Genomic DNA, 70062 nt, shown 5'->3' with positions numbered 1-70062 from the left:
GGCGAACCCGGTCCTGGTTTTGAAGAAGAACGGCTCCTGGCGCATGTGTATCGACTACACCAGCCTGAACAAGGCGTGCCCAAAGGATCCCTTCCCCCTGCCGCGCATAGATCAAGTCATAGACTCGACTGCCGGCTGTGAACTGTTGTCTTTCCTAGATGCCTATTCAGGCTACCACCAGATTCCTTTGAATCCGGCTGATCAAATAAAGACTTCGTTCATTACCCCGTACGGGGCTTATTGCTACACGACTATGCCGTTCGGCTTGAAAAATGCAGGCGCCACCTACCAAAGGTGCATGCAAAAATGCTTGCAGGATCAAATCGGCAGAAACGTTCACGCATACGTGGATGATGTCGTTGTCAAGACCAAGGAGACGACTACCCTCCTTGATGACCTGAGAGAAACCTTCACCAATCTGAGAAGATTCCGGATGAAGCTCAACCCGGCCAAATGCACATTCGGCGTGCCGTCTGGCCAGCTCCTTGGCTACCTCGTCTCCCAGCGAGGGATCGAAGCCAACCCGGACAAGATCTGTGCCCTAGAGAAGATGGAACTGCCGCAGTGCCTCAAGGATGTCCAGAAGTTTACTGGCTGCCTGGCCTCCTTGAGCCGCTTCGTCAGCCGGCTGGGGGAGAAGGCACTGCCCCTGTATCAACTAATGAAGAAGGCGGACAAATTCGTCTGGTCACCGCAGGCGGATGAGGCCTTCCGTGACTTGAAGCGCGTGCTCTCAACCGCGCCAATCCTTGCAACGCCGGGTTCAATGGAGCCGATGTTGTTGTACATCGCAGCCACCAACCGAGTGGTTAGCGTTGTCCTGGTGGTGGAGCGCAGAGAAGCCGGCAACAGGGAGCAGCTGGTTCAGCGCCCAGTCTATTACCTTAGCGAAGTGCTCTCCCAGTCGAAGCAAAATTACCCCCACTACCAGAAGGTCACCTACGGCGTCTACATGGCGGCCAAGAAGCTCAAGCACTACTTCCAAGAGCACCCCATCAGGGTGGTTGCCACAGCACCCTTGGCGGAAATCATAGGCAGCAAGGATGCCAACGGCCGGGTTGCCAAGTGGGCCCTGGAGCTAGCCGCCCACACCATCCTCTACGAGCCACGCACAGCCATCAAGTCGCAGATCCTCGCGGACTTCTTCGTCGACTGGGCTGAGATGCAGTACCTGCCGCCTGTGCCGGATTCCACACATTGGAAGATGCACTTCGACGGCTCAAAGATGCGCAACGGCTTGGGAGCCGGCATCGTCATCACTTCTCCCAAGGGGGACCGGCTGGACTACGTCCTGCAGATCCACTTCGCCGCCTCCAACAATGTGGCGGAGTACGAAGCGCTCATTCATGGGCTGAAGCTGGCCAAGGAGATTGGCGTGCATCGCATACTCTGCTTCGGCGACTCCGACTTGGTCATACAGCAAGCATCTGGCGACTGGGACGCGAAGGACGCCAACATGGCCTCGTACCGCTTCTATGTCCAGCAGCTATCCGGCTTCTTCGACGGCTGCGAATTCCACCATGTGCCACGAGCAAACAACGAAGCGGCTGACGCCCTATCCAAGATTGGCTCAACCCGGCAAGCCATTCCGCCGGGTGTCGCCTTGGCGGTTCTCAAGAAGCCGTCCATCACACCGTCACCGGACTCGGATTCAATATTCGTGCCGGCTGACCCGGGGGCTGCTCAGCCGAACCCGGGAGCTTCATCGCCCAAGTCGGGGGCTAACAAGCCAAAACCGCCGGCTAGCATGCCGAACCCGGGGACTTCTCAGTCCAACCCGGGGGCTTCATCGCCAAACTCGGGGGCTAGCAAGCCGAACCCGCCGGCTAGCAAGCCGAACCCGGCGACCATGCAGTCGAATCCGGAAGCTCCCACGCAGGAGGCCCTGTTGGTCAGCGTATTCGAGATAAGATGCGTACCTTCATGGGCACAAGAATTCCTCTCCTACCTCACCAACGGTGTGCTGCCTGATGATAGAGTCCAGGCCAGGCAGATTGAGAGAAGGGCCAAGGCCTATACCATCATCAACCACCAGCTGTACAAACGCAGCGTAAGTGGGGTGTTCCAGCGGTGCGTCGAGCCGGCTGAAGGGATTGAACTCCTACGGGAAATCCATCAAGGAGAGTGCGGACATCACGCCTCATCCAGAGCCATAGTGGCCAAAGCCTTCCGGCACGGTTTTTATCGGCCGATTGCGCTCGTAGACGCAGAAGATTTGGTGAAGAAGTGCAACGGCTGTCAGCGCTTCGCAAAGCAAAGACACCAGCCGGCTTCCGCCTTGAAAACCATCCCCATCACATGGCCGTTTGCCGTATGGGGCTTGGATATGGTAGGCCCATTCAGAACAGCGCGAGGCGGCATGACACATCTCTTGGTGATGATTGACAAATTCACCAAGTGGATCGAAGCCAAGCCAATCAAGAAACTGGACGGGTCCACAGCCGTCACATTCCTCAAGGAAATCATTGTGAGATTCGGCTACCCCCACACCATCATCACCGACAACGGCACCAACTTCTCCCAAGGCATCATCTCTCGCTATTGCGGGGAAATGGGGATCCGGATGGCCCTATCTTCTGTGGCACACCCAGAGTCCAATGGACAAGTGGAAAAGGCTAACGGCTTAGTCCTAGCCGGCATCCGGCCCCGGCTGGTGGAGCCGCTCGAGCGAGCAGCCGGCTGCTGGATTGAAGAACTGCCCAATGTGCTGTGGAGCCTGCGCACAACGACAAACCGCTCAGTCGGCTTCACACCTTTTTTCCTCGTATACGGGGCCGAAGCCGTCTTGCCGACTGATATCGAGCATGACGCGCCAAGGATCAAGCTCTACACAGAAGCCGAAGCCAAAGAAGCTCGCGAAGATGGAGTTGACCTGGTCGAAGAGGCCCGGCTGCTGGCTGAGTCTAGATCTACTATCTACCAGCAAAGCCTCCGACGCTATCACAGCCGGAGGGTCCAGCCCTTAGCATTCCGAGAAGGAGACCTAGTGCTCCGGCTGGTCCAGAGGACAGCCGGACAGCATAAACTGTCATCCCCATGGGAGGGTCCCTTCATCGTGAGCAAGGCAGTAGGCAATGATTCCTACTATCTCATAGATGCCCAAGAGGCTAAAAAAAACAAGCCGGACAAGGCTGACGAGGAGACTAAACGTCCCTGGAATGTCAGGTTACTCCGCCCATTTTACACATGAGAGCAGGAATGTATGTATCCCTTTGTATCCCTTTTGTGAGTTATGAAAAAGCTTGCGCCAAGAGCGCTGTTTCCGACAAGTTTTTCGCGTACTTTACCTTGTTTCGCCAATTGCCTTGAACCCTCTCACGCGGTCGGCTCAGTAACGTGATCCGGTTTCCGACAGCCGGCTTCCGATCCAGCTACAGACCGCAACCCGGCTGTCCGGCTGGCGGGAGTAAGGCCTAGGGAGCCGGCACGCGAAAAACGACTAAGGGAAAGAGTAAAAGCGAGTTGACTTGCAACTTTTCATATAAGTGCCGGATTGCCGAATTCAGCTCGTTCGACTGAAATACTGTCAGCCTCACCCAGCGGCCCGCTCTTGATCCGGCGACGGATCGCAAGCCGGACGTACGACCGGCAAGAGCACAGCCGAAGAGTGGGGCGGATGGGAAAAAACGAACGAGTCGAAAGAAAGCAACTCGGCACACAAATGATTAACAAACACATTAAAGTGTGACATAATTAAAGGGCGATAATATTCATACATCTGCACCCGGCATCCCGGGGATTTAACGAATTGTCTTGGCAAAAGAACAACTGGAAAGCAGGAAATCTAAGCCGGAGGGGCATCAGTGGAGCCGGCTGCCGGGTCGTCCTCAGGCACGTCCTCCGCCTCCTCATCGTCCATATACTCCCCATCGGATGGAGGAGGGTTCGGGTCCGCGACGAAGAGGGCCTTGTCGACGAACTCGGCGATGGTGCTGGCTCGAGCAAGGCGGGCGGCCTTGAGATCGGCTGGGAGCTTGTCCTCCACGCCGGCTCGCCGGAACTCAAGCTGCCCCAGGTCCACCTCGTTGTACCAGGAGAGGACGAAGGACAGCGCCATGTCGGCACCGGCGCGCGTGGCCGACTCCTTCCAGTCGAGGAAGCGGTCCGGCGCCCGCTCCATCGCGGAGATGAGGCCGGAGATATCCTGCGGCGCCGCCTCTTCAGGCCACAGCATGGGCACCAGCTCTTCAGCCGCCTTCCGAAGCTCCCAGCCGAGCTTGGTGATAGGCTCGACGCGGGCAGCCATGGACGCCATGTGATCCTCCATGGAGAAATACTCCGAGCTGCCCTCGCCGGTCTCCTGCCTCCTGGACTCGCGCGCAACGCCAACGGCTGCCAGAGCCGCGTCCTGCGTCTCCGGGAAGGCCGCTGCAAGACAAAGCAAGTCAGAAATCATCGAAGCCGAAATAAGCTGAAAAATGCAAATTTTCGAAGTCCTAAGCCAAAAGGAAAAAAGCCTGGCGGCAGCCGGCAAGAACCGACTGCCACCAACCCCAAGTTGGAGATAACGAAGATGTTTCTGCTGCCGGCTGCCAGCGAAAGCTGGCAGCCAACAGCCGAAAGCCGGCAAAGGGAAAGGAACTTAGAGATGCACTCACCCGCCAAGCCGCGATCAAGTGCGCCAATCTCATCCGTCCAGCGCTTGGCGGTAGCCGTCAGCTCTGTGGACTTGACGGTGACCTCCTCCTGCAGCACAAGCCGCTGCTTCTCCACCTCCGTCAGCCGCCGGCTCAGATCCTCCACCTTCTCCTTCTCCGCCGTCCGGAGGGAGTTGAGCTCAGCGAGGTGGTTCTGTTCCAGCAGGCGCAGCCGCGTCAGCTCCTGCTAAGCCAGCTTGAGCTTGCCAGCGGCGGATCGGCCCGCCTCCTCGCTCTCGGCACACTGGGCGCGAGCGGCTCGGAGATCCGACTCCAGCTGCGGGACCTTGGCGGCTTCAACTGCGAGGCGGCCAGAAAGAAATGTCAGCCAACCAAGACTGAAAGAAAACAAGACATTAAGTCGAAAGAAGCATAGAGCTTACCCTTGACAGCCTCCAGCTCGCGAGCCAAGCCGGCTCGCTCGATCTTGGCCTTGTGGTAGCTAGTCACCACCTTGTTGTACAAGACGGTGCGTCGCTCCGTAACCGCCTGAAAGAAACAATCAGATATCCAGACGAAACCCGGACCGGCTCCAAGCAGCCGGACCATGCCTCGGAGGGCTACCAGGATAATAACAAAATTACAAAAACAAGAAGACACCTACCTTGTCAGCATCCTCCAGCGTTGCCAGCTGGGCAAGGGCCTCGGCGGCCTTGTTCTTAAGGCCGGCTCGGTAACCGGAGAAGACCATCTTCATGGGCGCCGTACCAGGCTGCCCCTCCCGGTTGAACACCTCGCAAGAATCCGCCGTATGCCATGCAGCCTCCATGGTGCCAGCCGAGCCTAGGCTGGAGTCAGAGGCAGACGGCACATGAAGCAGCCGGGCCCCCTTGGCCACGTGAAGGCCCTCAGTTGGGCCCGGCGGGCCCCTCGTCCTCACCAGAGCCCGGGAGTCGGCGTCCTTTGAGCGCGCTGGCTCCCCCCTCGCCGGCTCCTTCCCGGTCGGCTCCCTCCTCGTCGGCTCCGAAGCTGGAGGCGGCGCGGTCGAAGCAGTCGGTCCGGTGGGAGCCGTCGCATCCGGCGCTTGAGGCGCTCCTTCCGGAGAACTCTCCAACACCACGACGTTGGGCGCGGGCCCGCCGACTCCGGTCGAAGGCGGCGCAGCCCCACCAGCTCCAGCTCCTGCCACAGATGGCATGCCCCTGCCAGCTCCGGCTGCCCGCTCCACAAACGGGGCGCGGCGCGGGAACATATCGTCCAGCGTCGGCTGCCGCGGCGGCTCGACCCGCGTGCCGCGATCAGGCGCTGAAGCCAGCGGCACGGCGAAGGAAGGTGCCCCTGCGGAAGGCGCGTACCCGCAGCGGCGGTGGCGTAGGAGCGCGCGATGAAGGCTGCGGCGTCGGCTCCCTCCTTTGGCGCAGCGGCGGCGACGCGACGCGCGGAGCTTGCCGGGAGCCGCCGCCCTGGGCGAACTTGATAGGGACCCTAGCCGGATAAACAGAAAGACAATAAGCATGGAAGCAAGGAAAGAAAAGGAATCAAACAAGAAAAAGAAAGAGAACTCACCCGGCCTGCTCCGGGACCTTCTTCGGCTGCTGCCGGCGCTGTTTCTTCGCCTTCGCCTCCAAGGCGGCGGTGGAGCCGGCTCGCTTCGTGCCCTTGGGCGCCGAAGTCGCCGTGGTGCTTGGCGGCCTCGTGCGCAGAGGCACGGCGGGGATTGGCCCCGTGCCGGACGTCGCCGGCTCCTCCTCCTCCTCCTGCTGCTCTGGTGAGGGGGGCGGATTGTGCTCCCCCTGGCCGCCTAGATCAGGCGCCTGCGGCAGGTCGTCGTCACCGGCATGGTCGCCGGCTTGGTCAGCCGGATCGACGTGATCCGGCGTCCACCTCTTCGTCGCCAGGTCGCCGTCCTCGGCGTTCTGGCGCTCAAAAAGCTAGAAAGACAGAGAAAACATAAGCATATGACGAGCCGGAAGTCGGCAGAAGAAAAAGGAAGTCGGCCTCACAGCCGCAAGCCGGAAAATGGCAAAGACATGAGGCTTACCCGCGCCGGTGGATGGTTCCTGTCGCAGGGCACCAGCCCGTAACTCCAGTCCTCCGGCAGGTTCGCCTTGGTGATGTGGTTCACCCGGCTGGCCACCTGGGCTTTGGTGAGCCGCGCAATGGACGTCCGGTTCGGATCGAACCGGCCGGACATGTGCCCGATCTTGTGGGTGCGCATCTGGAGCGGCAGCACCCGGCGCTCGGCGATGGTGCAGAGGAGATCTTCGGCAGTCAGCCCGCCATCGGTGGCTGTCGCCAGGAAGTCCCAAAGCAGATTCACCTCGGCGTTCTGATCCGTCGAGCGAGCGTTGTGGCTCCAGTTGATCCGGGCGACTGGGGGAGCCGGGTTGAACTCCGGCAAGTTGATCCGGTCGACGAGCTCCCCCTCGTTGCGCACGTAGAAGAATGACATCTGCCAGTTCTTCATCGAGTCGACGGTGGGGATTTTGGGGAAAGGCGTACCAGGCCGGGTGTAGATCGAGGCGGCGCCGCAGGCTCGCAGGCGGCCGTCGTTGGTCTGCGCCTTCAAGAAGAAAAGCCGACTCCAGAAGTCGATGTCGGGCCACAAGCCGGCGTAAGCCTCCATGAACGCCACGAAGCAGCTCAGGAGGACGCACGCGTTGGCCGGCAGGTGGTGCGGCTGAAGGCCGAAGTGGTCGAGGAACTGCCGGAAGAACGTCGAAGCCGGAGGCCCAGCCCGCGATCTAGGTGCGCGCCGAAGACGACGCGCTCGCCGGGCCGCGGCTCGGGCTCCACCTCCTCGCCGGGCACCCGCGTGATCACCGACTGCGGGATTCGCCGGAGGCGCACCAGGCGTTCGATGTCGTCCTCCTGCATGTAGGAGCCCCTCCACGATCCGCTGGGGGACGCCATTGGCGAGGTCGAGGAAGAAGATGACCAGGAGAGACTAAACGGCGAGGAGGAACCTTGCGACCGCGGCGGCGACAACGGCGGCTGAGGACGCTCCGTCGAGACGCGCGGCCCCATGGCGCCGGATTGACGGAGTGACGGCGGCGGATCGGTGGAGATTCGCCTGCCGGAGTTCGCCAGCGGGAGGCGTTCGCCGGAGCAACAGCGAGCTCGAGCGCGCCGGGAGCGATGGAAGCAGGAGCGCGAGGAGGAAGAGAATGGCAAGTGGCCGCCTCGATGCCTCCCCCGCGGCATTTATAGCCTCCTGCCGCGGGCGGTTGGCCTCCAAGTGGCGGTCGTGGGCCACGTCCCCGGATTTACTGCGCCGTAACTCCTCCCACGTCCACGACGGTTTTCGGAAACGGCCACACCACGTCGCCCACTACCGCACCGGATCCGGGGGGACATTGATGTGACCAGACGAACCGACCGCCGGGCCAGGCGCCAGACCAGTCAAGTCGGGCGCAGGACCCGAGGCGGCGGAGACTCCGGTGCGCCGCAAGCCGGATCCGGACGATAAGTTTCACCCGAGCCAAAATTCATCAGCAAGGCGGAGGCGCCATCAGACCTTGCGAGAAAGCAAAAACTGCACAAGTATAAAAAGCGGCCGGCTAGAAGCAGCCGGCAGGAACGAGCCGGATGAGGGCGCAGCCGGCTGAATGGAAATTCTCAGTTGGCCCCTCCAAGTGCCGTCTAATATATTCGAGAAGCCAGGAAAACCTGCCTAGGTCCTTCTAAACGCAGGACCTTGCCAGCTTCGGGGGCTAATGTCGGGGGGAAGACCCCGGGTAGGGCAATGGACGCGGAGCAGCCGGCTGGCCACTGGCCGGCTCGCGGCAAGGCCGGCTGAGGAGCAGCCGGCTGGCGCCGTGGCCGGCTGGTCCGAAAGCCGGCTGGCTCTAGGTCCTAGTCGGCCTGGCTACGGCCACCAATGCTGTAGTTGGGCCGGCTTCTACAAGCCATATCCGACTGGGGTTTGTACCTCAGACCGACTCGAGGCTGGCGAGTCTTGCACTGGAAGGAACCGGGTAGGTGATCCGGGTTCCCAAAGTCCACGCTGACTCCATCTTCCGTAAAGCGCGGGGCACTGTGGAGCAATAGTGCCACGCGCCGGACAGGCCGTTAGGGCTTACGACGATCCGTACTGGCTACAGTGGCTGACGGCGACAGGGACACCTCCTCCATACCGCTGACCGTGGCAGCCGGATGGGACAGGCCACGATGCCTCAACCACTCCTGACGTCACCGCCTCGGGAAGGAGCGGAAGCCGGAGCCGGCCCAGCCGGCCAGTAAACTATAGGGTCTTATATGTAAAGTGCCGGTGCCTATATAAGCCGCACTACCCCCTCTCGTGCAGGGGATCGATCATTTATTGCTTCCACCCACCTACGGAGCTGCCCTGTGAGAGAGACCATAGTCTTCCTTAGCCTCTCAGGAGCAGCCGGACACAGCTCTAGGAGCACCAGCATCTTTGTGTGATCATCATATACACTCATAGCAGGAGTAGAGGTTTTACCTCCATCGGAGGGCCTCGAACCTGGGTACGTCGCCGTGTCGCTCGTGCCCATACCCGCATCCGGATACCGCCGTGAGATCCCTCAGGAACCACTTCGATTAGCCACCCTATGGCATATGCCGTGACGATACCACGACACATCTTCGGCCAGATATCGGCCGCCATGGTGCACTTGGTTAGCCTCGTGGTGCTCGAGGTTGGCGTTCTCTGCGCCGGCTTGGCCACCCGGCCCGCCGGCTGGTGGAGGCGGGGGTGGAGGCGGGAGAGGTTCACCGCTTGTCAGCCGCTTCATGAAGTGGCAGTCGCGGGTGGTGTGGTTGGAGGGGTTCTTGCCGCTGTGGTACTTGCACGGCGAGTCGAGCATCTGCTCGAAGGTGTACTTCGGCTTCCACTGCCGGTCTTGCTTCTAGCGGCGGCTGCCGCCTGCCGCGTTGTCTGCCACGGCGGCTACGTGGGCGGAGCCGTACCGGCGGTCCGGCTAGTCGCTGTGACGCTTGCCGCGGTAGTTGTCCCGCCGGCTGCCATGCGAGGCGCCCTCGGCCGGCTTGTTGTTGTCCCGCCTGGCGGGGGCCGGCGAAATCTCAGCCGGAGGCTTGCCGGCTTCCTCAGCCAGCGCGTACTTGTCGGCGATGGCCATCAAGGCGGCCATCGACTGGGGGTCACTGCGGCGTAGCTTGTGCCACAGCATGGTGTTGGGCCGACAGCCTCCCATGAAGAAGCTGATGGCCTGGATCTCGTGCACGCCCTCGCAGGAGTTGCGCATCTCGCACCAGCGCGTTAGGTACGCGCGATCCGTCTCGTCGGGGCCCTGCTTACACATCTCAAGCTGTTGGGGCCGACCCGGCCGGCGGTAGCAGCCGGTGAAGTTGCTGATGAAGGCCGCTTCGAAGTCCAGCCAGCCGTTGATGCTGCCGGCTGGCAAGTTGTTGAGCCATGTGCGGGCGGAGCCGAGCAGCATGAGGGGCGAGTAGCGCACAGCCCAGCGCTTGTTGCCTTTGGCGATGCCGACTGCGGTGGAGTAGTCCAGCAGCCAGTCCTCCGGCTTGGCAGTGCCGTCGTACTTGGGGGTGTCGCGCGGGAGCTGGAAGCCGTCGATCATGGGCTCGTTGATGATGCGTGGCCCGAAGCACTTTGGGTCGGCTGGCGCTTCTTCTTCCGCAATGCGGGATTCGACCAGCCGGTCGAGGCGTTCTCTGGCGTCGGCGGGCTCGATGCGCGGGCCCAGCCGGGAGCGTGCCGGCTGGCGTGCGCCGCTTGCTTCTGGAGCCGGCCGGTGCTGGCGGCGGGGCTCGGAGTCTTGCTCCTGGTTCCGGCTTGGAGGAGGCCGGCTGCGGCTGCTGCCGCCCGGCTGGTGGCTCGGCCGGCTCGAGCTTGCGTGTGTGGCCCGGGAGTCACGGTGCCGGCTTGGTGCTGGGGAGGCGGACTCAGCCGAGTCCCTGGCGCCTTCCCTGTCGTTGCCTGCAGCTCCACAAGTGTGAGAAGCTCTGGGGGCATTGACATACCTGGGGTCGGCCGCCTGCCTGGTGGCTGCGTTGAGCAGCTCAGTCACCCGCTTGGTCTGGCGGCGTAACTCTTCGCCTTCGAGGCGGTTCAGCTCTTCTGCGGCGGCTTGTGCCGCGCGCATGTTCTTGTCGGGGGTGTTGTAGACGGGTTGCTCCGCGGACGGAGCCGGCGAAGGAGCGCCGTCGCGGGCGATCTCGGCGCCAAGGTCGCGGCCCCTGCGGTGGATCTGGCCGGCTCGGCTGGGATCGTCGCCGCCTGGAGTGAGGCCGTGGGCGTGGTTGTACTCGCGCTGGGTGATCTCCATCTGGCGCTTAGCAGCAGCCAGTTCTTCGGTTTGCTTGAGGAGGAGCTGGCGGTGCGCCTCCAAATCCGCCTCGATGGTGGTGGGGTCGGCACCAGGCGTGAGCGGGGTGCTCAGTTTCGCCCGGACTTCGTCCAGCCGGGACGGTGGCGGTGGCGCCTTTGCGCCCGAGCCGGAGGCGTTGGGGTCGATGTTGCGCTCCAGGTTGGGGCCGCGGGTGCGCGGGTTCTTGGTGGGGAGCTCCTCGCCAGCCATCATGACTTGCACGACGGCGGGGCTGGCGGGAGCGCTGCTGCCGGCTCGCGGAGGAGGGCTTGCGCAGCGCAGCACCTGCCGCGGGTAGCGCGGCGGTGCAACGGTGGCGACGTAGACGTCGTGGCCGCCGAAGGAGATGACGCTGCCGCCGGCTGGGAAGGGCCGGTCAGCGAAGCAGCCAGCGTTGTCGCTGACGCAGTCGAGGGAGCCGAATCTCCAGATCAAGCCTGAAGCGACTCGCTCGCCGGTGGTGATGGTGAGGCCCGTCCGGATGAAGACACCGGCCGAGGATGCTGAAGGCCCCACGGTGGGCGCCAAATGTCGTGGTATCGTCACGGCATATGCCATAGGGTGGCTAATCGAAGGTGGTTCCTGAGAGATCTCACGGCGGTATCCGGATGCGGGTATGGGGACGAGCGACACGGTGACGTACCCAGGTTCGAGGCCCTCCGATGGAGGTAACACCTCTACTCCTGCTATGAGTGTATATGATGATCACACAATACAATGGTGCTCCTAGAGCGGTGTCCGGCTGCTCCTGGGAGGCTAAGGGAGACGATGGTCTCTCTCACAGGGCAGCGCTAAGGGTGGAATGAAGTGAGAATGATCGATCCCCTGCACGAGAGGGGGTAGTGCGGCTTATATAGGCACCGGCACTTTACATATAAGACCCTATAGTCTACTGGCCGGCTTGGCCGGCTCCGGCTTCCGCTCCTTCCCGAGGCAGTGACGTCAGGAGCCGTTGAGGCCTCATGGCCTGTCCCATCCGGCTGCCAAGGTCAGCGGCATGGTGAGGAGGTGTCCCTGTCGCCATCAGCCACTGTAGCCAGTACGGCTCGACGTAGACCATGATGGCCTGTCCGGCGCGTGGCACTATTGCTCCACAGTGCCCCGCGCTTTACGGATGATGAAGTCAGCGTGGACTTTGGGAACCCGGATCACCAACCCGGTTCCTTCCAGTGCAAGACTCGCCAGCCTCGAGTCGGTCTGAGGTACAAACCCCTAGTCGGATATGGCTTGTAGAAGCCGGCCCAGCTACAGCATTGGCGGCCGTAGCCAGGCCGACTAGGACCTAGAGCCAGCCGGCTTCCGGACCAGCCGGCCACGGCGCCAGCCGGCTGCTCCTCAGCCGGCCTTTGCCGCGAGCCGGCCAGTGGCCAGCCGGCTGCTCCGCGTCCATTGCCCTACCCGGGGTCTTCCCCCGACATCCGTGGCCGAAGGGCGCCCAAACGCGACACACCAAAAAAATCCGTCGTAGGCCTTTGCCTGACGAAGTTTGGACCACAGAACCCATATCGTCGGCTTAGGTCCATAGACGACGAAAAAGGGGCCATACCTGACGAAAATTTGACGTTGAGGATCAGAACTTTTCTTGTAGTGAAGTACCATGATGGCTTTGATATCAATGATGAAACTATCAAGTCCAAGATCATTTATATAATCGCTTGAGGCAACTGTGAAATTGCTCTCAACTAGACTCTCCTTGATGATCAAAACAAGTACACTCCGGATGATCTCGTCTCGTACTTTATAGCCACATAGAATTTGGCCAAGGAAGGAAAGAAGGTCAAGGATTTGAACCATGTTATGGAGGCTAACCATAGCGTCGCATTAAAGGCCAATGTTGTTCAAGATGTCCAATAATATCAAGTGGTTGAAGAAGAAGAGATGACCTCAACTAGTGATTTCACGTTGATCTTGCTTTCTTTGCCAAGAAGTAGACAAGAGTTTTGGAAAGAAGGATTTGAGTTACCCTAGTGACAAAAAGATGACTTGTTATAATTGTGATGAAGCCAACCACTTCACAGACTGCCCGATGAGAAGAGATAAGACAAGCCAAAGTATGAACGGGTGCCAAGCCAAGATTGAAGCCCAACCTCGTCAATGAAAGATATAAAAGAAACAAGAGAATAGAAGGCAAAGATCTTGTTGGTACCGAGTACACCTCCAACGAAGGAAGTAATGATGAGGATAAGGTTGTGGGTGTGGCCGGTTTGGCTATTGCCATACCCGGGTCACTCTTCACCTATGACTACACCATGGACTACTCCGATATTCCCAACAACACCGGCGCGTGTCTCATGGCAAGAGGAGCTATGGGGGACAATCTACCTCTCATCCATTCCCAAGAACACCGACATTTGCCTCATGGCAAGAAGTTCGAAATGATTGCTCCTCCCTCCCTCTGTAGCATCTTGGATGAAAAATGATGTTGTTGTTGAAGAAAAGATGTTATCACCGACTTGTTTAAAGTAAGGTGCTCTCTTCGTGGTAATGCTCTTGATAAGTTTGATTACTTAGTGGAGAACATCACTTCGTGTGATAAGACCATTGAGGAATTGACAACTCATATTGAAAATGAGAAGCGAAGATTCAATATCCTAAAGCAAGAGCTAAGCGATGAGAAGAACACCACATTTCTTCTTAAAAAAAATTGAAACCTTTGAAGTTGATAAGGTTAAAGACATGGATACTCTTTATAGGGATCTTTTAATGTCTCAAGAACTTGATGCATCAAAGAAGGAACTTGAAGTTGCTCATGCTTCTCTCACAAGGGATTTTGACCACCTGGAGCTTGCTAACAAGCTTGTTAAGGGGGAGATCATTAAACTTAGGGATAACCTTGACATACTTCAAGCCACTTATGAAGAGGCTCTTGTCACATTAAATGATCCCATTATTGTTGAATATTGCTTGTGCTTCTAACTCTACGATTGATCAAGCACTTCTCATTGAGGACAATAAGAAGTTGAAAGAACAACTTGAGAAGGAGCATCTCACACCCCCTACTAAGGGCAAGACTCTTGATGATGTTCTTGCTCATCAAAAGGTGAGATATCACAAAGCAAGGCATTGAGTACAACCCAAGGAATGACAAGAATGGTGCCACTCCACCTAAAAAGGTGAACTTTGTGCAAGAAGGGAACAAGGTGTGGATGGAAATGCTAAGAAGGCCATTGTGAATGGGGGAGCCACAACGGGCAACCCCAATCGCAAGTTTGCGGGAAGAATAACCCATCTTATGTGCTATGTAAGGGCACACAAGAGGATTTGTATGCCAAATATGTTGGTCCCCGAAATGGCTATATTTATAGGTGGTACTCAATATGGGTAACAAAAGATCTTGTTGCTAATGATATGGAACCCATTACTCAATGGGTTCGTAACATAAAAGGCTTGATTTTTGTAGGACTATGCCCCCGGCGGTCCAAAATGGGTGTTTGATAGCTGATGCGTGCAGTTAACACACGTCCGTTGGGAACCCCAAGAGGAAGGTGTGATGCGTACAGTAGCAAGTTTTCCCTCAGTAAGAAACCAAGGTTTATCGAACCAGTAGGAGCCAAGAAGCACGTTGAAGGTTGATGGCGGCGAAGTGTAGTGCGGCGCAACACCAGGGATTCCGGCGCCAACGTGGAACCTGCACAACACAATCAAAGTACTTTGCCCCAACGTAACAGTGAAGTTGTCAATCTCACCGGCTTGCTGAAAACAAAGGATTAACCGTATAGTGTGGAAGATGATGTTTGTTTGTGAAGAACAGTAAAGAACAAGTATTGCAGTAGATTGTATTTCAGATGTAAAGAATGGACCGGGGTCCACAGTTCACTAGTGGTGTCTCTCCCATAAGATAAATAGCATGTTGGGTGAACGAATTACAGTTGGGCAATTGACAAATAAAGAAGGCATAACAATGCACATACATATATCATGATGAGTACTATGAGATTTAATCAGGGCATTACGACAAAGTACATAGACCGCTATCCAGCATGCATCTATGCCTAAATAGTCCACTTTCAGGTTATCATCCGAACCCCTTCCGGTATTAAGTTGCAAACAACAGACAATTGCATTAAGTATGGTGCGTAATGTAATCAACACAAATATCCTTAGACAAAGCATCGATATTTTATCCCTAGTGGCAACAGCACATCCACAACCTTAGAACTTTCTGTCACTATCCCAGATTCAATGGAGGCATGAACCCACTATCGAGCATAAATACTCCCTCTTGGAGTTACAAGTATCAACTTGGCCAGAGCCTCTACTAGCAACGGAGAGCATGCAAGAACATAACACAACATATATGATAGATTGATAATCAACTTGACATAGTATTCAATATTCATCGGATCCCAACAAACACAACATGTAGCATTACAAATAGATGATCTTGATCATGATAGGCAGCTCACAAGATCTAACATGATAGCACAATGAGGAGAAGACAACCATCTAGCTACTGCTATGTACCCATAGTCCAGGGGTGAACTACTCACACATCGATCCGGAGGCAATCATGGCGATGAAGAGCCCTCCGGGAGATGATTCCCCTCTCCGGCAGGGTGCCGGAGGCGATCTCCTGAATCCCCCGAGATGAGATTGGCGGCGGCGGCGTCTCTGGAAGGTTTTCCGTATCGTGGCTCTCGGTACAGAGGGTTTAGCGACGAAGGCTTTAAGTAGGCGGAAGGGCGGAGTCGGAGGAGTCACGGGGGCCCCACACGCTAGGGCCACGCGGGCCCCCCTTAGGCCGCGCCGCCCTAGTGTGGCGGCGCCCCGTGGCCCCACTTCGTTTCTCCCTCGGTCTTCTGGAAGCTTCGTGGAAAAATAAGCCCCTGGGCGTTGATTTCGTCCAATTCCGAGAATATTTCCTTTGTAGGATTTCTGAAACCAAAAACAGCAGAAAACATCAACTGGCTCTTCGGCATCTCGTCAATAGGTTAGTGCCGGAAAATGCATAATAATGACATATAATGTGTATAAAATATGTGAGTATCATCATTAAAGTAGCATGGAACATAAGAAATTATAGATACGTTTGAGACGTATCAAGCATCCCCAAGCTTAGTTCCTACTCGCCCTCGAGTAGGTAAACGATAACAAGGATAATTTCTGAAGTGACATGCTATCATAATCTTGATCAATACTATTGTAAGGCACATGAGATGAATGCAGCGATTCGAAGCAATGATGAAGACAATGAGTAAACAACTGAATCATATAACAAAGACTTTTCATGAATAGTACTTTCAAGACAAGCATCAATAAGACTTGCATAACAGTTAACTCATAAGCAATAAATTCTTAGTAGAAAGCCTTGAAACAACACAAAGGAAGATATAAGTTTCAGCGGTTGCTTTCAACTTCAACATGTTTATCTCATGGATAATTGTCAACACAAAGTAATATAACAAGTGCAATAGGTAAACATGTAAGAATCAATGCACACAGTTTACACAAGTGTTTGCTTCTAAGATAGAAAGAAGTAGGTAAACTGACTCAATAATAAAGTAGAAGAATGACCCTTCGCAGAGGGAAGCATGGATTACTATTTTTGTGCTAGAGCTTTTCATTTTGAAAACATAGAAACAATTTTGTCAACGGTAGTAATAAATCATATGTGTTATGTATAAGATATCCTATAAGTTGCAAGACTCATGCATAGAATACTAATAGTGCTCGCACCTTGTCCTAATTAGCTTGGATTAACACGGATTATCATTGCATAGCATATGTTTCAACCAAGTGTCCAAAGGGGTACCTCTATGCCGCCTGTACAGAGGTCTAAGGAGAAAGTTCGCATTGGATTTCTCGCTTTTGATTATTCTCAACTTAGACATCCATACCGGGACAACATAGACAACAGATAATGGACTCCTCTTTTAATGCATAAGCATTTAACAACAGATAATATTCTCATAAGAGATTGAGGATTAATTTTCCAAACTGAAACTTCCACCATGATTCATGGCTTTAGTTAGCGGCCCAATGTTCTTCTCTAACAATATGCATACTCAAACTTCCACCATGATTTGGATGCACGAGAAGAATCCCTCTCAATACAAGGCTAGGCTAGCAAGGTTGTTTGAAGCAAACTCAAGTATAAATGGTACAACAAGACTCACATATGAACATATTGTAAGCATTATAAGACTTTAAATCGTCTCCTTGTTGTTCAAACAACTTAACCAGAAAATATCTAGACTTAGAGAGACCAATCATGCAAACCAAATTTTAACAAGCTCTATGTAGTTCTTCATTAATAGGTACAAAGTACATGATGCAAGAGCTTAAACATGATCTATATGAGCACAACAATTGCCAAGTATCAAATTATTCAAGACATTATACCATTTACCACATGCGGCATTTTCCGTTTCCAACCATATATCAATGAACGAAGTAGTTCAACCTTCGCAATGAACATTAAGAATAAAGCTAAGAACACATGTGTTCATATGCAACAGCGGAGCGTGTCTCTCTCCCACACAAAGAATGCTAGGATCCAATTTTATTCAAACAAAAATAAAAACAAACAGACGCTCCAAGTAAAGCGCATAAGATGTGACTGAATAAAAATATAGTTTCACTAGAGGTGACCTGATAAGTTGTCGATGAAGAAGGGGATGCCTTGGGCATCCCCAAGCTTAGATGCTTGAGTCTTCTTGAAATATGCAGGGATGAACCACGGGGGCATCCCCAAGCTTAGACTTTTCACTCTTCTTGATCATATTGTATCATCCTCCTCTCTTGACCCTTGAAAACTTCCTCCACACCAAACTCAAAACAAACTCATTAGAGGGTTAGTGCATAATTGAAAATTCATATATTCACAGGTGACATAATCATTCTTAACACTTCTGGACATTGCACAAAGCTACTGAAAGTTAATAGAACAAAGAAATCCATCAAACATAGCAAAACAGGCAATGCGAAATAAAAGGCAGAATCTGTCAAAACAGAACAGTCCGTAAAGACGAATTTTTCTGGGGCGCTTAACTTGCTCAGATGAAAATGCTCAAATTGAATGCAAGTTGCGTACATATATGAGGATCACGCACGTAAATTGGCAGATTTTTCTGAGTTACCTACAGAGAATCCTGCCCAAATTCGTGACAGCAAGAAATCTGTTTCTGCGCAGTAATCCAAATCTAGTATTGACTTTACTATCAAAGACTTTACTTGGCACAACAATGCAATAAAATAAAGATAAGGAGAGGTTGCTACAGTAGTAACAACTTCCAAGACTCAAATATAAAACAAAAGTGCTGTAGTAAAATAATGGGTTGTCTCCCATAAGCGCTTTTCTTTAACGCCTTTCAGCTAGGCGCAGAAAGTGTGAATCAAGTACCATCAAGAGACGAAGCATCAATAGAGGGGTTTGGAGTTTTCTCAACTATGCATTGTATCTTATCTATGTAAGTTTCAGAGGCTCCTTTTTCATTACTCTTAGGCTTGCTATTCTCATCAAACAAATTTTCAGGGACAAGCCAACCATAGTTATTTTCTAGAGCTTCATGCATTCCTAGGAGCTTGCAAGGTATTGATGTCTTAATCTCCCCTCCATCATTAACATTATTAGTGTACTTTATTCTATCAATGTCCATCTTTTCAAGGGTACTAGCAAATTTGGTGTAAGAGCCAAGCATCTTATATTTAATAAAGACTTTTCTAGCCTCTCTTGCTACACCACCAAATTCTTTAAGAAGGGTTTCTAAGATAAAATCTTTCTTTTCTCCTTCCTCCATATCAGAGAGTGTAAGAAACATATGCTGAATTATAGGATTGAGATTAACAAATTTAGTTTCCAACATGTGTACTAAAGAGGCAGCAGCAATTTCATAAGTAGGAGCAAGTTCTACCAAGTGTCTATCTTCAAAATCTTCAGCTGTACTAACATGAGTGAAAAAATCTTCTATATTATCTATTCCAATTATAGACCCTCGTCCTACCGGTATGTCTTTTAGAGTGTACTTAGGAGGAAACATGATGAAATAAACAAAAGGTAAATAAAGTAAATGCAAGTAACTAATTTTTTTGTGTTTTTAATGTGGAGCTCAAGACAGTAAATAAAGTAAAGCTAGCAACTAATTTTTTTGTGTTTTGTTTTAGTGCAGCAAACAAAGTAGTAAATAAAATAAAGCAAGACAAAAACAAAGTAAAGAGATTGGAAGTGGAAGACTCCCCTTGCAGCGTGTCTTGATCTCCCCGGCAACGGCGCCAGAAAAAGAGCTTGATGCGTGCAGTTAACACACGTTCGTTGGGAACCCCTAGAGGAAGGTGTAATGCGTACAGTAGCAAGTTTTCCCTCAGTAAGAAACCAAGGTTTATCGAACCAGTAGGAGCCAAGAAGCACGTTGAAGGTTGATGGCGGCGAAGTGTAGTGCGGCGCAACACCAGGGATTCCGGCGCCAACGTGGAACCTGCACAACACAATCAAAGTACTTTGCCCCAGCGTAACAGTGAGGTTGTCAATCTCACCGGCTTGCTGAAAACAAAGGATTAACCGTATAGTGTGGGAGATGATGTTTGTTTGCGAAGAACAGTAAAGAACAAGTATTGCAGTAGATTGTATTTCAGATGTAAAGAATGGACCGGGGTCCATAGTTCACTAGTGGTGTCTTTCCCATAAGATAAATAGCATGTTGGGTGAACGAATTACAGTTGGGCAATTGACAAATAAAGAAGGCATAACAATGCACATACATATATCATGATGAGTACTATGAGATTTAATCAGTGCATTACGACAAAGTACATAAACCGCTATCCAGCATGCATCTATGCCTAAATAGTCCACTTTCAGGTTATCATCCGAACCCCTTCCGGTATTAAGTTGCAAACAACAGACAATTGCATTAAGTATGGTGCGTAATGTAATCAACACAAATATCCTTAGACAAAGCATCGATGTTTTATCCCTAGTGGCAACAGCACATCCACAACCTTAGAACTTTCTGTCACTGTCCCAGATTCAATGGAGGCATGAACCCACTATCGAGCATAAATACTCCCTCTTGGAGTTAGAAGTATCAACTTGGCCAGAGCCTCTACTAGCAACGGAAAGCATGCAAGAACATAAACAACATATATGATAGATTGATAATCAACTTGACATAGTATTCAATATTCATCAGATCCCAACAAACACAACATGTAGCATTACAAATAGATGATCTTGATCATGATAGGCAGCTCACAAGATCTAACATGATAGCACAATGAGGAGAAGACAACCATCTAGCTACTTCTATGGACCCATAGTCCAGGGGTGAACTACTCACACATCGATCCGGAGGCGATCATGGCGATGAAGAGCCCTCCGGGAGATGATTCCCCTCTCCGGCAGGGTGCCGGAGGCGATCTCCTGAATCCCCCGAGATGGGATTGGCGGCGGCGGCGTCTCTGGAAGGTTTTCCGTATCGTGGCTCTCGGTACAGAGGGTTTCGCGACGAAGGCTTTAAGTAGGCGGAAGGGCGGAGTTGGAGGAGTCATGGGGGCCCCACACGCTAGGGTCGCGCAGGCCCCCCTTAGGCCGCGCCGCCCTAGTGTGGCGGCGCCCCGTGGCCCCACTTCGTTTCTCCCTCGGTCTTCTGGAAGCTTCGTGGAAAAATAAGCCCCTGGGCGTTGATTTCGTCCAATTCCGAGAATATTTCCTTTGTAGGATTTCTGAAACCAAAAACAGCAGAAAACAGCAACTGGCTCTTCGGCATCTCGTCAATAGGTTAGTGCCGGAAAATGCATAATAATGACATATGACGTGTATAAAACATGTGAGTATCATCATAAAAGTAGCATGGAACATAAAAAATTATAGATACGTTTGAGACGTATCAATAGCGATTGCACCAATCATATGAGCGGATGCAAGGGGGCGCTTGATGAGTTCGTTAATGCTATCAACTCAACGTCAAGCATCACATTTGGGGACAACTCTGAAGGAAAGGTACTTGGGTACGGTAAGGTGGTGATCACGAAAGTCTTATCTCTCGATAACGTCATGCTTGCCGAATCCCTTGGCTATAACTTTCTTTCAATTTATCATCTTGCAAATGTTGGCTATGATTCCTATTTTACTAAGCACTTTATGAAAGTCTTTAGTAGTGATAATCTCAAATTGGTCCGTGTTGGATATGTGTAAGTCAACCTTTACGTGGTTGATCTCTCAAAAGAGAGGACTTCTCTTCCTACATGTCTAATGGCCAAGGTTGAAGAGGGTTGGCTTTGGCATCGTCGCCTCGGCCACGTCAACATGCGAAATCTTAAACAACTTCTAAAGGGTGAACATATTGTTGGACTAACAAGTGTTACTTTTGAAAAGGATCGTGTTTGTTGTTCTTGTGTTGTCGGGAAGCAACATGGAAAAAGGCATCCCTTCAAGAACGTGATATATTTTCTTAAGTTCGAGTGTCCGCTACTTGATTTTGCTTGCTACCCCATATTCTTCTCGGCACATAGATGATGCAAAGTTTGTTGAAGATGCTCATAAAGGGCCAAAGCAGCATGGGAAGATGTAGATGGATAAAATGCATGGCTTCCATCTAGAAGACTAGAAAGTTACAAACAATAAGAAATGTCTGGGCGAACCAAAGCACGGGAATTGGGTTGGATTGAATCTTGTAACATGTTGCAAAACATCTAAGCTGGCCCGATGCCTCGCCCATCCAACCTACACATAGTCATTGCCTGTTTAGAATGAAAACAGGGAACACAATTATATAATTAAAATACATAGTCAAGCCTAAGAAGCATTTATTCAGATTATGTAGATTATGTTTCAGTGTTTGAACACAGAAAATGTGTCTATGCTAAAAGAGCAAAAAACTGTGTTGCTCATGAGTGTGTTCACTACATGCGGCGGATATGTGTCGGGTGTGTGTGAAACAATGGTTTTCCATAACGTATAGCTAAGGCTTTGGCCTTAGATTATAACCAAACATTATCCATCGAATGAATGAAGATCTTTAGCCCTCAAAAAAAATCAATGACACTGCATGGTTGAAAGCCAAGTTCTTCTCTCTTCCTGGACGAGTTGAACTAGTGAAGACTTGCCTCTCTGCCATGGCCATCTATTAGATGATGGCCATTGCGCCACCGGTTTGGTTGTGCTAAAAAACTGGCCGAGCTCAGAAGGTTATTTATTTGGGCAAAGGAAGAAACAATTACTAGTAGCAAATGCCAAGTTCGCCGACCCTTGGTTTGTCAACCAAATGAGAATGTCGGCTTAGACATGACTGACCTCCAAAAGCACAACCGTGCATTGCGCCTGCGATGGCTATGGCTCGCTGCTCTAGACTGATTGAGGCCATGGCAAGAAATGCAGCTGCCTACTGACCATGAAGTTGAAGCACTCCTCCGAGCCTCCACTCATATTATTATTGGGGATGGTAGATTTACTCCTTTCTGGTCCTCTCACTGGGCGGGCGACCAGTGACCCATTGATCGATGGCCCAAACTTCTCAAGCATTGCATCAAGAGGCATCTCACCATTAGACAATATGTGGAGAACGATAAGTGGATGAGCTGCATAAAACCAAATCTCACGGTGCATGTGTTGAGAGAAATGTGTGAACTCTGGGACTGCACTCAACACATCAGGTTCAATGGAAACAACCAAAACATGGTGATATCGAAATGGACTAATGACGGTGTATATTTAGCTGCAAGTGCCTACCATATTTAGTTTGAAGGCAGGTTTTGGTCTAATGATAAGGAGCTGATCTGGTCCTCCAAAGCAACTCCACAAGCTAAAACCTTCGCTTGACTGACCTTTCAAGGGAGGTGTCTTACTGCATATGTATTGGCCAAGAAAAGACCCCTCACAATCCAGCTTTCCCTTTGTGCAACATTGCACCTGAAACGAAAAAACAACACATTGGGAGCATGTCCAGGATGTCACCACCAAGATCAAGACAACAATGGTGTCTCCTTTCAGCAACCTTCCCCATGATGCCGCTCGCTGGAGGAGAGGCTAGAGATGCAGCTTAAGCTTTTGCAGCCCGAAGATTACCAAGCCTAGAAGGCCACCTAACATCTTCTAGCTGGCTAATCTGGAAAGAACGGAATGTACGGATCTTCAACCAGACTCAAAGCAGCCCGGATCAACTTCATGGAAGAATTGTAGATGAAGCTCGCACTTGGCACATGGGCTGGAATCAAGGCAGTAATTTGGTGTCAAAAGCCGATCTCCAGCGTTGGGAATGTGTAGCCTTTTTCCAACTTTTATGTTGTAATTTGTAAAACCCTATTCTTCATCAATGAAATACAGCAAGTCCGCTGGCTGTTCGTAAAAAATATACATAGTACACCTAATTATTCGATTTTTGAAATATGACTAGTTGAATGCCCGTGCGTTGCTACGGGCTTTCGTGTTTTTTTCTTTACACGTAAATCATAAAAGATACAAGGTCACGTATTTCACCCTTCTTTCAAGACGTCCTCTTGGCTTTAGGCTTTTCACCATTGTGCTTCATAGTCACCATCCTACCATCATCTCATCCTCGATAAGTATTAACTACACATGCCTGAACAAAACATGTAATCAAAGTAAAAAAAAAAAGTTATCTTGGAAAATGGATGATAGGAATTATTTTGGTTGCTGATCGTAGTATGGACTATGTGTATGCTGCAGTCCAGGTGAAGCTCTTCCTGCTGACATCACACTAATTTAGCTTTCATCATGGGAATCAAAAGTTCTTCCTGATTTATTTCTCTATATTGATGTCTTCACTTGTCTGAAGCACTGCGTTTAGAAGATAAGCCATCTAGCTTGTTCTATGTACGAGGGACTGGAACATTTTTTTGTTATCATGACACCATTAATCTGGTCAACATCACAGACCTAATTATTGAAGACATAGAGGAATTACTTGGGTAATGCATAATTAAAACCTTCATTTGCAGAGTTGCACAATAAAAATTAAGATTTCCAAATGTACCTTGGAAGTCTTCCTCCATCAAAGCCACATATTTTTCTTGGTACTACGATGTTGAACAAATTACCTATCACAAATGATAGAGTTACAGAATAGCATGATACAAGGAATGGAGCCACGTTGGAGTTTCTAATAAAGTTGTGTAATATATCTTGTATAACTCATGTATAGATATTATATGCATGTGAAAGCAGACATCTACTTACGAAATATTGTGTCATCAGAAATCTGCATTTCTACTGCGTTCTTGGTATTTCTTAACCGCATAAGTTAATATTCTGAATTAGGCTTAACATGACTTGCTTCCCTTTTCTCTTGTGGTCATGATTTTTTACTCTATTTACATAATAGTAAACAAACAAACCAGACAAATTTTTCCTGGAGACCCCCTTCATTTTCCTACGGTATCATGATAGAGAGATGATTCTGAAAGGGTCATTCAGGGTGTATGAGAAATAGCCCTCTCGCGTCGTCCTCCTCCAGGCGACGCAGGGGGCGAACCCTAGCCCCCCTCCGCCGCCACCCACCCTCCCTCCCTCTTCGCCTCGTCGCCCCCGGAGGTCGCCGCCGGCAAAGGACGCGCGGCGCCGGTGATGGGGGCGGCGAGATCTTCTGGTCTCGTGGCCGCAACAGGATGGAGGTCCGTCCTTCCCGTCGCGGTGGCGGGTGTCGGGCCCGGATATGGCCAAGGAAGGCAAACACCGGCTTGTATGGCTTTGCCTATTTGGTGGGTCTTGCGGTGGTGGAGTTAGGCAGGGGCGGCTCAGACGGGTCTGTGTCGCCGGCGGCTCAGTAGGGACTGGGCCTTGGCTGCCGGGGCAGGGCCCCCGGGCAGTTTCGTGGCGCTGCTCTAGGGCGGGCGCGTTCGCTGGTGCCTGCCAATGGCTTGCTGCGGTCGCGCGTGAGCGATGTGGTGGTGGCTTAGGTAGCACATGTCTCTCGCCGCCGCCTCGCCATGTGCTTGGTGGGGCGCTGTGCTTTGCCGCGGACGGCGGGGGCTGGTCCGGGATGGCATGGATGGTGTCGTACGTGCTCCGGCTGCTGTGGTAGGCTGGCAGTGTGCCGCTCGTATCGGTGTTGAGTTCGACGTTGGTGACCCGGGGTCTGGGTCACCGCGTTCCCTTGGGCTGGCAATACCTGTTGCGGTGTTGTCGGCGGTGTCGGCTCTGCTTCCCCTCCGCGGTCTCATGGTGCTAGCCGGCTTCGGGTTCTGGGTGGGACATCGGCGAAAGCCGTGCAAGGCCTTGGCCTTTGCGGGTGACGACGACGTCTTCCACGCCGTTTTCCTTCTTGGAGGCGCCACCAATTTCCCCTCCTTTCCTGTAGCTGGATCACGCCCCCATGCTCGACTTGCGCGCTGCTCCGATGGGACAAGGTTCTCCTCATGGTCTTTAGGCACACCCGCTTTACCTTCCTTGTGCTCGTCGCCGCCGTTGTCTCCCCAGCTTCTTTAACACAGTGCTCTGCCCGGTTTGGGCAGCCGCCTAGCTAGATACCCAGGGTGGTTTCTTTGGCCGGTGTCATGCCGTGGGCGAGGCCGATGATTTCTTCCTTATACCGTGGGACCAATGTGTCGTTGGATAAGTGTCAAGGCTGTGCCTTTTGGGGTGGCGGTTGGGCTAGGGCGAAAGCTCAACAAGGCCTCGGCCAGTGCGGGAGACGGCGATGCTCTTGGGCGCCACTCTCCTCCTTGGAGGCGTCTCCATATATCAAGCCCCCCCTTTAGTACCCCAAGGCATGAAGACAACTACGATCTGCCGGTCATGGGTGTGCTTTGCTTTGGCATGGGAGATTTGTTGGTTCGGGACATTCTCGGCGCCGTGCCCTTGCAACAGTGGAGGCGATCTCTCCGACTTCGCTCATGCTCTCTGCCTAGTATAGCTAGTGTAGTGTAGCTTGCTTTTCTTCCTCTCTGTTGCTCCTTTTGCAGTCATTTGTAAGCTGGTAACCCCAGCGGCTCTTTGTTTTTTTTTTCTTTATGGTGTTTCTATCGTTGTACTACTGGCCGGTTGATGGCTTTGTTAATTCAAACCTGGGCTTTCGAGCCTTCTGTTTAAAAAAAGGGTCATTCAGATTTTATTAACACAACCAAAACCTGAAATCATAAATGGGAGCTAAAACTCAAAAAGATAAAGGAATTCATACCATCGGTGACTTTGAGCCCCTCCTTGGGTCCTTTCACCATAAAACGGACATGAGCAAACATAGGAGTTCCATCAGAAGCTGAATAATGGTTTTCGCCCGGTTTCCCGTTAATTAACTGGGCTTTCTCTTCTTAATTAATAGAAAGAGGCAAAGCTTTTGCCTCCCTTTCAAAAAAAAAAAAAGAAGCTGAATAATGACCAAATAACTTTTTCAGTATCTAGGATGATACCAAACAGAAATATGTATAGAGAAGTGAAGAGACTCGGATCTGAACCAAAAGAAGGTTTACCCACTGTAGCCCCCTAGTTGTCTCTCCGGACGTCTTCTTAAACTTCGAACTCATCTGGGTTGCTGTAAGCCTGCAACCAAAGTTCAGAATTCACCGCACATCTATTGATTTGAATCAGGTGCATATAAGACTTCGTGCAGTCCATGTAATTGCAAAAGTCAAGTCCCAGTTCTCGTGAAATTTTACCCTGAACAATTTATTTGGAAAGAGCATGTTTTACGTAGTGATTAATAAAAAGGAATAAAGAAGATATTTGTACACTTCTCTTCCTTATGGACATCTCTTCCTTAGGGCATCGTCAGTGTCGAGGAAGAAGGCACTCCTGCTCCTTTGTCAGCCCTACAAAAATGTTATACTGATTAGGTGTACCCGAGAATCACAACTTAAACTAACCACATGCTGTAAGAACATAGCATCATAAGAAATCCATCTATTTCAATAAAAGTATCAAACATCTAGCATGCATGTGCCTACATGTTTACTTGTTTAGCCGTGCAGTTGTGCTGGTGCATCGGATCAAGGTGGTTTTATTTAACGGGTGTGTGATGCAGCAAGAGAGCGTCTGTGAGGACGATGTTAAAAGGATGAGTGCTTACCTTGACCTAGGTTTGTGTGGCCACCATTTGGTCACAATGTTGACCGCGGCTGCGTCCCTTGGTTCCTCGCCGGCTGTCCCTTGGTTCCTCGCCGGCGTGGATGCTCAACTGCTTGCTCGGGCGGCGTCCTAGCCATCGTCAGCATCATGCTGATGATGTTCGCCAAGGTACACATCAACCAGCGCACCTCAGATCGGTCGTCGGTGTGCATGACGCATCCATCAAGAGGAGACCTGAGAGAAGGCAAGGGCAGCGTGAGGCTGTGGCGGCAGCCGAGTAGACGACGAAATTGCTGGAATTTGAGAGCGACACATTTGAGGGCGTGTGATCTCTTGTCGACGGATTGCAAATATGGGTTAAGATATGATTTGATAGGACAATGTCTTTTGGCAGTACCAATAAATGATGATTAGGCCAAATTTTGGTAAGTACCAATAAAAGATGATGAGGCAGATATTGGCATGTTAAGATGGACGCCCATATCTGTCCCGCAAACAAAGGAAAGGAGGGGTGATTGATACTGTGATTTATAGTCCTGATTGATAATATTAAATGATGATGATCGAAAAGTGGAAATCATGTGGTGCGATAGATTGGCTGGGTGTTTGGCTGGGCGTTATTTTTGTAAGTGATTTGGTTGGAGAGTAAAATGGTCTTATTAAAAATATGCTTGACGAAATCCGCGACCGGAGGAAAAAGAGGAACTTCGTTCTTTTTAAGTATTTTAATTTTAATTTTAAGTAGTAGAGAAAAAATCGTTTATGGCGATACGGTACATTCCAAAAATCCATTTTTTTTTGGCAGTGAACAACTCATTTATGGTAACAATATTCTGCGATCGAATGTTGCCTTAAAAGCAAAAAAAAAAAAAAAAAAAAAGAAACAGCACAAACTGCATGTTCCCAAGACCCAAAGCCAACGCAATAGAAGGAAGAAGAAAAAAAAAAACCTAGGCGCTGTGAACAGCTGGCCGCCGCAAGCGTCCCCGGTCCCCCCTGCTTTGTGCTTTGACCGAAAATATCTCCCCGCTGCTCCCCTGTCCTCCTCCTTTCTTTCTTGTGTTGCAAGCCAAAACATGTCCTGTCCACCAGACGCCGGTCTCGCCCACATCGGGCCGTCCACGCACGCGCCCCGACCGCGCCCCGCCGTCGGATCCCAAGCGCGGGCCGCGGCGCAGGGTTGCCACCGCGTTTAACCTCGACCGAACAAAATGGAAAGCGAACGCCGCGCGAGCTGTACCCTGCCGCTTTCGCTGATTCGCCCTCATACTACTCTAAATTTCAAAATATACCCCTGAGACCCAGCGTACCATTCGGCGCTGGCAGCGGCGGGGTGCAATTTATCGCTCCGTGCGAGGGCCTAAACGCGAAAGCGCCGGGCACGAACCATTGGTTGGTTCCGCTATAATTAGCCACCGCTCCTCGCCTCGTCTCGCCCTCGTCCGCCGCCGCGTGTTCGGAAGCCCGCCCGCCCGTCCGTCCGCCGGACCTCACGCAGATCGAAGCCCAATGGCGTCGTCGGGGGGACTCTCGCTGGTGCGCCGCGCCGTCGAGGCCGTGCGCCGCACGCCGCGCTGGCAGAAGAGGCTCGTCTTCCTCACCGTTGGGTGCGTGCGCCCTCCTCCTCTCCTAGTTCGATCCCTTTTATGTTGTGATCCGTGCTCGCGGTTGCGCGTCGATGGATCGATCCGTACGTGCGCCGCCTCGCCGTTGTGCATTGCTATGTGCGGCGGCGGTCCGATGAATTTTGCGGTACCTTTTGGTTACTTCATCAGATTTTCTTTTAGAAGTTCCTAGTTCCGTTCCGCGGTGAGGCTCCGAGCCGCGGAGTTTAAGCGGGCCGATTGTTTGTTTTGTTTAAGAATTGCCTCGGCGATGATCTGCAGCTTCGTTGATGTTCCATAGATTTTTTGCCCTCGGGGGTTCTCAATATTACTCTTAGATCCATTTAGTTCTACTTTGTTAATACTGCAACGCTTCAATCCACACGAATAACCTGTTCGAAAGTTTTCCTAAACTGATTCATGAAAGTAGGAAATGGATCTAATCATCTGGCCTGTATTGTATCCGCGAGGGATTATGCGTGACTTGCAAGATCCCTCCGTGCCATTCTATCTATGGCCTGTAATTCCACGCTCGGTTATTTATGTCGTTTTGGCATCTGAAAGCTCTGTCGTTTTGAAGATCTGAACTAGAGCAGATTATCTATCTAGTGCTGAAGGCACTAATGCAAGCGCAGACAGTATATGAAGATGATTATTTTTTTTGTGAAAAATATGATGAAATCTTATTCCTGTACTATTGTAAAATTAATTTTTCACTCAACTAGGCGTCCTCACAATTTCAGAGAACATGTATGAACAATGGTATCAACCATTGTTCGTAGGATATTAACTGTAACTATACTGTGTTAAATATTGCTGCCTAGGTAGATCTTGGGAGATTGTTCAATTCAATGTTTTCCAGAGTCTTTCGATCATATACCAGGAAACTTGATTTCAGTTATGAGTACAACATGACTAGTATTTGAATAGTACATAACACTATGGTCTTGAGCCGCTTGATGTTGTTGTGCTGTGTTGCGCAATTTAGTTAGTATAGGGCTGTTGGAGAATCCGTACCATTTTTACATACAAACCAGGATCACCACCGGATCCTCTTATAGGAGCAAGTGATTTTTTATCAATTATTTTGATGTTGTTGTGCTGTGTTCCGTAAGTTAGTTAGTATAAGACAGTTCGAAAATCCTTACCATTTTTACATGCAAACCACGATCACCACTGGATCCTCTTACGCTTGTCAGTAAAGATATGACAAATAAGTGATCACCACTGGATACCATTTTTATCAAACAAGTGATTTTTTATTAATTATAATAAAATACATCTGTAATAGCTTGAGGAGGTTGCAGATTGGGCAATACACCAAAACTTCAGCTTATAAGTCAGGGTGATGCTGAAGCAGCATTTATTCGTTCACACTTGTTTTAAAATATCACTTTTAATCAGAATTCTTATGAACTTTCGACCTCATTGCAGAGTTGGCACTGTAAGTTACGCTTGTCAGGATAATCGGGTTCTTCAAATCAATGAGGGTTCAACAGGCAAGAAAAAAGTGGTTATACTTGGAACTGGTTGGGCAGGCGCAAGTTTCTTGAGAAATATCGACACCTCTTTGTATGATGTCCATGTGGTATCACCTCGCAACTATTTCATGTTCACTCCTTTGTTGCCGAGTGTGACATGTGGCACTGTCGAACCACGTAGTATTGTGGAGCCAATTCGCAATATTGTGAGAAAGGTACCCTTTTGCATCAGTAACTCTTATTTCTACTATGCAGCATTTTTGTTCATTCCATGTCGGTAAAGATATGTTGCAAGAATTTGCACCATTAATGTGTGTTCAATTTTGCAGAGAGGTGGTGCATTTAGATTCTGGGAAGCAGAGTGCTTCAAGATTGATCCAACAAGCAAGAAGATCCACTGCAGAGCAGGCGATGGGACCAATGTTGATGGCAATGGGGAGTTTGTTGTGGACTATGATTACCTTGTTGTGACTGTTGGAGCTAAACCAAATACTTTCAACACCCCGGGTGTTGTTGAAAATTGCCATTTCCTAAAGGTCAGTACCTGCATCATCTGCATTGGATGGATGAATTAAACCAACCCTAATAACGAAATTGTACTTCAGTCTATTTCTTTATGAGAAAATTACCTTGATCAATTGACTATGTGTGTGCTGCTTAACATATTTTTGTTCATCAAGTAAACATGGTAGAGTCGAACTGACTTTTTTCAATTAAAGTATGGCTGGTAGGTACTTAGTCCTGTAGTAGAATATCAGCTCACATTTGTTTGTTGTGTTCTTTGATCATGAAAACTATGCATCTTCTGCTGTTGCTGTGCATTACATATGCAACTAGGTGTAGTGTGTGTCTTTCCGTGCTAATGTTTTGTATTTTACAATATATTGCAAAGCAGCTATACATGCTGTACAATGGGATGTTATTTGACATTGCTGTCATTATGTAGGAAGTAGAAGATGCTCAAAAGATCAGGAAGAGTGTCATGAAATGTTTTGAAAAAGCCTCACTTCCTAACCTTACTGAGGAAGAGCGGAAGAAGAATGTTCATTTTGTTGTTATTGGCGGTGGCCCAACAGGGGTAGAATTTGCTGCAGAGTTGCACGACTTTGTCAATGAGGACTTGGCAAAGTTGTATCCTGATGTAAAGAAGTATGTGAATATTTCAGTAATTGAAGCTGGAGATCATATCCTTACAATGTAAGATTCCTATTAATGCTCACTTTGTCAGCTCTATGATATTTGACTGATTAGAAACTTCTTGGCAGCAACTATGTTAATTGTACCTTAAATACGGTGTTAATTTCATACAACATTTTTCATGTTTCATGCAGGTTTGACAAAAGAATCACTCATTTTGCTGAGGACAAGTTCAAGAGGGAAGGTATTGATCTGAAGACAAACTTTAAGGTCGTGAAGGTGTCTGATAAGACTATCACCATGACTAATCCTGCAACTGGAGAGATTGCTGTTCCTTATGGCCTGGCTGTTTGGTCCACTGGAATTGGGACACGTCCGATAATTATGGATTTCATGAAGCAAGTTGGGCAGGTATATCTTGTTCTGCATCGATAACAAAATCATATCTCAGTATTCACATTTAACATGTTCAATACATCTTTTTGTAGGCAACCCGTCGTGTGCTAGCAACAGATGAGTGGCTTAGGGTTAATGGATGTGATAATGTATATGCACTTGGTGATTGTGCAACTATTACTCAAAGAAAAGTGATGGTATGTGCTACTCAATTTCAAGTACAGTATCATTTTGAATCCCTAACAGTTATAAAACTCTGTTATGATATCATTCTGCTACCAGAATTTTAGTAGTGTCATCTCCTTTCTGAATTCAATGTAATACCTGCTTGTAACCTACTGTAAAAAACACCATAGTATACCTTGTTTGCTTTCAACATGTTCTAAAAAATCTGCTCTGCTTACCTTGCAAGTTAGAAGTTGTATAATTTATTATGTAGCCTTACAAAATCGATGAAGGTCCATAGTGTATGTTTGCACACTAGCTTAGGTGGTCAAACCTTTTTTTTTTCCCTCTCTCTGGTGAACTGTTTATCTAACCATATCACCACAGCTCGTGCTTTTCACATCAAAATTTCACTTGAAATAATAATTGTATCAATATATGTATTATTGAACTAGGATTAATATTTGGCATGTGATGATGCTAAGTTCTTCTGTTTAGGTTCCATATGGTAATGCTTAACAAAACACTTAAGACAAAACACTTCGGTGATGTTGTAACCTCACACCTTTGTCTGAAGTCATTTTTTCCTTCTAGTTTACTATCTACTTTTTTCAAACAGTTGAGCTGGGTTTGGAAGTTTTATATGGGAGTAACACTTTAAGATACACCTTCAAGTTTTGGGGAATACCAGTTAGAGGAGCATCCTTCTTTCCTTTCTTTCTCACTTGAGATGGAGAGGTTTAGCTCTTGGGGTGATGATATGCTTAGGTCAGCAAACAGAGTTCCAGCGGCACGCACAATGAGATAATCGGTTGCACATTGTTAAATTCAACCGATCAAGCCATCGGGGTTAACTTGGCTTCTGTATAATTTAACACCAGTTGTCGCTAAGTTTGCCCCTTTAAGAATGCTACCTTGTAGTGTCAACTAGCACATGTAATAAATTTTGGACATCTCAGTCGCTTATGCAATCTTGGTTAATATACCTACAGGAAGATGTTGATGCAATATTCCGAGTAGCAGACAAGGATAACTCTGGCACTCTATCTGTAAAGAAAATAAAAAATGTTCTTGGAGACATCTACCAAAGGTACCCACAGGTGGAGCTGTATCTCAAAACCAACCAAATGAAGGGCTTCCATGACCTACTGAAAGATAAGGAGTCAGAAGAACTGAACATCGAAGAATTCAAAAAAGCCCTTGCTCAAGTTGACTCGCAAGTCAAGATGCTCCCAGCAACAGCTCAGGTAATTCGCACGTATAGAGCCTAACTACTCAGTATTACCTGCCATGCATTGATCGTCACAATTTAAGCTTTGATAATATGCTTATCTTTTATTAATGTTGGTGACATGCTTCAGGTTGCTGCACAAGAGGGAGCTTATCTGGCAGACTGCTTCAATAGGATGAATACTTGTGAAGAAAATCCAGAAGGCCCTCTAAGGATCAGGGGTGCAGGGCGTCATCGGTTCAAACCTTTCAGGTCAGTTATCAAACGCCATTCTCTTACAAGTGGGACTAGTGAAAATCACATTTGTATGCTTATACTTTTGCTGTGAAGATTGACTAGTAAATCTGACATTACCATACAAGTAGTAAATGGGACCTGTTCCGTTTTACATACCTAAGACTGATCATCCCAAATTGCACATGTACAGGTATAGGCATCTTGGCCAATTTGCACCGCTTGGTGGAGAGCAAACAGCTGCGCAGTTGCCTGGTGATTGGGTACATGTAGGCCACAGCACTCAATGGCTGTGGTATTCTGTCTATGCAAGGTATTGATATTGCTCCCCAGTATACTTCGTTGCTTTTCCACTTCAAGAAGTGAAGGTCACCTCTGATTTTGTGTTGGTACTAATGGTCTTTTACTCTTATAAAATACAGCAAACAATTCAGCTGGCGCACAAGGATGCTAGTGGTTACTGATTGGGGAAGGCGGTTCATCTTCGGAAGGGACTCCAGCAGCCTATAAATTGAACTCCAGATCTCGTTCTGCTATCTGAAGATCTGTTAGACTCTGATGCTACATTCATCATACAACATCATTCGTGATGTTCCACAATTTTGAAAGCTTAATCTCCCTATAGGCTAGCAAGGTTTTGTTTGCCATATTTGGCGTGGCCAGTTATTGTTTTGGTACGATAAACTTATATGCACCTGCAACATTCGGGTGTCTCTAGTAGTGAAGAGGATCAGATCATCAGAGTACTACTTGCACTAAATTTGTTTCTGTTCAAGTTCTATTGGCTGCTTTTCATCTTATTGCTCACACATTCCCTTTCTTGCAATAGAAGTCCGCAAAGTTCCAGTTTTTCTTTGTTAGAAATACTCGATTGATAGATTCACCTATTACGCCTTGGCACAATGGCTTGTTTAAATGGAAGAAATGAAACATGTTGCACCTGAAGAGTGCAACAAGAGAAATTGAACGGAGCTTCTAGGCAATGTAGCTAGGCTGAACATCATGTAGGTTTTCATTTGGCTTCGCTTTGGCACCGTTTAAAATTCAGTGTTTCATGCCACCATAAAAGCCAATGACAATGTGCCTGACCTACAGCAGGTCGTCCTGGTTGGGCTTGGGCGAGGTGAGCAGCGCGGTGTAAAGGCGCAGCTTCTCCTCCCCGAGCGATGAGCACCGCGACAGTGGCCTGCGTGGCCGGATAAATGACAGCGAAGTGAGCGTCTTGCGGTGCTTGTACCGTCTCCACGCGAGCTGCACCGCCACGGCGGCCCAGGTGCGCCACCCGTGCGAGTAGTAGCGGGCGCTGCGGCGCACCTTCTCGTTGGTGAAGGTGTAGCGGAAGTGCTGCGTGACGTACTTGACGTCGGCGGCCTCCAGCCCGAACGCCTCCGTGCTCTCCAGCGTGACCAGCGTGGAGGACGACGCTGGCAGCCGCTCCAGGAAGGGCCGCCGCAGGCACCACGATAGTAGCTCGTCGCCGCTGAAGTTCCCCGGGCCCAGCATGCAGCAGCTCGTGGCGCCGTTCCGCAGCACCTGGCTGCTCTGCAGGTGGCCGCGCACGATGAAGAGCATCCTCCGCACCGCGTCGCCTTCTCTGACGATCTGCGAAAACACACCATGATTTGCGCTCTCGATCGTACTTCAAGGAGGAATTGATCTTGATTAGTTACCGCTTCTCCTTTTGGGAAGACGAGCGACTTGACCCTGTCGCAGATGTTCTCGAGCACCAGGTCGTCCATGTGCTGGAACAGCGGCACCTGCCGGACGAGGTCGAGGCAGAGGTGGTACTTGATGTCCCTGCGGAGGCCCTCCGGGAGGTCGCGCACGATGCGGCACTCGTCCACGCCGCGGGTGGCCGCCCAGCGCTGCCGCTCGTACTGCCGGACCCGGTGCCGGAAGCTCTGTGGCAGGTTCTTGCGCTTCATCCACCACTCCACGCTCCGCAGCCGCGTGTGCATCGCCTGCTTCTTGGACGTCGTCGCGTTCAGGAACACCTGTGTGGTAGATGCATGGTGATGAGTGTCATGTAACAACCATGATGCATGCCGAGCGACGAGTGTGTTTAATTAGTTTGGCTGACCGTCACTACAGGAATGGCGCGCTGCGCCGACGGCCGTGGCGTACGCCGACGGCCAAATGTCGGGACCGTCGGCGTACGTCCGGTCCAGGGCAGCGGCCCAACGAGCCCCTCGGCGTAGAGAAGGATACGCCGACGGCCACCCTCGGCGTACCCAAGGCCGTCGGCGTAGCACGAGCATCTGCTCCGGTCCCGCTCCGGCCGTGACGGCCCGGTCACGGCGTCAGCGAGGCGCCGAGGGCCACCCTCGGCATAGGGCATCACCCGCCTATGCCGACGGCCACCCTCGGCATACATTTTTTTTTTCTTTTTTTCTTTTTGGTCATTAACTTTATATTATGTTTGTTTTATTTATGTACTAGTATGAATTATGTAAAAATAGTTACTTTTTTAAAGAAAAAAATGGTAGATGGCTTATGTAGATCCCACGAGTGACGCTCTTCGTAGACGGGTCGACGGGATCCAAAGAGGGCCCAACATCTGCTATCGATGTACATATGTCCTAAAACAAAGGAAAAAAGTCCATTGCTAACCCTAACTCTAACCCTAACCCTAACCCTAGGGGTAGATTTGCGGGGTCCCCGCCCCCTAGGGTTTCCCTAGATACAAACCACCGGAGCGTCCGAATCGCTGGAAACTCCTGCTACGGCTCATCCGGGGCCTATTTCATTCCAAACCTATGGTTTCCATGTGCATATGTCCTAAACAAAGCAAAGAAATTAAAAAAATCCATTGGTGAACCCTCGCACGAAAAAAGCTATAGGGGTAGATTTGCAAGGTCCCCGGCCTAGGGTTTCCCAAGATACAGATCACCGGAGCGTCGGAATCGCTTGAAAACTTGCATTTGTCCCTAACATATGTGTACAAGTGTGATGTAAGGTTTGTCTAACCTTGCATGTACCCCGCGTTGACGATTTCCGCATACATGGGCCGACACTTGGTAAAATCCAGGATTTGTATGTGGAAACTCCTGCTACGGCTCATCCGGGGCCTATTTCATTCCAAACCTATGGTTTCCATGTGCATATGTCCTAAACAAAGCAAAGCAAATAAAAAAATCCATTGGTAAACCCTCGCACGGAGAAAGCTATAGGGGTAGATCTGCAGGGTCCCCGCCCTAGGGTTTCCCAAGATACAGATCACCGGAGCGTCGGAATCGCTTGAAAACTTGCATTTGTCCCTAACATATGTGTACAAGTGTGATGTAAGGTTTGTCTAACCTTGCATGTACCCGGCGTTGACGATTTCCGCATACATGGGCCCACACTTGGTAAAATCCAGGATATGTATGTGGAAACTCCTGCTACGGCTCATCCATGGCCTATTTCATTCCAAACCTATGGTTTCCATGTGCATATGTCCTAAACAAAGCAAAGCAAATAAAAAAATCCATTGGTAAACCCTCGCACGGAGAAAGCTATAGGGGTAGATCTGCAGGGTCCCCGCCCTAGGGTTTCCCAAGATACAGATCACCGGAGCGTCGGAATCGCTTGAAAACTTGCATTTGTCCCTAACATATGTGTACAAGTGTGATGTAAGGTTTGTCTAACCTTGCATGTACCCGGCGTTGACGATTTCCGCATACATAGGCTAGCACTTGGTGAAATGCAGGATCTGTATGTGGAAACTCCCGCCACGGCTCAAATAGAGCCTATTTTATGGTAAAGTATGCCCAACCTATGGTTTCCATATACATATGTCCTAAACAAACCAAAGCAAGTAAAAAAGTCCATTGGTAAACCCTCACACGGAGAAAGCTATAGGGGTAGATCTGCGGGGTCCCCGCCCTAGGGTTTTTTCAAGATACAGACCATCGGATCGTCGGAATCACTGGAAAACTTGTATATGCCCATAACATATGTGTACAAGTGTGATGTAAGGTTTGGCTAACCTTGGATGTACCCGTTGTTGACGATTTCCGCATACATGGGCTAACACTTGGTAAAATCCAGGATCTGTATGTGGAAACTCTCGCCACGGCTCAAATGGAGCCTATTTTATGGTGAAGTATGCCCAACCTATGGTTTCCATGTACACATGCCATATGCGCGCGGAAGCCATCTGGGAATCCCACCCGCTTCCTGCGGTGCCCCGCCGAATCCGCTGGAAACTGTCCGGATTTGAACCGGGCGACACTTTCCTTCGCTCAATAAATGGAGGGAAAAATGTTTTTAGGTCTAGGACGCGTCATTTTATGTGCTAAATGTTTTCCGTTTCGCGCGTTGCCGGACGGGTGCACGCGCGCGCCCGGTACGGCCATACCGCATGTCCCGGCGGCCCCGTTTTGCGCAGTTGGCAAAGCAAACGGAGCCAAAAAATCGAGCGGAGCCGCGTGGCGTCATTTTATGTGTCCTAGTAACCACCGCAAAAGACAGAATCGGGATACGGCAATTATCTTGGAGAACCCTTCACGAACAGGGCTATCTCGTCCGGAGTTCTATGGCTTTTAGGGGAAATGAGTAGGAAACGGCCCGTTTCACCACATAGTTTGTCGGAACGAGGCCATATTTGGCACGTGCGTGGGCCTTAGGATGGGAAGCAAGGCCCCGGTCGCGGATTTCCAATCCGAACCACGGGCGACGGTTTTCCATTTTCGGGTGCGGAAGGGCTTTTTTTTGTGAAGCAGCTACATGGTGCGCATTTCAGTATCGCGCGGGACCTCCGCGCGGCGGTAGGATACCTCCTACGCACCACCTATCACATGCCATATGCGCGCGGAAGCCATCTGGGAATCCCACCCGCTTCCCGCGGTGCCCCGCCGAATCCGCTGGAAACTGTCCGGATTTGAACTGGGGCGACACTTTCCTTCGCTCAATAAATGGAGGGAAAAATGTTTTTAGGTCTAGGACGCGTCATTTTATGTGCTAAATGTTTTCCGTTTCGCGCGTTGCCGGACGGGTGCACGCGCGCGCCCGGTACGGCCATACCGCATGTCCCGGCGGCCCCGTTTTGCGCAGTTGGCAAAGCAAACGGAGCCAAAAAATCGAGCGGAGCCGCGTGGCGTCATTTTATGTGTCCTAGTAACCACTGCAAAAGACGGAACTGGGATACGGCAATTATCTTGGAGAACCCTTCACGAACAGGGCTATCTCGTCCGGAGTTCTATGGCTTTTAGGGGAAATGAGTAGGAAACGGCCCGTTTCACCACATAGTTTGTCGGAACGAGGCCATATTTGGCACGTGCGTGGGCCTTAGGATGGGAAGCAAGGCCCCGGTCGCGGATTTCCAATCCGAACCACGGGCGACGGTTTTTCCATTTTCGGGGTGCCGGAAGGGCTTTTTTTTGTGAAGCAGCTACATGGTGCGCATTTCGGTATCGCGCGGGACCTCCGCGCGGTGGTAGGATACCTCCTACGCACCACCTATCACATGCCATATGCGCGCGGAAGCCATCCGGGAATCCCACCCGCTTCTGCGGTGCCCCGCCGAATCCGGCCGGAACTGTCCGGATTTGAACTGGGGCGACACTTTCCTTCGCTCAATAAATGGAGGGAAAAATGTTTTTAGGTCTAGGACGTGTCATTTTATGTGCTAAATGTTTTCCGTTTCGCGCGTTGCCGGACGGGTGCACGCGCGCGCCCGGTACGGCCATACCGCATGTCCCGGCGGCCCCGTTTTGCGCGATTGGCAAAGCAAACGGAGCCAAAATCGAGCGGAGCCGCGTGGCGTCATTTTATGTGTCCTAGTAACCACTTTGCAAAAGACGGAACTGGGATACGGCAATTATCTTGGAGAACCCTTCACGAACAGGGCTATCTCGTCCGGAGTTCTATGGCTTTTAGGGGAAATGAGTAGGAAACGGCCCGTTTCACCACATAGTTTGTCGGAACGAGGCCATATTAGGCACGTGCGTGGGCCTTAGGATGGGAAGCAAGGCCCCGGTCGCGGATTTCCAATCCGAACCACGGGCGACGGTTTTTCCATTTTCGGGGTGCCGGAAGGGCTTTTTTTTGTGAAGCGGCTACATGGTGCGCATTTCGCATCGCGCGGGACCTCCGCGCGGCGGTAGGATACCTCCTACGCACCACCTATCACATGCCATATGCGCGCGGAAGCCATCTCGGGAATCCCACCCGCTTCTGCGGTGCCCCGCCGAATCCGCTGGAAACTGTCCGGATTTGAACTGGGGCGACACTTTCCTTCGCTCAATAAATGGAGGGAAAAATGTTTTTAGGTCTAGGACGCGTCATTTTATGTGCTAAATGTTTTCCGTTTCGCGCGTTGCCGGGACGGGTGCACGCGCGCTCCGGTACGGCCATACCGCATGTCCCGCGGCCCCGTTTTGCGCAGTTGGCAAAGCAAACGGAGCCAAAATCGAGCGGAGCCGCGTGGCGTCATTTTATGTGTCCTAGTAACCACTGCAAAAGACGGAACTGGGATACGGCAATTATCTTGGAGAACCCTTCACGAACAGGGCTATCTCGTCCGGAGTTCTATGGCTTTTAGGGGAAATGAGTAGGAAACGGCCCGTTTCACCACATAGTTTGTCGGAACGAGGCCATATTTGGCACGTGCGTGGGCCTTAGGATGGGAAGCAAGGCCCCGGTCGCGGATTTCCAATCCGAACCACGGGCGACGGTTTTTCCATTTTCGGGGTGCCGGAAGGGCTTTTTTTTGTGAAGCAGCTACATGGTGCGCATTTCAGTATCGCGCGGGACCTCCGCGCGGCGGTAGGATACCTCCTACGCACCACCTATCACATGCCATATGCGCGCGGAAGCCATCTGGGAATCCCACCCGCTTCCTGCGGTGCCCCGCCGAATCCGCTGGAAACTGTCCGGATTTGAACTGGGGCGACACTTTCCTTCACTCAATAAATGGAGGGAAAAATGTTTTTAGGTCTAGGACGCGTCATTTTATGTGCTAAATGTTTTCCGTTTCGCGCGTTGCCGGACGGGTGCACGCGCGCGCCCGGTACGGCCATACCGCATGTCCCGGCGGCCCCGTTTTGCGCAGTTGGCAAAGCAAACGGAGCCAAAAAATCGAGCGGAGCCGCGTGGCGTCATTTTATGTGTCCTAGTAACCACTGCAAAAGACGGTACCATGGGTCAGCTGTCATTGGATGCCGTTCAAAGGGGTAGATCTGGTCCTCGGCATAGCCCCACGCGCTTTAGATAGATCTATGATAATTATATATATTATGATTATTATATGGACCTATTCTTAATATATATATATATTAGTATATTATATTCAGAAAAATAAATGAAATGAAAAAACAAAAAAAAACAAAAAAATTTGGGCTATGCCGAGGGCCACCGTCGGCGTATCTCCGGCCCTCGGCATAGAACCCCTAACCCTAAAACAACTTACCCGCACGCACGCAACCCGCCCGCCACCCGCAGTCCCCAACCCGAGCCCGCCACCCGCGCCCCTGCTCTCTCCTCCCGAGCCGCCACCCGCCGCCGCCGCAACCCGCCCGCCGCCGCCTTTCCCGCTCCTCCCGAGCCGCCGCCCGCCGCAACCCGCCCGCCGCCGCCTTCCCGAGCCGCCGCCAGCCTTCCCCCGCTCCTCCCGAGCCGCCGCCCGCCGCATCCCGCCGCCAATTACAGTTGTTGGCCCGTGTTTGTAATTCCGCTCAATCTCCCTCCCGGAGTCCTAATGACGAGGAAGACCATGTTTCTGTCGCTGATCATTCCAGGGCCCCATTACCCGGGGAAGAACTTGAGTGTCTACATGCAGCCGATTGTGGAAGATTTGAACCACTCTTGGCACCACGGGACGTTGACGTACGACCGAGCATCGAAGACAAACTTCTGCATGAAAGTTTGGTTGCAGTATACCATGCATGACATGCCCGGGTACGCCCTAACATGCGGATGGTGTACAGCTGGTAAATGGCCATGCCCAGTGTGCAGGCATCGACTTGAGTTCCTTTGGCTAAATAAGGGTCGCAAGTATGTTGCGTTTGACACGAATCGGCAGTACCTCAAACGGAGGCATCCGTTCGTAGAAGACAAAAGAACTTCAAGAAAGGCAAAGTTGTGCATGAAGTAACAGAGGTGCCAAAGTTCGATGGTATAGCTGTTGATGCCGAGCTACGTGCTCTCGTGCCAGCGGCATCGGAAGCTGGCCATCAATTTGAGGGATATGGTGTAACGCACAACTGGACTCACGAGGCAGCCTTAACGAAGCTCGAGTATTACAAGGACCTCGAACTTCCCCATAACATCGATGTGATGCACACCGTAAAGAATGTCGCGGAGTCCTTATTTCACACGTGCCTAAACATTCCCGGGAAGTCAAAGGATAATGTCAAGGCTAGAGTCGATGTTGAGAAGCTCTGTGATAGGAAGAAATTACACATGCAACGTCCTACTGGCCGTCGAAAGAATTGGTTCAAGCCGCACGCCGACTTCTGCCTTGATTCCATCCAAAAGAAGGAGGCATTCAAGTGGCTAAAATACGTTGTGATGTTCCCTGATGGTTATTGTTCGAATATGAGCAAGGGAGTCAATCTTTCGACGGGAAAAGTCACCGGGCTCAAGAGTCACGACTATCCTATACCGGAGCCGATGTCTATATTGTTGCTCACCAAGCCAAGCAAGTTTATTATTTGCCGTACCCATGCCAGAAAGCGGCCCTCAACGGCTGGGAAGTCGTGTTCCAGGTATCGCCACATGGTAACCTACCGATTCCCTCCGAGGACGATTACAACAACATTGACCCTGTAACATACGAGGGAATTTTCTATCAAGAGGAAGAGGACTTCGGGCACTTTGAGTTAGAATGTGTTCTTGAAGAGGACCTCAGGAACGATGCAGAAACTCGTGGTGAGTCAGTGGTGGATCTAAAGGACATAGATATGCTCGAGAAGTTACAAGTGGAAGATGATAGCGATGATGAGCCTCCACCCGTCTATCAAAATCCAACTTACTACTCAAAAGATAGTGATAGTGATAGTGGCAAGGAGAAACAAAATGAGATTGACGATGAGATTGATGACGGCTGGTGAGGGTCTTTTATGAGTTTATATTTCAACATGCTTCTTATTTGTTTAGTATCTTTATGCTTAGTATTTATATTTTTTTCAACATGCTTCTTTATTGTTTAGTATCTTTATGCTTAGTATTTATATATTCTTGAACATGCTTCTTAATTGTTTAGTGTCTTTATGCTTAGTATTTATATTTTTTTCAACATGCTTCTTTATTGTTTAGTATCTTTATGCTTAGTATTTATATATTCTTGAACATGCTTCTTAATTGTTTAGTGTCTTTATGCTTACTATTTATATATTTTTCAACATGCTTCTTAATTGTTTTCTCTTTCTCAATGCAGGTGATTGAACAATATGAGCGGCGGCAAGGAGGACTCGTCGAGCTTGCTTAAGAAGATGCAACAACGCAAGAACAATGTTAGAAGGAGTGAGAGGGAACCGCGTCGCAATCCGCGTTACGAGGACTTTGCGGTAGGAGGAGGAGGACGAGGACGAGGACGAGGACGGGGACGAGGTGGTGGAGCTGGAGGTGGCTTGGGAGGAGGTGGAGGTGGAGGTGGAGGTGGCTGGGGAGGACCGGACTTTGAGCCACCACCCTCGGCTTCAGGCGACGTTGCTTCCGGGTTCTTTTTGGAGGGGACGTCTAGAGAGGAGGCGGAGACGGAGTCTAGAGCCGAGGAGGACTCTAGCCGCGGGTTTGAGACTCCGGAGGAGGATGGGCGGCCGAAGGCACTGAAGATTCGTGGGGAAGCGAGAGTCCCCGACGAGAGGAAGGAGCCTAAGACCCATGAGGCGAAGACCCTTATTATTCCTGTTGGCCCTGAGTAAGTGTACTAATTTGGCAATTTCGATTTTCAAGTACTAATGTTTGATTTTCATGTGCTAATGTTTGATTTTCATGTGCAGCAATTGGATATTTCCTCCGGGGGTCAAGGGGCGCCTGCCTAGTAGCATGATTGGAGCTTTGCTTAGGAAGTTCTGGCCGGGCAAGTACTATCCCCTCGGCACTGTCCCAGCTGGCGAGAAGAAGCTAGCCACTACTTGGACGGACTACGAGAGTGCCCCTGGCGTAGGCTTCCCGACGGCTGCTGAGGCCGTGATGAGAAAGTTTTGGGTAAGACATATTTTCTCGAGCTTCGTTCATATTTGATGACCCCAATGTTCTAACTCATGAATCTCACAATTGTTTTTTGCATGATTGAAGTGTTTTTATCGTGTGGCGCCCGAGGTTGAGGAGACGGCCGCGAACAGGACTTTGCGGGCGACTTGTGAGAGGTTGACACCGCAGGTGTGGTACAACCAAAGGATCACGTCCGCCAGTCACTTCTGGGCAGAGAGAGGCGAGAGGGTCCATAAGCCGGACATTGTCGGTAAGAATGCTAAGGCCGAGTACGAGATGACGGTGGATGACTACATGTCGGTGAGTAAAATGTCAATGAGATTCTACATTGCTACTAAGTTGCGATTGCATTAGATTGAGTTGAGTATTGCATTTTCAGGTTATCCCCGATTGGGCCGAGCCGCATGCCGAGGCATGGGAGGAGATGGTTAGGACGAGGTGGCTCAAGATGGACGAGGACTTTGCAGCCGTGGCGAGGCGGAACGCGGAGAACCGAGGCGACGGTGGCACACACTGTGGGGAAACCTCAGCTACGAGCGCTACAAGGGGAAGCCGGTATGTATAGATTTTATTTTCCTTCAGGGTCAAAGTTGGTACTCACAACATTTCCTTTCGCGATGCGAGAGGGCCGCGTTAGGACCCGAGGAGGAGATGTCGACCTCGAGATATACAACAAGATGCGGCTTAAGAAGCCCGATCTCTCGCAGCCTCAGCCCTCGCTCCCTGAGTACTTCGGCACCTACGCCGAGGACGTCGAGAACTACTGCGAGATGGTGAGGCATCGTCACCCGGAGGTGGATGACCCCATGAGCGCGGAGGTCGACGAGGAGTCGTTGGTCCTGTCGTCCGGAGGGTTGCCGCATGGCCGTCTCGCCATGCTGAACAAGGCCGTCAAGCATACCCTCACCACGACCTTCACGCGTCTCAAGGCGGGACTCACCAAGGACAGCCCCCCTCTCCCGCCTCGTCGCCGGGCTCGGCAACAACCCGCATACGACGTAAGTTTCCCTCATTTCCATCCTCTTTCCGACTTTCGTTCATACATTGCTAAGTGCTAACGAGACATGAATTTGTGAAATTGTAGCCTGACTTCGAGGCCGCCTACGTGGCCGCTCATCAAGAATATCAGGTGGCCTTCAACCAGCACCAGCAGCACTTCATGGAGTACATGGCATATATACATGTAAGTTCCAACCTTTGTTTTCGCAAATGATGACAAGTCCCACTTTCCCCTAGTTTGATGCTTCATTTCGCAAAGATCGACATGTAAACTATCTTGCAGCGTCGATGGTGGCCAATCAAAGCTGGACAGACGACGGATTTAGGGCCGATGCCTCCCTTTCCGGGGCCGGCGCCAAACATGCCATCGAAGGAAAATTTCGCTGCGGAGTACTATGGGAGAACAACGGTAAGTTCTTTGCCAAACCGAATACTATGGCTTTCCTTTGCCTCGCAAATTGCTAACATCTCGGGAACATGTGTGTAGGGAACGGGATGTTCCGGAAACCAGGGTGGTGGGAGGGAGATCACACCGGTTCATCATGGTGGTCCTTCTCCCGGTGCTACACCCGGTACTTCTCCCGGTACTTCTCCCGGTCCTTCTCCCGGTGGTTCTTCCGCAGCTTCTACCGGAAGGAATCGGCCCGGGCCGGTGTCTAGCGGCGACGAGCTCCTCTAGTTGTCCCATGCATGTATCTTATCGACACGATACTATGTATCCGGAGCTATGTTATGAGACCATGATTTGTAGCTATTTGAACATCATGTGATGTCTATGTGCAAAGTCCTGTGAATTATGCAATATATGTGCTGTGAAAAACTGTGAAATCTGTCAATTTGGCGAAATCTGTGAAAAACTGTGAAATTTGGCAATTTGGCGAAATCTGTGAAAAACTGTGAAATTTGGCAATTTGGCGAAATGCGGGTCGACGCTACGCCGACGGCCTCCCCTCGGCATAGCCTCGACATGGACCAAATGGTCAGGGCTATGCCGAGGGCCTCCCCTCGGCGTATGAACGGGGAGCCCCCAGCGTTTGCCACGTCGCCCTATGTGCCGAGGGCCTCCCCCTCGGCATAGCCCTCGATACGCCGACGGGGCCACGCTCGGCGTAGGCGCTGCGTAGACGCGGCCAGGAGGCGCCACGTGCCCCCGTACGCCGACGGGGCGACGCTCGGCGTAGCGTCTGCGTAGAAGCGGCCAGGAGGCGCCACGTGCCTCCATACGCCGACGGGGCGACGCTCGGCGTAGCCCAAACGGACGTTAGCCGGACGGCGCCGGCCACCGTGCTACGCCGAGGGTTGCGACGCCGACGAGCTGTTCCAGCCGTCGGCCCTCTGCGGCTACGCCGACGGCGGCCTCTACGCCGAGGGCCGCGTGTGCTCTGCCGAGGCCTACCTTCCCCGAGGAGCTACGCCGAGGGGGCCCGTCGGCGTATCGTACGCCGAGGGCAAGCGCGTGCTACGCCGAGGGTCGAAGGCCGTCGGCATCTACCGCGATTCCTGTAGTGCGTGGTCACGCACCTTGATGTTACCGATGAGCATCGTGACGAGTATCAGCCCGCCAGTGATGGTGATGATGTTGAACACGATCTCCGACCACTCCGTCGTGCTCGCCAGGTTCCCAAAGGTACTGTTCAACACAAACAACAACAGATGATCACATCAGAAGCGCATCAATCGGCATCTAATCAGATCGATCTCCCTCCCAATTATGAAGCCCGGCTGGTCACCTGAGCGTCATGAGGCCCCAGAATATCGGGAGGAGGATCTTCTCGACCCAGCTGGGGTTGGCCACCAGCATGACGGTCCACTTGTACGCCCCGTACTCGTAGTCGTCGCCGCTGTCCAGGCACGTCGCCCTCGCGCTGGAGTTGCCGGCCCACTGGAGCCTGTCCGCGCCCACCGCCGTAGTAGATCCGCCGCCGCCGCCGTAGTAGAGCGGCCGCGCGCACGCCAGCGCCGCGGCCGCGCACCCGCCGCGCCCGTCGTCGCAGTACTGCTCCCTCAGGCACTTGGTGGCCCGCTGCGCCCCGAGCAAGTACCAGCACGCGCCCACCGCCTGCAGCAACAAGCCAACATCAACGGCATCGATACGTCGTCCTTCGCTCTGCCTCGGCAATAAAACTCGCGTGCCAGAAGCCCCATGTGAGATGTAAGAGTGCGTACGTACGTGAGCGGCGACGAAGTAGGCCATGAGGTTGAGCGCGATGCCCCACCAGATGGTGCCGAAGATGTAGCCGGACACGTTCCGCATCCGCCGGAGGAAGCGGGCCGAGTGGTAGAGCTTGGGCAGGTACTCGAACAGGAACGCCACCAGCAGCACCGTCATCACCGACGTCGTCGACCCCGCGCGGATCATCGCCGGGATGCCCACCCAGGTCACCACCTGCGTACATTTTTATGGTTGACAAAATCACATACTTTGTTCGTTCACATAGAAGAATTTGTCAAGCTAGCCATTGGAGTTGCTCTACTATGAGCATCTTGCTCGTGATGTTGCCGATACCATTCTTTGGAAACTCAGGAGCGGTGGAAAATAATCCGTTTTCTCGGCCTATAAGATGCAGTTTGAATGTCTTGTCTCAGCCACCCCCAATTCAATGCCTTGGTTTGGAAGGTTTAGGCTCCGCAAAGAAATGCAATATTTCGTTTTGTTGGTCATGCAAAATTGAATTTAGGGGGTGAAATGTTGGATTGGCTTCCCCTCCATTGACACCTATGAGTGGACGGACGACCTCACCCTTGAGGATTGGTGGACGAAGATGTTGAACAGCTAACCGAAAGACTTTGGCCTCCCTAACCATGCTTTTTAGTTGGACCATTCGGAAGGAGCGAAACGCTGGGTGTTCAACCACAAGTCCGCGCGCCCCAACTAACATCCTCCTCGACATCATCAAGACCGAAGCAAAGGTATGGGTGGCCGCGGGTGCGAAGTGTTTGAGTTTTGTAATAACGTGAGAGTAATCCCTTAGTTTTTCTTTTGGGTGCGGAACTTTAGCTTGTCAAGACTCTTCCTTAATTAATGAATGGTGGCAAATCTTTTGCCCATTGTTTGAAAAAAGTAGGGGGTATCTAAATTGTGGAAATTGCACCCTACGAAACCAAGTCCAAGAATCGGTGACACGCCTCTTGTACAAGTGTAGATTTAACACATGGATTTGGAAAGAGATCATCTCAACCTGGCGTTGATGTTTGGTATTCAAATATTGGCTTAAGAAGAGGGAAAGATAGGAAAGCTTGGGTGTCTATGGTTTATGCTTATTTCATGAGAAATTTGGAAGGAAACACAATGCTCGAGTCTTTTGCTTGGCTGGTGCTTGGTCATCGGCAAGATCAAATAAGAGGCAATAGCTTGGTGCTTGGCTGGTGCAAAATTGTTCAGGAATGTAACTCTGGGACAGTAGGCTTTTGCTGAAGTTCTAGAGATTGTCCTAGGGAAATGGTTTTGTAAACTACTTCTCTATTAATGAAAATGGCAAATGTTTTTGTCTTGTTTTTCAAAATAGCTTTGTTACTAGATCGAGATGTACACGAAGGTTTGCCCGACGTGTTCTAGGTGGCAAGACACACTGATTGACTGACAACATGTTTGTGCATAAGCAGAGAAGGCAAGCTGGGGATAATACCGGCCAGTCAGCGGTACCCCACAGGTTTTCCAAACGCTGGGACCTTTACGGCTACAATTCATTCCGCAACAAACTTTGAGTGTGCATTGAATACGCGGCTGGCTCAAACATGGTTAAAAACGACTCAGCAAAGGTCCCAATCTGCGAAGGTATACCCCCATGGCTTAGCTAGCCCTAGTGCACCAGTACATGGAATGGGACCGAGCCAGCATTATGGCCATGTATGCATTCTTCAGAATACTGAATGTAGGGGTCCTGCAAAACGGATGTACTGTTGCCTAATTACAGGCCCAAGCAAGCTACAGCTAATACTCGCATCGATCACAATCAGTGTGGTCTGGTCGGAGGTGGGAGAACAGTGGATCGTATGCAACCTTGGCCAGAATGCCCTGGGGGAACTGTGGTGCTACATCGCATACGACATGGTACGGAGGGGGAATAATTGGATGATCGATGTTCCAAACTCTCCATTCTTCCGAATGTTTTCGACAAGCTTTCTGATCTGATCCGGCAACTTATGCGTGGGCCATCGCGAAATTTGTTTGTGTGTGAAAGATGCTTGTTACCGAACAAACAGATGAAACATCTGAAACAAAACAAAAAATGCGAATTGCGGAATTGATAACTGAGACCATTCCTGGACTACCCATGCACGCACCTGCATCACCGGAAGAATGACGAAGACGTCCAAGAAGAGCCCTCTCTTGGACTTTTGCGGCTGAGCCGGCACGGCGGCGCCGCCGACGTTGATGTCATTGCTGCTGCGGCCGCTACCCCCCTGCAGCTTGGCCTCCTCGTCCGCGTCCTCCTCCCCCGGCGCCGCCTCCTGATCCGGCGCGCACGCCATCCGGAGCCGCATGAGCAGGTTCCAGACGTGCACGGCGTCCACCATGCACCGGAGCGCGGTGACCGACGCGGCGAACCAGCCGTCGACGAAGACGCACATCAGTGAGCCGCTGAGGGACACGGAGTAGAGGAAGAGCGGGTCGACCACGAGCCCCGCCGCGCAGGCCAGCAGGTAGGCGCGGTCCCACTCCCGCGCCCACCTCGCCCGGGGGTCGATCGACGCCCACGCGGCCAGCCTCCGCCGCCCGCGCTTGCCGCCGCCGCCCGGCGAGCTCTTCTCTCGCTGGTACTCTCCTACCCGCCTCACGGCGCCGCCGTGGGGCGACGCGGCGGCGGAAGACGACGAGGTGGCGGACGAGGAGGACGCGGCGGTCGGCATGATCGACACGGTGCTCCCGCTGCCACGCCGGGCGGTGCACAGCTGCAGAGAGGACAGCATCCGCGCGCGAGGCCGGGCGTCGTGGCGTGGCGAGACGGTCCGGGAGGATGGATATATAGGCAGGACGAGCTATGGTGGCACCGATCGATACGTACGTTCTCGCCTCTCGCGCCGCTTGTCTCTTTGCGCCTGCGTATGCTCTATGCTGGCGGCTAGCTCGGCGCCGGTCAGTTCCGCGCGCAGCTTTGCACGCACGTACAGCGGCTGCCGCAGACGTGACCGATGAGGACAGCGCGTGCGTAGGTTACCATGCTAGCAAAGTTTGTAGCTTTGCGACAGTGCGCAAGCCAACAAGGTGGCCACACATCAGCGATTCAGCGGCCTCCTCCATGTGTCAATCATGTCGGTCTTCATGAATGCTGGCGTTGATCCATCGATCGGCAGCTAGCCACCGTGGTCCTGTGCGGCTCCCTGCCGCTGCTTGCCAATTACTCCAAAAATTACTACAACGGCTCCTCATCTAGGAATATCTCCTGGTTGCTCCGGCGATTGTCTTCCATGAAGCAATCAATTAATCGAAAGACGACGAGAGCAGAAAAACAAATATTAGAAATAAGCCTACACAACCGAAGTTGCCCAGGCAATGCACAATTTGGCATAGCTCCGCGGGTCTCACGGTCCAACAACTCTCTCAGTTTTCAGCATTTTGCTCGCATGGGTTCCGACGACGAGGAGATGGTTGTCGCTCTGCTGGAGGAAGAGACCGATACTGCTGCCATTGTTGCCGACGATGGCGAACATATGATGATCCTCTCTTGCCTTCTAGCCATGCACGCTCGGGATTTGAATCCGCGGCGGGGAGGCTCGAAGCTAGGGCAGCGTAGGAGCGAGCCGAGTCAGAGGCTGAAGGGCTACTACATGTTGTACGTTGGCTACTTCATCGATAATGCAGTGCACGACGATGTGACATTTCAACGTCATTTCAGAATAAACTGTAAGCTGTTTATGAAAAAAATTGTTGGCCATGAGGGACTACTGAGTACTGACACCTACTTTGTTTGCAAGCAAGGCTGTGAGCTTGCTTTGCTGAATTTTTTAATGTGAGGTTATGTGAACTATTGACTTTAATTTTTTCATGTGTGGCTGTTCGTGTGGGCAAGAATAGATTTACTCGAAAGCCAAATACTCCGCGTCCCGAGCATATCAATTTCAGTTCTATGCCACCAACTCGTCCACCATGAACCCGCCAGTTTGGAAGATATGGGCGCCTTTAACATACAAGCTCTTCGCTTGGCTTATCATTTAGAATAGGGTTTGGTGGCCCAATAGCGGTGTTTTGCCTATACAGGCATGCCTCGGAGTCACCGTCCACCTTCTAGTCCAATTTGGAAGGCGGTGTTCTTTTGGCTGGGGATCCATCAGATATCTCCGGAGCTATGGGAAGATCTTTTGGATGTCAAGACATGCTGGTAGGCGTTTGTTTTTCACCCTAGCCTATTGTGTAAGGCTACTGCATCATTCACCAGCCTTGTCGCCTGAAAGATTTAAATGAGCGGAATGCTAGCGTTTTTCAAACTACCTAGCTAATGCCTTCTCGCCTCATTTGTACATAAATGAAGAGTCGAGACTTTGGATAATATCATGTGCTAAATGCTTTGCGGATTTCATCCCGGGAGAGTACCTTTTTTTTCTTCTCTTGCTCATGTTTTCATGAGCACCTCTTTGAATTATTTTTGCCTAGGCCTTGTACTAAACTATTGCTTTCTCTCCTTAATCAATGAAACGGCAAGCCTTTTGTCCGTTTCAAAAAAAAACACCTTGCGTGTAAGGCTGATCCGCGAGGTCATCGACATGGTTGAAGCGGTGGCGAGAGCGACAACTGGAGCAGTGGAAGGCGAGAGGGGAGGGGCTAACGGTTGGTGTAGGTGAGCTGAACTGTCGGGGTTGAGAGGGGGGCACAACGATGATTTGGTTGGGGTGGAAGAAAACTTGAGAAGTGAAGAGGCGAGGTGGTAGGAAAGAATGGGCTGGGTCGCTGGCACGTGGTACCCGCTTGTCGGTATCCAACGTGGCTACAGTTGCCGCTTGTTTCTGTTATCACCAGAATTTGACCGAGTCAGAGGTGGGCCGCGATCAAGATGGACTTGAAGATTATATATAGAAGAAATACGTGAATCGGCCTGTTATACAAAGTTTGGGCTAGTTGGCCCGTGTATCTTTAATATAGTAGGATACGTGTCGATTAGTTATAGTTTGTCTCGTGCACGGTGGGGATTATTCCCACGTTAGAAAGTCCCCTGGACTATAAATATGTATCTAGGGTTTATGGAATAAATAACAACCAACGTTCAACCACAAATCAATCTCGGCGCATCGCCAACTCCTTCGATCTAGGCAGCACAAGCTTTATGTTGTTCATGCGTTGCTCGTACTGAAGCCTTTTTGATGGCGAGCAACGTAGTTATCTTAGATATGTTAGGGTTAGCATTGTTCTTCGTATCATATGCTATCGTAGTGTAACCCTTGCATATCTAGCCGCCCTCACACCTATCTTAGGTGTGGGGGCGGCACCCCGCTTGATCTTTATTTAGTAGATCCGATCCGTTACGGTTGCTCCTTGTTCTTCAAGGATTAGTTTAATATCTGCAATAGTTAGGCCTTACAAAGGGTTGGAGGATCCAGCGGCACGTAGGGTGTCGTTTGCTAGTCCTAGACAGGATGTTCCGGGGATCAACCTCGTGTTGGTTTTTAGGCCTTGTCTAGGATCGGCTTACGATCACCGTGCGTGGCCGCGAGGCCCAATCGTGAGTAGGATGATCCGATTATGCGGTGAAAACCCTAAATCGTCGTAGATCGTATTAGCTTTATCTTGATCAAGCAGGACCACCATATATTCGTGCACCTCGTACGAATCATGGGTGGATCGGCTCCTTGAGCCGATCCACAGGATAACCTGAGAGCCGATCGAGGCTCGTATTTAATGTTTACGTGTATGCCATGCAGGAAACTAAGCGAGGCATCTCCATCACCTTCCTGACCAGGTATAGGTCAGGTGGCACGCCCTTGCATCAGCATCGGACGTGTGTACCAGAGGCTTTGCGGGCCGTCGCTCGGAGGGACCAGGGCCAGCCGCAGCCCTAAGTTGTTCCCGGCTCTACTGTGTTGCCCGTCGCTGCTCGCCGGTGGGTTTTGACCGCAACACATTCTGGCACGCCCGGTGGGACTAGCTTCTTCATCAACCACATCGCCATCTACATCTGAGATGGCGGACGGCACCCCAGTCACTTACGAGGATCTGACCGAAGAGCTCAAGAAGAAGTATGACGAGGTCAAAACGATCCTCGAAGCCGATCTCATCGGCTCGTTTCACAGGACCCGTTCCCATGGCATCAGATGGAAAGGGTTCTCGCCTCAAGGTGCGCTCGATGGAATAGACCTGTCTGCCCCATCAGAAGAACGCACTAGGTCCCTTCGTCAGGAGATTAACTACATGGTGGCCCACTCGCTGCACCGCCACTCTGAGAACCTGGTGAACACTTTGGAGCGTGTTGCTCTGCGAGTGATCCAGGAAATCATGAGTCGCCAATACTCTCCGTCAGGACCAGCTCTCGGGACATACCAGGGAGAGATGCCACTCCAGTCCCGTCCACCGCTGCCATTTGCGTTGGTAGCACCAGAAGTGCCGAACTCACCGGCATTCGTCGTCTATAAGATCGGTGGTGACCCTAGTGACTGCCAGTTCTTGCAGGAGGCGCCTAAGGAGATCCCTCACGGGTACATGTGCACATACGTGCCAGACTGCGGTAACTGGGCGCTCACAAACCAGGCCGCAACATCAGGGACTTCTGGGAAAGCAGGAGGAACGTCGGCAACAGATCTTGAGAAGCAGACGTGGCTAGCTAAATATGCCACCCCGACGAACCTCCAGAGCACAGCTCCTGCAGTTGGCTCAGAGCTGGAAAAGCAAGCATGGCTGGCTAAGTACGCCACCCCGGCGAATCTTCAGAGTTCGACTCCTACAGCCAGCACCGCGAATCAAATCAGCACGGTCCTGAGAGACCAGTTCGGCATGGTGCCGAAAAGAAGGACAATCGGCTATTCCAAGCCGTACCCCAACGAATACGAATTGGTCCCGCTACCACCCAAATATCGGCTCCCTGATTTCTCCAAATTCAGTGGATCAGATGGTTCCAGCTCCATCGAGCATGTGAGCCGATATTTGGCACAACTAGGAACGGCATCAGCGTCGGATCCACTACGTGTGAGGTTCTTCGCACAGTCCCTCACAGGATCGGCTTTCGGGTGGTACACTTCGTTGCCACCAGACTCAATTCGGACCTGGAAGCAGTTGGAAGAACAGTTCCACATGCAGTATCACTCAGACGCTTCCGAGTCTGGCCTTGCCGATCTAGCACAAATACGTCAGAAGCGTGGAGAAACTGTGGCAGAATACATCCAGCGCTTCAGGAATCTTAGGAACCGATGTTATTCGGTTCGGGTGACTGAAAAAGAAGCAGTCGAGTTGGCAGTGGTGGGCATTGCATCACAAATCAAGGACGTGGCCTCTCAAGCAGACTACCCTTCACTGGCGCACATGGTTCAGAAACTGTCAGCATATGAACAGCGCCACCCGGACTTGTACCAGGATAAATTCAAGCGTGCAGTAGTCCTGGTTGAGGCAGATGAAGACGAAGTTTCTGCGGGAGATCAAGAGGTAGCAGTGGCTGAATGGACTCGGGGGGCAACCCCCGTGTCCTGCAAATGGGTTAAGCCACCAGGTCCGCCCAGGGGGTTTGATTTTGACGTGACCAAAACTGAGCAAATCTTCGACCTCCTACTCAAGGAGAAGCAGTTGAAGATACCCGAAGGCCTCAAAATCCCCACGGTACAGGAGCTGAACGGAAAGCCATACTGTAAATGGCATAACTCGGTCTCCCATGCCACCAACGACTGCAGGGTGTGGCGTCAGCAGATCCAAATGGCGATAGAACAAGGACGTCTGATTTTTAACCAGTACGCCATGAAGGTCGACACCCACCCCTTCCCCGCCGTTAACATGGTGGAATGCACTTACCCTGAAGGTTGCCAGCCAGGATCCTCGTTCAGTATCAACATGGTAGGACCTGGACACCACTCTGGCAAGGATGGAGACGAGGGCAGCTGCTCTCGTAGCAAGGACACAGAGGAGGCCGCTCCACGCGATCGGCTCCGTCATGATGGCAAGCGCTACGTCACAGAGGGAGAAGTGAAGAACATAAGATATCAGCAACCACTCTCTGATCACCTCCTCAACAAGTATGTGAGTCAGTATGACCAACGCCGGCGATCCAGCGATGATGATGAAAGAGATCGTCTGGCTAGAGAAGCCAGAAGACATCGTCGGCATGATCACGATGAGGAGGAGTGCGAGCGCCGTGCCAAGGAAAAGACAAGGGAGCAAGGCGACGAAGATAGGCATTGGGACTGCCCCTTCTTCAGACACTGCTGGGATTCAGGAATAAGCCGATTGCCCACAATCGGCAATTGCCCAGAATGCAACCAGAAGAAGAAGGAGGCAGCCAACGTGTCCGTGTTCAAACGTCTAGGGCCTCTCCCAACGCAAAGCAAACGCGCTGAGTCCCCTCGTTTGGAAGATCTCGAGGATTCAGAAGACGAGGGAGAAGAAGAAGAAGACAGGTACCACCGTCCAAGGTGGTGCCCTGATGGACTCAGCCGTTCCCAAAAGCGCAGGGTTCAGCGACTGCGTGGCTTGGAGGAAGCCGAAAGGCTATACCTGCACACGCTAAGGAAAGCGCGGCCTGATCTGGCCGCAAAGGTCCAGCGAACCTTGGATGAAGAGGGTCGACCACGGAAAATGGTGTGGCGCCCCAAGCAAAGGAAAGCCGATGATGAAACATCGGCTGGCACAAACATGGTGTTCATCCTTCCTTCGGAGTTCAGCGCTCCAGGATTAGACGAGACACCTGTGGCACAACTTGACTGCGGCCCACGGCCGGTTATCTTTGAGAAGCCACGAGAAAGAAGCTACAGACATCTGAAGGCCCTGTATTTACGAGGTTATATCAATGGGAGGCCTGTCAATAAGATGCTGGTGGACACCGGAGTGGCAGTCAACATTATGCCATACTCTATGCTACGTCGGTGATGTCTACGTTCCCCCTCCTTTCCTGTAGACAGTGTTGGGCCTCCAAGAGCAGAGGTTTGTAGAACAACAGCAAGTTTTCCCTTAAGTGGATCACCCAAGGTTTATCGAACTCAGGGAGGAAGAGGTCAAAGATATCCCTCTCATGCAACCCTGCAACCACAAAGCAAGAAGTCTCTTGTGTCCCCAACACACCTAATAGGTGCACTAGTTCGGCGAAGAGATAGTGAAATACAGGTGGTATGAATATATATGAGCAGTAGCAACGGTGCCAGAAAATAGCTTGCTGGTGTGTAGTTGATGGTGGTAGTATTGCAGCGATAACGCTGTGATAAAGAAACATTAAACAAGCGTAGTAACGCAGCAGTATTTAGGAACAAGGCCTAGGGATTACACTTTCACTAGTGGACACTCTCAACATTGATCACATAACAGAATAGATAAATGCATACTCTACACTTTTGTTGGATGATGAACACATTGCGTAGGATTACACGAACCCTCAATGCCGGAGTTAACAAGCTCCACAATAATGCTCATATTTAAGTAACCTTATAGTGTAAGATAGATCAACAGACTAAACCAAGTACTAACATAGCATGCACACTGTCACCTTCATGCATATGTAGGAGGAATAGATCACATCAATATTATCATAGCAATAGTTAACTTCGCAATCTACAAGAGATCATGATCATAGCATAAACCAAGTACTAACACGGTGCACACACTGTCACCTTTACACACGTGCAGGAGGAATAGAACTACTTTAATAACTTTGCTAGAGTAGCACATAGATAAATTGTGATACAAACTCATATGAATCTCAATCATGTAAAGCAGCTCATGAGATTATTGTATTGAGGTACATGGGAGAGAGATGAACCACATAGCTACAGCGGAGCCCTCGGCCTCGGAGGTGGATTACTCCCTCCTCATCATGGAAGCAGCGATGGCGGTGAAGATGGCGGTGAAGACGGCGGTGGAGATGGCTCCGGGGGCAATTCCCCGTCCCGGCAGGTGCCGAACAGAGTTCTGTCCCCCGAATTGGAGTTCCGCGACGGTGGCGGCGCCCCTGGAGTCTTTACGGAGTTTCGTCAATTGGTACTGCGTTTTTAGGTCGAAAGGGCTTTTATAGGTGAAGAGGCGGCGCAGGGGGCACACTGGGGCGCCACACCCTAGGCCGGCGCGGCCTAGGCCTGGCCCGCGCCGCCATGTGGTGTGGTGGCCCCCTGGCCCCTCTCCGACTCTTCTTCGGTGTTACGGACGCTTCGGGAAAAATAGGAGGTTTGGCGTTGATTTCGTCCAATTCCGAGAATATTGCCCGAACAGCCTTTCTGGAACCAAAAACAGCAGAAAACAGGAACTGGCACTGTGGCATCTTGTTAATAGGTTAGTTCCGGAAAATGCATGAAAATGATATAAAGTGTGAACAAAACATGTTGGTATTATCATAAAACAAGCATGGAACATCGGAAATTATAGATACGTTGGAGACGTATCAGCATCCCCAAGCTTAGTTCCTACTCGTCCTCGAGTAGGTAAACGATAAAAGATAATTTCTGAGGTGACATGCTACCAACATAATCTTAATCATACCATTGTAAAGCATATGAGATGAATGCAGCGATTCGAAACAATGTAAATGCAATGAGTAAACAAGTGAATCATATAGCAAAGACTTTTCATGAATAGTACTTTCGAGACAAGCATCAATAAGTCTTGCATAAGAGTTACTCATAAAGCAATAAATTCATAGTAGAGACATTGAAGCAACACAATGGAAGATTAAGTTTCAGCGGTTGCTTTCAACTTGTAACATGTATATCTCATGGATAGTTGTCAATGCAAAGCAATATAACAAATGCAATAAGCAAGTATATAAGAATCAATGCACAGTTCACACAAATGTTTGCTTCTTGAGGTGGAGAAAGATAGGTGAACTGACTCAACAATAAAAGTAAAAGAATGGTCCTTCAAAGAGGAAAGCATCGATTGCTATATTTGTGCTAGAGCTTTTATTTTGAAACCATGAAACAATTTTGTCAACGGTAGTAATAAAGCATATGTATCATGTAAATTATATCTTACAAGTTGCAAGCCTCATGCATAGTATACTAATAGTGCCCGCACCTTGTCCTAATTAGCTTGGACTACCGGATCATCACAATGCACATGTTTTAACCAAGTGTCACAAAGGGGTACCTCTATGCCGCTGTACAAAGGTCTAAGGAGAAAGCTCGCATTGGATTTCTCGCTATTGATTATTCTCAACTTAGACATCCATACCGGGACAACATAGACAACAGATAATGGACTCCTCTTTTATGCATAAGCATGTAACAACAATTAATAATTTTCTCATATGAGATTGAGGATATATGTCCAAAACTGAGACTTCCACCATGGATCATGGCTTTAGTTAGCGGCCCAATATTCTTCTCTAACAATATGCATGCTTAACCATAGGGTGGTAGATCTCTCTTACTTCAGACAAGACGGACATGCATAGCAACTCACATGAAATTCAACAATGAATAGTTGATGGCGTCCCCAGTGAACATGGTTATCGCACAACAAGCAACTTAATAAGAGATAAAGTGCATAATTACATATTCAATACCACAATAGTTTTTAAGCTATTTGTCCCATGAGCTATATATTGCAAAGGTGAATGATGGAATTTTAAAGGTAGCACTCAAGCAATTTACTTTGGAATGGCGGAAAATACCATGTAGTAGGTAGGTATGGTGGACACAAATGGCATAGTGTTGTTTGGCTCAAGGATTTGGATGCATGAGAAGTATTCCCTCTCGATACAAGGTTTAGGCTAGCAAGGTTGTTTGAAGCAAACACAAGCACGAACTAGTACAGCAAAACTCACATAAAAGACATATTACAAGCATTATAAAACTATACATCGTCTTCCTTGTTGTTCAAACATCTTACTAGAAAATATCTAGACTCTAGAGAAACCACTCATGCAAACCCAAATTTTAACAAGCTCTATGTATTTCCTCACTAATGGGTGCAAGGTATATGATGCAAGAGCTTAAACAAGAGCACAACAATTGCCAAGTATCACATTATTCAAGACATCACACCAATTTCTACATGTAGCATTTTCCAATTACAACCATATAATAATTTAACGAAGCAGTTTCAACCTTCGCCATGAATATTATGAGCTGAGAACACATGTGTTCATACGAACCAGCGGAGCGTGTCTCTCTCCCACACAAGCATTTATTCAAACACAAACAAAAACAAAAGCATACAGACGCTCCAAGTAAAGCACATAAGATGTGACCGAATAAAAATATAGTTTCAAGAGAAGGAACCTGATAATTTGTCGATGAAGAAGGGGATGCCTTGGGCATCCCCAAGCTTAGACGCTTGAGTCTTCTTGAAATATGCAGGGATGAACCACCGGGGCATCCCCAAGCTTAGAGCTTTCACTCTTCTTGATCATAGTATATCATCCTCCTTTCTTGACCCTTGAAAACTTCCTCCACACCAAACTCGAAACAACTCATTAGAGGGTTAGTGCACAATAAAAATTAACATATTCAGACGTGACACAATCATTCTTAATACTTCTGGACATTGCATAATGCTACTGGACATTAGTGGATCAAAGAAATTCATCCAACATAGCAAAAGAGGCAATGCGAAATAAAAGGCAGAATCTGTCAAAACAGAACAGTTCGTATTGACGAATTTTAAAATGGCACCAGACTTGCTCAAATGAAAATGCTCAAATTGAATGAAAGTTGCGTACATATCTGAGGATCATGCACGTAAATTGGCTTAATTTTCTGAGCTACCTACAGGGAGGTGGACCCAGATTCGTGACAGCAAAGAAATCTGGAACTGCGCAGTAATCCAAATCTAGTACTTACTTTTCTATCAACGGCTTTACTTGGCACAACAAAACACAAAACTAAGATAAGGAGAGGTTGCTACAGTAGTAAACAACTTCCAAGACACAAATATAAAACAAAGTACTGTAGCAAAATAACACATAGGTTATCTCCCAAGAAGTTCTTTTCTTTATAGCCATTAAGATGGGCTCAGCAGTTTTAATGATGCACTCGCAAGAAATAGTATTGGAAGCAAAAGAGAGCATCAAGAGGCAAAGTCAAAACACATTTAAGTCTAACATGCTTCCTATGCATAGGAATCTTGTAAATAAACAAGTTCATGAAGAGCAAAGTAACAAGCATAGGAAGATAAAACAAGTGTAGCTTCAAAAATTTCAGCACATAGAGAGGTGTTTTAGTAACATGAAAATTTCTACAACCATATTTTCCTCTCTCATAATAACTTTCAGTAGCATCATGAGCAAACTCAACAATATAACTATCACATAAAGCATTCTTATCATGAGTCTCATGCATAAAATTATTACTCTCCACATAGGCATAATCAATTTTATTAGTAATAGTGGGAGCAAATTCAACAAAGTAGCTATCATTATTATTCTCATCAAGTGTAGGAGGCATAGTATAATCACAACAAAATTTACTCTCCATAGTAGGTGGCACCAAAAGACCACTATCATTATAATCATCATAAATAGGAGGCAAAGTATCATCAAAGAAAATTTTCTCCTCAATGCTTGGGGGACTAAAAAGATCATGAAAACCAGCTTCCCCAAGCTTAGAATTTTCCATATCATTAGCAACAATGGTGTTCAAAGTGTTCATACTAATATGTTCCATGGGTTTTTTAATTTTCGCATTAAACCATTCATGTCTTGACTCAGGAAATAGAATAAAAAGCTCACAGATGTTGTCCATTATGCTTTACTAGTGTAAACAAGAAACAAAAAGATGCAATTGCAGGATCTAAAGGAAATAGCTTCGAGTACTTACAACGCCGGAAAATAGCTTAGTAGCCGAGGTCCGGAGTGTGAGTACCTTTTACCTTTCCTCCCCGGCAACGGCGCCAGAAAAGTGGCTTGATGTCTACGTTCCCCCTCCTTTCCTGTAGACAGTGTTGGGCCTCCAAGAGCAGAGGTTTGTAGAACAGCAGCAAGTTTTCCCTTAAGTGGATCACCCAAGGTTTATCGAACTCAGGGAGGAAGAGGTCAAAGATATCCCTCTCATGCAACCCTGCAACCACAAAGCAAGAAGTCTCTTGTGTCCCCAACACACCTAATAGGTGCACTAGTTCGGCGAAGAGATAGTGAAATACAGGTGGTATGAATATATATGAGCAGTAGCAACGGTGCCAGAAAATAGCTTGCTGGTGTGTAGTTGATGGTGGTAGTATTGCAGCAGTAGTAACGCAGTAAAACAGTAAATAAGCAGTAGTAACGCAGCAGTATTTAGGAACAAGGCCTAGGGATTACACTTTCACTAGTGGACACTCTCAACATTGATCACATAACAGAATAGATAAATGCATACTCTACACTTTTGTTGGATGATGAACACATTGCGTAGGATTACACGAACCCTCAATGCCGGAGTTAACAAGCTCCACAATAATGCTCATATTTAAGTAACCTTATAGTGTAAGATAGATCAACAGACTAAACCAAGTACTAACATAGCATACACACTGTCACCTTCATGCATATGTAGGAGGAATAGATCACATCAATATTATCATAGCAATAGTTAACTTCGCAATCTACAAGAGATCATGATCATAGCATAAACCAAGTACTAACACGGTGCACACACTGTCACCTTTACACACGTGCAGGAGGAATAGAACTACTTTAATAACTTTGCTAGAGTAGCACATAGATAAATTGTGATACAAACTCATATGAATCTCAATCATGTAAAGCAGCTCATGAGATTATTGTATTGAGGTACATGGGAGAGAGATGAACCACATAGCTACAGCGGAGCCCTCAGCCTCGGAGGTGGATTACTCCCTCCTCATCATGGAAGCAGCGATGGCGGTGAAGATGGCGGTGAAGACGGCGGTGGAGATGGCTCCGGGGGCAATTCCCCGTCCGGCAGGGTGCCGGAACAGAGAGTTCTGTCCCCCGAATTGGAGTTCCGCGACGGTGGCGGCGCCCCTGGAGTCTTTCTGGAGTTTCGTCAATTGGTACTGCGTTTTTAGGTCGAAAGGGCTTTTATAGGCGAAGAGGCGGCGCAGAGGGGCACCTGGGGGCGCCACACCCTAGGCCGGCGCGGCCTAGGCCTGGCCCGCGCCGCCATGTGGTGTGGTGGCCCCTGGCCCCTCTCCGACTCTTCTTCGGTGTTCTGGACGCTTCCGGGAAAAATAGGAGGTTTGGCGTTGATTTCGTCCAATTCCGAGAATATTGCCCGAACAGCCTTTCTGGAACCAAAAACAGCAGAAAACAGGAACTGGCACTGTGGCATCTTGTTAATAGGTTAGTTCCGGAAAATGCATGAAAATGATATAAAGTGTGAACAAAACATGTTGGTATTGTCATAAAACAAGCATGGAACATCGGAAATTATAGATACGTTGGAGACGAATCAGTCGGTTGGGACGCTCTAGCTCGGATCTAATCAAGACCAACGTGACATTGAGCGATTTCAACGGCCAAGCGTCTGACGCACAAGGTGTTCTGAACGTGGATCTGACCGTAGGAAGGAAAACCATCCCTACGACGTTCTTCATCGTTGACAGCAAGAGCACCTATGCTATTCTGCTAGGAAGGGATTGGATCCACGCCAACTGTTGCATTCCCTCCACGATGCACCAATGCATAATACAGTGGGATGGAGATGAGGTAGAGGTCGTCCAGGCTGATGACTCAGCCGAAATTTCAACGGTTGGCATGAACGCGTGGGAAGCGGCAGGCCAAGAGCCCCTCTCAGGTATCAATTTGGACGAATGCGAGCGCATCGACGTGACGAAGGGCAGGGTTAGGCTGGTTTTATCCGCTGGCCTGACCGTGTAGCAAGAGCAGACCAATGAGCAAGTATGGCGAGGCCGATCTTTGGGATCGGCTCCCAAAGATCTATGAAGGAACATTACAGAACCTTCATTAAAGTGCTTCAATCAATGTGGAGGCCGATTCCAGCAATCGGCCAAGATTATCCTCACCACATGTTCTGCTCATATGCAACGTCGCTCTAATGGGCAGCGGTTTACGTCGGCTGACGAGTTGGTCCTACCAAAGTCGACGTGCAAATACGGTGCCTTGGCTAGACTACAGAGCCGATATCTGCAGTTCCCTTACAGATTCGGCTCGGGGGGCACCTAGTCAGAGGAGCATGTGCAGATGAACATGTGTGCAGCGAAATGTTGGGGGCCGATAGATAGAAAAAATCGGCTAGTAAAAAAAAACTTATGTCGAAGCCGATGCACAACCATCGACTCTAGTAAAACTACGCAGGATCTACTGGTTATGTGTTCGAAGCGCGGATCTTCACCAAGTCCAGTTCAGCTGTGGGGCCTTCTGCTTCCTCGAGGGAGTAAAACAATGAGAGCTTCCTCAGATGCCTTGAGCCGATTCTGGTGCCTGAACCTTCTTGTCGAGGATTTTCAACCTTTTGTGCTAGTCCAGCAATGCTGTCGGAGGAAATATATCGGCTTTCGAGGGAAGAAAGGTGATCGGCTTTGGTGCATCCTCACCAACATTCTCGCCTTGAGTAAGGCTCGGGGGGCAGCAGGCCTGTTAGTTGCACTGTTTAGGAGCCGATTGAGGTACCATCGGCCGATCCTTCACAAAATGATGAGTGCTTAAAGGAGACCATTAGGCCTGGTTGGAGGAATTCAAAGGCTCTCTTGAAAACTCTACGTTGTCCACCAGATCTCAAGGTCGTCAGTCGAAGAAGTGAAGGATGAATTATAAAGGACCGATGTGTTGCTATCGGCTCATTACGCATTGGCTAAGGGGACAGATCGGCAAAATCAGTATGAAGGGAAATCGGCTAGAGTAAGCTCAAAGGAATCGGCAAAATCAAATTGGGATAAGTTCTTCATTGATAAGCAAGATTTCTTACATAAAGAGCTGATTGCCCTCAAAAGGAAGTACTAGGGGATACATTGCCCCATCTACTACTACTGATCCTGGCTAAAGGTCCTATCTACGGGCCGTCGCTGCCCTCGTCGTCGCCGTCGTCGCCGCTGTCGGCGCTACTCCCGGCAGGCTCTTCGTCGCTGCTCCAGCGGCCGCCGACCGGGCCTTCGTTGTCCTCGTCCTCCTCGTCAGCGTCGTCGTCGTCGCTGTCGAAGTCGCTGAGGTTCCCCGGCCAGGGGCAGAAGCGCTTGGCCGGCGGCTCGTCGGGGGGGTATCGTCCTCCTCCTCCTCCTTCCCCTCCTCCTCCTCCTCGGGAGAGGTGAAGTCGTCGCAGGAGAAGCGATCGTCATCGCTCTCCTCCTCCGTTTCCCCATCCGCGAGGAAGCGGAGGTCGCTTTCCCCGTCGGTCAGGGACTTGTCGTCCTCCGACCAGATGGAGAAGTCATGGCTAGACTCCTCCCCGGCCTCGATGGCGCGGCGGGTATTGGCTGCATGGACCTCTGCCGGGTTCGGCTCCGGCGTCGGCTCGCGAGAGGAAGAGGACTGGGTGGAAAGATCCGATGAAGCAGAGGAAGAAGAAGACATGGTGGCGCAGGAGGGCTTTTGGGGTGCTAATGCAAACTGTTCGGAGCGGTTAAATAAAAGGGGATATAGTGGAAATTCAATGCTACAGCAGTTTCCAAGGAAGTGGTGCCTAAAAAAAAAACTGCCAGGTCACGCGGAGAAGTTGAGAAGGCAAGGCATCATGATGAAGGATACTGTGACGGTTCTGCCACGACATGACCCGACGAAGAAAAAGCAGAGTGATTTTGGAATTATCAATTCCAAAACCAGGGGGGCATGTGTTATCACCAGAATTTGACCGAGTCAGAGGTGGGCCGCGATCAAGATGGACTTAAAGATTATATATATAGAAGAAATACGTGAATCGGCCTGTTATACAAAGTTTGGGCTAGTTGGCCCGTGTATCTTTAATATAGTAGGATACGTGTCGATTAGTTAGAGTTTGTCTCGTGCACGGTGGGGATTATTCCCACGTTAGAAAGTCCCCTGGACTATAAATATGTATCTAGGGTTTATGGAATAAACAACAACCAACGTTCAACCACAAATCAATCTCGGCGCATCGCCAACTCCTTCGTCTCGAGGGTTTCTACCGGTAAGCATCATGCTGCCTAGATCGCATCTTGCGATCTAGGCAGCACAAGCTTTATGTTGTTCATGCGTTGCTCGTACTGAAGCCTTTTTGATGGCGAGCAACGTAGTTATCTTAGATATGTTAGGGTTAGCATTGTTCTTCGTATCATATGCTATCGTAGTGTAACCCTTGCATATCTAGCCGCCCTCACACCTATCTTAGGTGTGGGGGTGGCACCCCGCTTGATCTTTATTTAGTAGATCCGATCCGTTACGGTTGCTCCTTGTTCTTCAAGGATTAGTTTAATATCTGCAATAGTTAGGCCTTACAAAGGGTTGGAGGATCCAGCGGCACGTAGGGTGTCGTTTGCTAGTCCTAGACAGGATGTTCCGGGGATCAACCTCGTGTTGGTTTTTAGGCCTTGTCTAGGATCGGCTTACGATCACCGTGCGTGGCCGCGAGGCCCAATCGTGAGTAGGATGATCCGATTATGCGGTGAAAACCCTAAATCGTCGTAGATCGTATTAGCTTTATCTTGATCAAGCAGGACCACCATATATTCGTGCACCTCGTACGAATCATGGGTGGATCGGCTCCTTGAGCCGATCCACAGGATAACCTGAGAGCCGATCGAGGCTCGTATTTAATGTTTACGTGTATGCCATGCAGGAAACTAAGCGAGGCATCTCCATCACCTTCCTGACCAGGTATAGGTCAGGTGGCACGCCCTTGCATCAGCATCGGACGTGTGTACTAGAGGCTTTGCGGGCCGTCGCTCGGAGGGACCAGGGCCAGCCACAGCCCTAAGTTGTTCCCGGCTCTACTGTGTTGCCCGTCGCTGCTCGCCGGTGGGTTTTGACCGCAACAGTTTCTAGCGCTACTAAATAGCTTACTGTGGGATCGGGGTCGGTTTGGGAGGGTAAGACTAGATTATATGGTTGGCCGGATGGAAGGGCGCTCTGCTACTGGACGCGGCTTTTCATCCGCACACCTAGTAAAGATTCATGGAGTGAAACTTAATAAAGATCGACGGCTCTTTTTTTTTTTGAAATGAAGATCGACGGCTCTTACATGCACGAGAGAGAATCGCCAGTCTCCTGAAAATTCATAGAGTGAAACTTAATAAAGATCATACATCAACATTTTAGCAGTCACGAAAGGAAAAAGGGATTTGCTAGAACTAACTTCGTGCTCAGTCAAGTTCTACACCATTTGATTTGCATCGTGATTCATCTTTATTATAAGTTGTAACATGAGTTGCAACTGAAATTTGACGACGTCATCTAACTGAGAATGAACATAATTCTCAGTCGTGAGAAATAGCCACAAAAACCTCTTGAAATCTATGTAGGCAAGCCGGCATGAACTTTGTATTAATCTCAGCCGCGAGAACAGTTCAGCAACAAGAGCCAAGAGGTTGGACAACATATAAGGAGTAGTACTACAGGTAGATCAACTCAATACGTAATGGCACAACAAGGGCAAAGCCAAGGACGGTAAGTTTTGGCGGAGAACACCTCCTTATTCATGGCAGCAACATCGCATGGGCGCGTGCATACGCACACGGCTGCTAGCTTAAGCAGAGGAAGCGTCGAGGCAGACCCACTGGCCAAGGAAGACCTTGAGGCAGTTGATGTTGGGGTTGAAGCCGAGGAACTGAGCGTCGGTCAGCCCGGCGCTCGCCGCGATGGAGGAGCAGGTGTCGTCCGTCTGCACCTGATGCACCTCGTTGCACTTCAGCGCTGGCACCGCCTTCACCGCAGCATAACCTGCAACTCGATCACAGTCACGCACGTTCCAATTAGGGTCAGAGTGCTAACATTCCAATTAGGGTGGAGATCGTCGGCGTGGAACTACGTACCTCCTACAATGTCGCGCTGCACCTGCACGGCGACCCTGGCGTCGGCGAGGACGACCGCCACGAGGAGGGACGCGATCAGGAGAGCGGCGGCTGCGTGGTTGGCCATTGCAGATGCTGCCGATCGACGCGAAGGAAGAATAAGAAGCAGGCAGCTGCACTGAAGCTTGGCTCTGCTTTTGGTTGGTGGCAACGAGAATTACCGCCTGGCTCTCGCCTTTTTATAGCCTATAAGAGCATCTCTAAGGGTGTGTTCGGTTGTTGGATGGAGTGGAACGGAACCATTCCATTCCATTTGGGTGTTCGGTTGATTTCAGAAGCTGTGGAATGGAACAGAATTTAATTAGTCTAAACATCCAATTAATTAGAAACCTTTAATTAATTAGAATCTAATTAGTCTAAACATCCACGACCTCCGCGCCGGGCCCGCGTCCGGCGACCTCCTCGCCGCGCCCCCGCGCCCGGCGACCTCCACGCCGCGCCCCGCGCCCGGCGACCTCCGCGCCCGCCCGCTCCCGGCGACCTCCGCGCTGCGCCCCGCGCCGGCGACCTCCGCGCCCCGTCCGGGCCGCCGGCCGCCAGCCCCGCCGCGCCGCCAGGCCTGCCCCCACCGCTCCATCCGCCAGCCCCCGCCGGCCCGCCAGCCAGCGCGGCCAGCCCCCGCCCCGCTGCTCCGTCCGCCAGCCCCCGCCCCCGCTGCTCCGTCCGCCAGCCCCCGCTGCTCCGTCCGCCGGCGGCCGCGCTTTGGCTCCGGCCGGCCCCGTCTCATCATCGGCTTCAGCGCGGGAGAGAGAGAGAGAGTGTGTGGTTAGCGTGAGAGAGGATTAGCACGAGCCGTTCCACCTCGTTCGGCCGATTTGGCCCGACGGGTGCGTTCTGCATCTACACGAAATATTCGGTTCCGAGGAATCACTTCATTCCATCCTTTTGTCAAACCGAACACAAGAATGGGTTTCAGGTGTGGAACCATCCCGTTCCATTCCTCCTAATTCCAGAACCGAACACATCCTAACAGAACCGTAAACCCCGTCAGAACCGAACTTTTCCGGCGGATTTACGGGTTCGGGCCGAATGTGTCGCAGATCAGTGACCGAAAAGATGGGCCGGCCCGTAAAATAAGTTCAGGGGCCCGAACAAATCTCCGAATGGCCCCTATTAAAAGGTTCGTGGAGGGGAGTTCGGGTCGCAAACCCTACTCCCCTCCGCCGCCGCCAAGCACCATCTCCGGCGAGCAATCCAGCGAGCCCCAGGCAGCAATCCACCGGCCGACGGTGGGCGATGGCGTCCCGCCGCGTCCGCCCGTCTTCCGCACCGACGCGGAGCGGCGCAAATGAAACCGGTCGGAGGGCGCGCGCAAGCGCAGCGCCTGCCGGTGGACGAACTGGGGGCTCACGCCCCCAGGGAAGCTCGCCAGGTACGGCAACGCCGGCGAGGGCTCCTCGTCCGGCCAGTCAAGCCGCGCACCGCGGCTCCCCGTCGCGGACAGCAGCGACGACGACGACCTCGTCCCCGCGCGGTCGCCCACCTTCTCCGCCGGGGACTATGTCCACGGCAGTGACGAGGAGGACGCCGTCCTCGCGCATACCAAGGCCATCAGCACGGCGGAGGTTCGCCAGCGTTTCCGCCGGGAGGAGGCGGAAGCCGTCCGCCTCGTCCGTGAATACGAGGCGGCCCGCCGGGAGGCCCGCGTCCGCCGCGTCAAGCTCGAAATAGTCGAGCTTGACGCCGACGACGTGTGAAGCTCATCCTCGACAGCGTCGGCACCATCTGCCGCCGACACGCTGCGCCACCACCGGCACCGCCGCGCGCGTATGCCACTTTATAGGCCGCATTTTGCTTAGCTTAAGTAGCGCTCGCCGGTGTACCAGTACTATAGGTTTAATTTTACGAATAATGTATATTTTGATGCTCAATCGGAGCATCAATTTGATGTCGAACTATGATCATCGCCGAATTTACCCGCGCCCTTTCAAATTCTGCTTTTCAGTTCCAGTTTTACGGTTTCTAATCTGCGCCACTGCCAAATTCGCATGAACTATCGTTTTCGGAAGACTGAAAACCACTTTTTCGGTTTGCACTTTTTCGGGCTCTGTTAGAGATGCTCTAACGGGTACAAAGTCGATAAGACGCATGCAAGAACAGATCCAGGACCTTGGAAACTGCGTCGAGAGCGTGGATAGAATGGACCTGTCGCTGAAACCATTTGTAACTTGTAAGCCGGCCAGTCGTTTCTGAGAATTGGTCCATGACCAGGTGAAAACAGAGGAAGGGCTTATGGTTCCTATGAAGCTAGTTTAGAGTAATTCTACGCAGCGCGACCTTTCCCTTTCCGTCTGTTTGGTTTTATACCGGTCAGTTGACTGAGTAAGAATTTTACTTTTAGCACGTCTTCTCCCCAGGCTACTGTTTCTTCTAAAAGAGAAAAAAATATACACAGTGTTGTATTGTGATCTAAATTCATATACTAAAGGAAGGCTAACTTCTGACGAGCGGAGCGAGACCCGTCGCCGGAGGCTTGGGCCGAAGCGTAGTTGTGTTTTTATCAAGTTTGTTAATGGATCACCTATATACTTGCTGTTATATGTTGATGATATGTTGATTGCTGCCAAGAGCAAGAAAGAGATCACTACTTTGAAAGCACAATTAAGTAGTGAATTTGAGATGAAGGATCTTGGTGCTGGTAAGAAAGTACTAGGTATAGAAATTACAAAAGATAGAAAATCTAGTGTGTTATTTGTTAGTCAGCAAAATTACATTCAGAAAGTTCTTCATCGTTTTAATATGCGTGATGCAAAGTCTGTTAGTACACCTATTGCTCCTCACTTCAAATTATCAGCATTGCAATGTCCTAGTACTGATGAAGATATTGAGTACATGTCTCGATTTCCATATTCTAGTGCTGTTGGTTTCTTGATGTATGCCATGGTTTGTTATCGTCCTGATTTATCATATGCTATGAGTTTGGTCAGTCGATACATGGCTAATCCTGGAAAAGAACTTTGGAAAGCTGTTCAGTGGATTTTCAGGTACCTTCGTGGCACATCCAAAGCTTGCTTGAAGTTTGGCAAGACCGGTGAGGGACTCGTAGGCTATGTGGATTCAGATTTTGCTGCCGATTTGGATAAGAGAAGATCCCTCACAGGTTATGTGTTCACTGTTGGTGGATGTGCTGTGAGTTGGAAGGCAACGTTACAATCTGTTGTTGCTCAATCTACGACCGAAGCAGAATATATAGCAATTAATGAAGCTTGCAAAGAGTCTGTTTGGTTGAAAGGTTTGTGCTCAGCTTTGTGGAGATGATTCTTGCATTAACTTGTTTTCCGACAGTCAAAGTGCAATATACCTTACTAAAGATCAAGTTCCATGAGAGGACAAAGCACATTGATATCAAGTACCATTATGTGCGTGGCATTGTTGTTCAAGGTAAACTGAAGGTATGCAAGATAAGTACTCATGATAATCCTGCTGATATGATGACAAAGCCAGTTCCTGTTTCCAAGTTTGACCTTTGCTCGAGCTTGGTTGGTATAACTATTTAGCCCAAGTGGCTGTTGTTGGCGGCAGCAAGTGTTTTTATTTGTTGTTCAGGAGATTGTTGAAGTTCATGCTACAAGATGGAATTTGTCTCAAGGTGGAGTTTGTTGTATTGTGTTGGAAGGGTTTTCCACGTTAAATCTTGTGTCTCCGCTGCGTTTTCCTTTATCGTTCTTCGTTATTTGCTTATCGCTTTTATAACATTTTCACTTGTCCTTAGTTATACTCTTCCTTTTCCTCGTCAAGGCTCACGGGATGTTATGTTGGCTCTGATACCACTTGTAACATCTTGACCCAAAGTTTAATATAATTGATAAAATACCCATACCATAGAAAATGTGCAATGTTC

At 50.3% G+C, this 70062-nt stretch overlaps 5 protein-coding genes across 5 annotated transcripts; 3 read left to right on the top strand and 2 right to left on the bottom strand.

The window, feature by feature from the left end:
• The first annotated feature begins 28278 nt into the window (after window positions 1-28278).
• Window positions 28279-33869, top strand: LOC127344041 (external alternative NAD(P)H-ubiquinone oxidoreductase B3, mitochondrial). Its single transcript, XM_051370264.1, has 10 exons — window positions 28279-28453; window positions 29885-30146; window positions 30261-30467; window positions 30878-31128; window positions 31263-31479; window positions 31557-31661; window positions 32622-32876; window positions 32991-33112; window positions 33288-33407; window positions 33517-33869. Exons 1-10 carry the CDS (start codon window positions 28356-28358, stop codon window positions 33602-33604), a joined length of 1725 nt encoding a protein of 574 aa, XP_051226224.1. The 5' UTR covers window positions 28279-28355; the 3' UTR covers window positions 33605-33869.
• LOC127344039 (cyclic nucleotide-gated ion channel 4-like) lies at window positions 33773-49186 on the bottom strand. The gene is made up of 6 exons (XM_051370263.2): window positions 48515-49186; window positions 46401-46616; window positions 45961-46289; window positions 45752-45860; window positions 34765-35088; window positions 33773-34696 (listed from the first exon to the last, which is right to left on the bottom strand). Exons 1-6 carry the CDS (start codon window positions 49139-49141, stop codon window positions 34184-34186), a joined length of 2118 nt encoding a protein of 705 aa, XP_051226223.1. The 5' UTR covers window positions 49142-49186; the 3' UTR covers window positions 33773-34183.
• Window positions 43028-43796, top strand: LOC139838688 (uncharacterized). Its single transcript, XM_071828808.1, has 3 exons — window positions 43028-43225; window positions 43316-43531; window positions 43611-43796. Exons 1-3 carry the CDS (start codon window positions 43064-43066, stop codon window positions 43794-43796), a joined length of 564 nt encoding a protein of 187 aa, XP_071684909.1. The 5' UTR covers window positions 43028-43063.
• Window positions 43849-44444, top strand: LOC139838687 (uncharacterized). Its single transcript, XM_071828807.1, has 2 exons — window positions 43849-44229; window positions 44316-44444. The coding sequence occupies exons 1-2, from the start codon at window positions 43849-43851 to the stop codon at window positions 44442-44444; spliced, it is 510 nt and encodes a 169-aa protein (XP_071684908.1).
• Window positions 49187-65783: 16597 nt separating the features above from the next.
• LOC127338628 (lysM domain-containing protein ARB_03438-like) lies at window positions 65784-66350 on the bottom strand. Its single transcript, XM_051364670.2, has 2 exons — window positions 66183-66350; window positions 65784-66090 (listed from the first exon to the last, which is right to left on the bottom strand). Exons 1-2 carry the CDS (start codon window positions 66286-66288, stop codon window positions 65897-65899), a joined length of 300 nt encoding a protein of 99 aa, XP_051220630.1. The 5' UTR covers window positions 66289-66350; the 3' UTR covers window positions 65784-65896.
• Between the last annotated feature and the right edge of the window lie 3712 nt (window positions 66351-70062).

The sequence above is a fragment of the Lolium perenne genome, chromosome 3, assembly GCF_019359855.2.
Source record: "Lolium perenne isolate Kyuss_39 chromosome 3, Kyuss_2.0, whole genome shotgun sequence".
Taxonomy (NCBI): Eukaryota; Viridiplantae; Streptophyta; class Magnoliopsida; order Poales; family Poaceae; genus Lolium; species Lolium perenne.
This window is presented reverse-complemented; position numbering and strand designations above follow the sequence as displayed.

Coding starts and splice junctions, on each gene's coding strand:
- LOC127344041 (XM_051370264.1), top strand. CDS start 28,356: ATGGCGTCGTCGGGGGGACTCTCGCTGGTGCGCCGCGCCGTCGAGGCC. Junction 30,147..30,260: donor TTCGCAATATTGTGAGAAAG/GTACCCTTTTGC, acceptor TCAATTTTGCAG/AGAGGTGGTGCATTTAGATT. Junction 33,408..33,516: donor TGGTATTCTGTCTATGCAAG/GTATTGATATTG, acceptor TATAAAATACAG/CAAACAATTCAGCTGGCGCA.
- LOC139838688 (XM_071828808.1), top strand. CDS start 43,064: ATGATTGGAGCTTTGCTTAGGAAGTTCTGGCCGGGCAAGTACTATCCC. Junction 43,226..43,315: donor CCGTGATGAGAAAGTTTTGG/GTAAGACATATT, acceptor GCATGATTGAAG/TGTTTTTATCGTGTGGCGCC. Junction 43,532..43,610: donor CGGTGGATGACTACATGTCG/GTGAGTAAAATG, acceptor TTGCATTTTCAG/GTTATCCCCGATTGGGCCGA.
- LOC139838687 (XM_071828807.1), top strand. CDS start 43,849: ATGCGAGAGGGCCGCGTTAGGACCCGAGGAGGAGATGTCGACCTCGAG. Junction 44,230..44,315: donor GGCAACAACCCGCATACGAC/GTAAGTTTCCCT, acceptor GTGAAATTGTAG/CCTGACTTCGAGGCCGCCTA.
- LOC127344039 (XM_051370263.2), bottom strand. CDS start 49,141: ATGCTGTCCTCTCTGCAGCTGTGCACCGCCCGGCGTGGCAGCGGGAGC. Junction 45,861..45,960: donor TGGGGCCTCATGACGCTCAG/GTGACCAGCCGG, acceptor TGTGTTGAACAG/TACCTTTGGGAACCTGGCGA. Junction 34,697..34,764: donor TCTTCCCAAAAGGAGAAGCG/GTAACTAATCAA, acceptor GTGTTTTCGCAG/ATCGTCAGAGAAGGCGACGC.
- LOC127338628 (XM_051364670.2), bottom strand. CDS start 66,288: ATGGCCAACCACGCAGCCGCCGCTCTCCTGATCGCGTCCCTCCTCGTG. Junction 66,091..66,182: donor GCAGCGCGACATTGTAGGAG/GTACGTAGTTCC, acceptor ATCGAGTTGCAG/GTTATGCTGCGGTGAAGGCG.